At 37.9% G+C, this 65,193-nt stretch overlaps 2 protein-coding genes and 1 long non-coding RNA gene across 11 annotated transcripts; all 3 read left to right on the top strand.

Annotated features, from left to right (window-relative positions):
- Nucleotides 1-3,688: 3,688 nt before the first annotated feature.
- On the top strand, nucleotides 3,689-27,793 carry LOC105094919 (glycine N-phenylacetyltransferase). 4 transcript variants are annotated; one of them, XM_010987022.3, is made up of 7 exons: nucleotides 3,691-4,125; nucleotides 7,782-7,869; nucleotides 12,439-12,534; nucleotides 23,299-23,406; nucleotides 24,861-24,987; nucleotides 25,835-26,006; nucleotides 26,943-27,793. In XM_010987022.3, exons 3-7 carry the CDS (start codon nucleotides 12,457-12,459, stop codon nucleotides 27,343-27,345), a joined length of 888 nt encoding a protein of 295 aa, XP_010985324.1. In that variant the 5' UTR covers nucleotides 3,691-4,125; nucleotides 7,782-7,869; nucleotides 12,439-12,456; the 3' UTR covers nucleotides 27,346-27,793. The 4 variants fall into 4 exon arrangements, with proteins under 4 accessions (XP_010985326.1, XP_010985327.1, XP_010985324.1 ...); XM_010987023.3 differs by having other exon boundaries at nucleotides 3,691-3,996; XM_010987024.3 differs by lacking the exon at nucleotides 7,782-7,869 and having other exon boundaries at nucleotides 3,689-4,125.
- A 211-nt stretch (nucleotides 27,794-28,004) lies between these two features.
- On the top strand, nucleotides 28,005-30,801 carry LOC135322647 (uncharacterized). Its single transcript, XR_010383337.1, has 2 exons — nucleotides 28,005-29,424; nucleotides 30,176-30,801. It is a non-coding gene; the product is annotated as an uncharacterized LOC135322647 (long non-coding RNA).
- Nucleotides 30,802-32,579: 1,778 nt separating this feature from the next.
- LOC105094920 (glycine N-acyltransferase) lies at nucleotides 32,580-46,482 on the top strand. Of its 6 annotated transcripts, XM_064492306.1 has the most exons (8): nucleotides 32,580-32,740; nucleotides 34,865-35,145; nucleotides 37,114-37,291; nucleotides 38,145-38,243; nucleotides 41,246-41,353; nucleotides 43,278-43,404; nucleotides 44,749-44,920; nucleotides 45,354-46,482. In XM_064492306.1, the coding sequence occupies exons 3-8, from the start codon at nucleotides 37,235-37,237 to the stop codon at nucleotides 45,754-45,756; spliced, it is 966 nt and encodes a 321-aa protein (XP_064348376.1). In that variant the 5' UTR covers nucleotides 32,580-32,740; nucleotides 34,865-35,145; nucleotides 37,114-37,234; the 3' UTR covers nucleotides 45,757-46,482. The 6 variants fall into 6 exon arrangements, with proteins under 6 accessions (XP_064348376.1, XP_010985331.1, XP_064348377.1 ...); XM_010987029.3 differs by lacking the exon at nucleotides 37,114-37,291 and having other exon boundaries at nucleotides 32,583-32,740; XM_064492307.1 differs by lacking the exons at nucleotides 32,580-32,740; nucleotides 34,865-35,145 and adding an exon at nucleotides 35,284-35,565.
- The last annotated feature ends 18,711 nt before the right edge of the window (nucleotides 46,483-65,193 follow it).

Genomic DNA, 65,193 nt, shown 5'->3' on the forward strand with positions numbered 1-65,193 from the left:
CATACTCATCCACCGTTCATACCTCGCCTAGATCTGTTTCCCCTGATGTATGTTCTCTTAGGATCCTGTATTTCTCCTTCATATAACTCATCCCAATTGCAATTAAATATTTGTACAATTATTTGTAAAATGCATGCCCCCACCTCCTCAACATTGGATAGTAAATTCCATGAAGTCAAAGAACATTTTGAAACTTTAGTCTCTAGCTAGGGACTTATCAGTCAATACCTGCTTAATGTAAGAATAATGAATGAATATAAATAATGAATAAATAAATAATAAATAAATGAATGGAGTAGTTGTGAAGATGAAGTACAAAAGGATATATCCTAACATGCACAGTATCTGATGTACAATAGAAGTTTATGAAATAACATTAGATCCCTCAGTATCTCAAACTTTTGAGAAAAATCATTAATATTTTACATTCAATATTTTATATTACTGTTATGACATACATATTTACCATATCATTAAAATCTTATGATAAACATAAATTAAGTGATTCCATGATGTAGTCACATGCTATATTAGTTTGGGTGTTTTTGGCTTCAAGCAAGAAAAAAACGCCCCAGTTCAAATGGCCCTAGTAATAAGGAAATTTGTTATCTCACCAAACTGAGAGTCCAAATGTAGATCAGGCTTGAGGTTTGGTGCCTCTCAACAGCCCAATGATGTCATCAAGGAACTAGGTTTTTTCTCTTTCTTTGATCACTATTGGTTTCATCCTAAAGTTGGTTCTCTTTACAGTGGCAGCCAAATTAACACACAAGAAAGTCATGGAGAAAAATTCCAACCAGACTTACACTCCCCAGGGGAATGTCATGCTATGATGGCTTAAACCAGTGGTTCTCTAATAATTATGAATATAGTTCTTAACTTACCACATTTTATCTTGAATTGATGTTGCACCAATTCACATATAGTGTAAGAACTGAACAAGAATATGATTTGATTTGCTCCCCATCTTGTTCTATTGTTAAATAATTTACTTCTACATATGCTATGACATTGTAGTATATAGTTATTATGTTTGAATTTAAAAAGTCAATTGTTTTTCATAGGCTGAACACTCTGACATATATTGCAGCAATGTTTTTTCTTTTTTGGATCTGTTGTCTAGAGTAATGGAAAGAAAAGCAAAAGTAAACAAAGGGGACTTAATTAAACTTAAAAGGTTTTGCACAGAAAAGGAAACCATAAAAAAGTAAAGTGAAAAGACAAGATACAGAATGAAAGAAAACATTTGCAAGTGACACGACCGACAAGGAACTAATTTCCAAAATATACAAACAGCTCACACAGCTTAATATCAAAAAGCCAATCAAACAAACCTATCAAAAATGGGCAGAAGACCTAAATAGACATTTCTCCTTAGAAGATATACAGATGACCAACAGGGACATGAAAAGATGCTCAACATCGCTAATTATTAGAAAAATGCAAATCAAACCTCAATGAAGTATCACCTCACACCAGTCAGAATGGCCATCACCAAAAAATCTGCAAGTAATAAACAATGGAAAGGGTTTGGAGAAAAAGGAACACTCCTACACTGTTGATGGGAATGTAAATTGGTGCAGCCACAATGGAGAACAGTTTGTAGGTTCTTTTAAGAACTAAAAATAGAATTACCATATGATCCAGCAATCCCACTCCTGGGCATATATTCAGAGAAGACAAAAACTCTAATTCAAAAAAAATACATGCATTCCAAAATTCATAGCAGCACTATTTACAATTGCTAACTATTCATTGACAGGTGAATGGATAAAGAAGATGTGGTATAGATACATACATACATACACATGTATATGTATATATAAATAAAATAGACTATTAGTCATAAAAAAGAATGAAATAATGCCATTTGTAGCAACATGAGTGGACATAGAGATTATCATACTATGTGAAGTCAGTCAAAGAAAGGCAAATGTATGATATCACTTGTATGTGGAATCTAAAAAAAGATACAAATAAACTTATTTACAAAACAGAAATAGACTCACAGACACAGAAAACAAACTTATGGTTACCAAAAGGGCAAGGTGTTGTGGAGGGACAAATTAGGAGTTTGAGATGAACAGACACACGTTACTATATATAAAGTAGATAAACAACAAGTACCTACTGTATGGCACAGGGGACTATATTCAATATCTTGTAATAACCTATAATGGAAAAGAATATAAAAAAGAATATATATATATATATATATATGTGTATGTATGTATAACTGAATCACTTTGCTGTACATCTGAAACTTATACATTATAAATAAAGAAGAATAAAAAAAGATTTTGAAAAGGAAAAAACTATCTTTAAAACTAGCCCCCCAAAATGTATATAGTATATATAAAGGCATAGAGAAAGATCTAGAAAGATATACCATAAGGTTTAACAGTGTAGCCTCTGAGTTATGTGAATATAGTGTTTATTTTTGTTTCCTGCATTTCTGACTTTCTAGAATGTGCTTATTCTGCTTTGGTAATAATGAAAGTTTTTAAAAAATTTTTATTTTGAAATATAGATTCACAGGAAGCTACAAAATAGTGCATAGAATTTCAAGCCCTTCACCCAGCTTCCCCTAAGAGTGGCATTCTATGTAACTGCTGTGCAACATGAAAACCAGGAAATTGACTTTAGTATAATACTATTGACTAGACTACAGGCTTCATTCTGTTGCCACCATTTTTTTACACATTTATTTGTGTGTGCATACACATGCACATATAATTCTATGCAATTTTATCCCATGTATGGATTCATATATTCATGTAACCATCACCACCACAATCAAGATACAGAACACAGAGGAACTCCCTAATGCTATCCATGTATGTTTGGACTCCTCTACCAAATCCCCCTACCCAGACACACTAATCTGTTCTCTACTTCTATAATTTGGTCATTTCAAGAATGTTATATAAATGATCAAACATATGCAATCTTTTGAAATTGGTTGTTGTCAGTAAACCTAATGCCTTTCAGATCAATCTAGATTGTTACATGTTATCAACAGTTCATTCTGCATAATGAACATTTTATTTTTAATCAGAAAAAAATAGTCAGTTGTTTTTAAGGAATTTAAGAAAAGGAAGAAGAATAGGTTTCAAACTATTTAATATTTTCAATGGTCTCCCTGCCTAACGGCAATTCCAAAACTATCATTGAATTTAATTTCCTTTTGGTCTACAGATTTTTTTTCTTGTAGGGCATATCTACCTTGTTTATATGAAAATGTTTATATTTTGAAAAGATATTTTGTTTGATACGGAATTTTAGGTTAAGAGATATTTTTCTTCCAGCATTTAAAAAACGTCATTCTATTATCTTCAAGACCTTATTATATGTCTTCTGAAAGTCAGTCATTATTTGTATTTTTATTCCCTTACGTGCAATACATCTTTTTTCTCTGGCTGCTTTTAAGGTTAGTTCTTTATATGGACTTCTCAGTCATTTAAGTACAATCTGTCTGGATGTGGTTTTCTCTCTGTTAATTCTGTTTGAGGGTCACTGAGCTTATTATAAAAGGGAGGCATTCCAAACACTTTCATCTTTCCAAATAAGTAATCTCTTTCCTTATGGTTAAGAAAAGAGCTCTGAAATCTGAACAATAGCTATCTCTTGCTTCTGCTGCAGGTATTTGTGAAAGGGAAGGGAAGAAAATCCACATTTCTTATAGAGATCCGTCTACCTCCCAGTTCTCAGCTCAGAGTTGCTGAGTAGTGGCAGGACCTTTGGGATCAGAAAACAGCTCAGCACTTTGAGCTGAAAAAAAAAGAAAGAAAAGAAAAGCGCCTCAGAGGCACGCTGCCATTGCCTGGATACTACAGAGCTACATCCCTGAACATGGGACGCAGAGGGAGAGACTGCACCTCACGTTCTGCTGCCGGAAGTGCAGCCTGGTGAACCGGTTCTAGTAAGAATCTCAGTTTAGCAGTTTTTGGAGCAAACAGATCAAAGCACACTTCTCAAGACCACTAAACCCAGCAGGTATATTTCATCTTCTGGACTAATCTGCTGCCTCTTGGTGTTTTTTTTTTTGTTGTTGTTGTTTGTTTGTTTGTTTGTTTTCCTTGCTGGGGATCTCTGCAGAGACTGACTGAGAAGACAGCTTTGCAGGTGAGAATAAAGGAGAATCATTCCTCAGAGACTCCTCATCTCCTGTTTCCTCCCTGATGTGGGCTGAATCAAAATGCCACTGCTGGATGTGGATAAGAATTTCTGAGCCCATCTGTGTTGAGAATTAATGCCAAGTGAAAAGGAGGCTCTTTTCTTCAAGAAACCTGTATCAGGCAGCTACTGTGTGTGTATAGGGCAGTATCCTCATGCTGTGAGAAGTTCTTGACTGGATAAAGGCAGGCTTTTGTTCTGACTTGATAAATAAATGTGGAGAGATTAGGGAGTTTACCATTGGTACATGAGTGACAGGAAATTTAACAGCTTCTGGGAAGGAATATGCTGGTTTGAGTGACATTTATATAACACGGTTTGTAGACATACCATGCAAACATTATCTTATTTAATCCTCTAGTAACGTTCTAAGTTAGTCAGATTTTTTTTTCCCTTACATAAATGATGACCAGGGAAATTAAGTACCCTGCTTAAAGTTTCAAAGAGACAAGGTAGATTCTAGGAAAAGGACTACAATACAGATGAGATTAATTATTAATTTAAAACAATAAAGAAGAAATGTAATTTTTAAATCTCAGCTGTAACACTCCTATATGTTTGGTGTTTCCTTCTAAATTTTTATCTTTATATATGCGATTTATGTACATATGCACAAAAAAGTCTTTATATATCTAGTTAAAATTTTTGTCCTGTCACTTTCTTTTTTACGTTCATCTTAAGACTCTCCCATATAGCAACCCGCATATCATAACTTTCATTTTAATGGGTTTTTGAGTAGTAGAATAATGATAGATTATTATTTATGTAAATTATCTTTATAGAGAGACACTAAGATTGTGTCCAATACTTCCTTGTAATTTAATATTGTATTAATTTACAAAATTTTTCAGAGAGCATTTTTATTCATTTGAAATTCTTTTCTTTGGGTAAATTCCAACATTGGAACAGCTCGATCAAAGTTTTTGAAGTGCACTTTGTAGGACTTTGCTCTCGATCAATGCTGGCAGCCCACCAAAATGAGTCTCTTTGGTTTTAGCTAACTCCATTTATTGAACATCATATCTGTGTTTTCAGTGTGTGTATATGCGTGTGTGTGTACACATGTGCAGAAAGTTCTCCCAAATGTACTTGTCAGTACTTTAATATTATATCCCCCAGTAATCTGGCATCAGATTCAATTTTTCTTCTTATTTTCATGCAATCTTTTTGTGAAATATTCCTAGCGACTGTCAGATTCATCTTTAGAAATGTCATACTTCTACAGTCTTGACATCTTCCAAGATATGGTGCAGTTACCTACATTCTAGTCTGAAGCTTTTTTTCAGTGAAGCATCTGATACAAATTCCCATGCTCAGAACATAATAGGCCTTCAATAGGTACCTGCTGAATGAATGAATGAGTCTTTGTCCTTAGTAAGTAGAGTGACTAAATAGATGATTATGTTAATACAAGTATTTCATACATTCAATCATAAAACAGACATTTACTGAGTCCTTACTGTGTGTCCAAAGTTATAATAAACATTGAGAATAAAAGAATAATCTGAGGCTCTGCCCAGAGGACTGACTATCCAGAAGGGAAAGTAATTACTGTAACAAGTTTTGTGGTTCAAATATGTGCATAATCCTAGGGGAGTGCAAAGAAGAGAGTGATTTTGTTCTGCTTGGATTGAGGGACTAAAGGAAGTCAATAGGGGGAAAACTGAAATTTGAATAAGACTTTGACACGGGAGCAAAAGCTTGATTTTGAAGGCCTTCTGAAAGTAGGGCATAAATAAAATGAAGAAAGGCCAGAGTTGTTAAGTAAGATATTGAGTTAAAGAAATATTCTGTGGTCTTGTGTAGAAGAGAAAGACAACAGAGGAGACTAGTCAAGATATGCTACTATTCAAAAAATTAGCTCAGAATGAATCAAAGACTTAAACATAAGACCTGAAATCATAAAACTCCTGGACGAAGACATGGAGAAAAAAATCTTGACCTTGGTCTTTGCAATGTTTTGGATATGACAACAAAAGCATAAGCAACGAAAGCAAAAAATGAACAAATGGGACTATATCAAACTAAAAAGCTTCTACACAGCAAAATAAACAATTAACAAAATGAACCACCTATGGAATGGGAAAAATATTTGCAAACCGTATATCCGATAAAGGGTTAATATCCAAAATATATAAAAAACTCATATGACTCAAGAGCAAAAGATATATATACTGTATATGTATATAACATATTATAACATATTATAATATAACATATTATTATATATTAATTATTATATGATATATGATATTAGTTATTATATATTATAATATTATACTGATTATTTATATATAATACATTATATATTACATTATATTAATAATGATTTATTAATTATATTGATAATATATTATGTATTTATATATATATACACATACATCATCCTGTTTAAAAATGAGCAAAGGACCTGAAAGGAGATTTTTCCAGGGAAGATACAAATGGTCAATACATACATTAAAAGATCCTCAAAAACCACAATAACAGCCCATACCTGTTTTAACGGCTGTCATAAAGAAGATAAGCGATAAGTGTTGGCACAGATGTGGAGAACAGGGAACCGTAATGCACTGTTGGAGGGATTATGAATTGGTTCAGTCACTGTGGAAACCAAAGTATGGCAATTTCTTAAAAATTAAAAATAAAACTACCATATGATCCAGCAACCCCACTTTTGGGTATATATCTAAAGTAAATGAAATCACTATCTTGAAGAGATATCTGCACCCCCATGTTCATTGTAGGATTATTCATGATTGCCAAGATACGGAAACAACGTAAATGTCCACGGATGGATGAATGGATAAAGAAGTTGTATATCTATACAATGGAACAGTATTCAGTCATGAGAAAAAGAAGATTCTGCTATTTCTGACAACATGGATGGACCTTGAGAGCATTATGCTAAGTGAACTAAGTCAGACAGAGTAAGACAAATACTATAGGATCTCACTTACATTTGGAATCTAAAAAAACCCCAAACTGATAGAAACAGAGTAGAATGGTGGTTGCCAGTGGCCAGGGGTTGGAGGAGATGCAAAGATAGTGGTCAAAGGGTACAAACTTCCAGTTACAAGATAAACAAACTCTAGGGATCTAATGTGTAGTGTGGTGACTATAATTAGCAACATCGCATTATATACTTTCATGCTGCCAAGAGAGTAGATCTTAAATGTTCTCACAACAAAAGCAAAAGAAATAACTGTATGGTGTGATGGTGGTGATAACTAACCTTATTGTGGTAATCATTTTGCAATGTATATGTGTATCAAAACATCACATGTGTGTCTTAAATTTACACATTATATGTCAACTATATCTCAATAAAGCTAGTGGGGAAAAAGGAGAGAGATAACCACTGCCTTAGCAGCTCTGGTCAAGACTTTCCTCCCCTCAAATCATGAAAGAAACTCTTGGTTAAATGAAGGAATTGTTGTTGTCACAAATAACTGACAAAAATCAAGGGAAAAGGGAATACATATAAAAAAAAAAAACCACTAATTTGTCCAAGATTTTCCAACATGATAAAGTAATGAGATTTTGGTAACTGGAGCATGACTACCAGTAGGAACAAACTAATGCTAGCACCATTTCTCCGAGTACAGATTCTACCTGATCACCCCAAAGGACCAGTGTTCCCAAAGCTGAAGAGGTGAAGGTTCTGAGCAGTGACCAGAGACTTGGGAAGCCAAAGTAAGTAGAGAAGGAGCCAGCTGAAGTCAGTTTCCTGGTATTGATGAGCTGAATTCATGGACACCAAAAATAGACCAGGGATGACCTTTCAGAGAATAGTCAGGAAAGTAGGTAGAAATGAGTTTAGACACCAGTGACTTTTTCCTGGTATCTATAGGGTTTTGCAAATCCCAAGATTAACCCCATTTGAGTTTAATAAGAAGTTTTTCCATAGTTTCTGTCAGAAGGAGTTAGCCAGTCATGCCCAGAAGTACAGCAGCTGGCATCTAACAATCTCCTCTCTTCAATGGTCAGTTCTAGTGCAATCTCCTTTAAGAACCCTAGAAGATTCCACTTAGAAGAATTATACCCCTTTTGTGAAATCTCATAGGCCTTATGCGAGACCCTTGATTTGCCACAGTCTTTTGTCTACCATTTTTAATCAGCATGGTATGATCCAATCCTTCTGATAACCCCAATTTAATATGAGTCAAAATGCAGAAACACTGCTTTATATTGTGTAATAATATATACTATATACATTAGACTCTTAGGTTTAGGGATAAGATAAGGCTCTGGAAGAGGTGAGAATTGGGGATAGGTTGAGGGAATGTGTTTACAATATCATGTAGTAATAAAAATGAAAAGAATACTGATTTATAGTTGAGACCATGTCAAGATGTCCCACATTAAAATGGCTGCTTCAAAGTGTCATGATACCTGTAGTATTGTAACTGCATATATATGGGATAAGTTAGCTCTTTCCATGGGGCATGTTCTAGTTGTGTACGAGTTTTACTTTCTTTATTAGATTATAGACAACAGGAAATCTAACTATGATAGTTTACGCTCAGAGTTGCTCAGAGAGTTGCTCAGAATTAAGGGTATCTATCAGTCAGGGTCCAAACTAAGAAGCAGAAGTAGATTTGTTGCAGAGATTCAACTTTATGCAGTTGTGGCAATTTCTGTAAGGCTGTTTCTTCCCACTTAGTACTAAAGATTGAAGTACACAGGGAAGGTAGCTGGGAAAGGAGAATGAGAGGGAGAAGAAACAAGCTGAAATCCACAGCGCCAGCTGAGGCTCAAGGGGCCAGAAAAACTTTGTCAGTCCTACTGCTCTGACCTTGGTAGAATGGGTGTCCCACAGAAGCCAGTTTCCTTCGTGCAGGAGATAAACAGCCCCATCTGGCCCGGATGACAGATGAGCTGAAGGTAGATTCAGGAGAGAGTGAAGCATCTGTCCACCCAGCCACAGCTTTGTGTTGTGAAGTTTAGCTGCAAAATGGCCGCTCCTTCCTTTCTGCCATCCAAATCCTCCTCGGAACCCTCCTGTGGCCCACCCTCACTAGAAAAGTGCAGGGAAGGGAATTCCAGGAAATGTAGTTCAGCCTAGCTGAGGTGACACCATATTTGTTGAGAACATAGCAAGTTGTTCCTAAGTATTTACTGAGTGACTGAATAATCGAAGGAATGTATGGATGAATAGATCAATACTTAGGTTTCCAGGCTAGTCACAATAGTCTACTTATAGTGAAGCTATGCCAAAGTAGCATTAAATTAAAAACAAGACCAGACTTAGGTAAGGAGAGACTTTATTTGTTAGGATTATTTCAAGAGGGTTAGTAAGGGATTGCTTTAACAGGGAGAGGGTATCATATCAACAGGGAGAATGGTCAGATCATAAGATCTACCAGCATCTGAAAGGTCTGGCAGAAGAGGGCTATTCTTTCACAGAGAGGAGTCAGCAAGATTTGTGGAGGATCCTTCTGTGGGCCAGTGTTGGCTCAGGCTGAGGGTGGGTCAAAGTACAGAGTCCTGTGTGGAGGAGAGAAGCTTGATTAATGTTTGATAACCTTTATTAAGACATCAGAACAAAGTGTTCTGATGGTCCAGTATGGATAAACAACCAAAGCTAACCATTTATGAGGAAAGAGTAAACAGGGCTAGAAAGAACCCAATGTGAGGAAGTGGGACAAAAGGGTCAGGTCAATACAGCTGAGAATGTTTTACCCCAAGTGCAGCTTATTCTGGTAGGGGCTGTAAAGAAGGGGCCAAGGGGAAGGAAAGAAACAACCAAAGTTTGGTTAACAATCATTTTGTTCTAATTTATCAGTGGAGACTAACAGTTCAGCTAATCACTTGTGAAGCAGAGACTGGGATTTCAAAAATAATCTTTTTACAATGTGTAAAGGTTACTTTCCACTTACGGTTATTACAAAATATTGGCTATATTCCCCATGTTATGCAATACATCTTTGAGCCCATCTTAAACCCAATAATTTGCCCCTTCCACTCCCCGATCTCTATATTGCCCCTCCCCCTTCCTATTGGTAACTGCTAGTTTGTTCTCTGTATCTGTGACTCTGCTTCCTTTCTTGTTATATCCAGTAGTTTGTTGTATTTTTTAGATTGCACACATAAGTGATATCATACAGTACTTATCTTTCTCTGTCTGACTTATTTCTCTTAGCATAATGCCCTCCAAGTCCATCCATGTTACTGCAAATGGCAAAATTCTATTCTTTTTTATGGCTGAGCAGTATTCCATTATTGTGATATACATATATATATATCTCATATATATAGTGATATATATATCACAACTTCTTTATCCATTCATTTGTTGATGGACACTTAGGTTGCTTCTATATCTTGGCAATTGTAAATAATGCTGCCGTGGACATAGAGGTGCACATATCTTTTCAAATTAATGTTTTGTTTTGTTTTTGGGTTTATATCCAGGAGTGAAACTGCTGGGTCATATGATAACTCTATTTTCAGTCTTTTGAGAAGCCTCCATACTATTTTCCATAGTGGCTGCACCAGTTTACACTCCCACCAACAATGTAAGAGGGTTCCCTTTTCTCCACATCCTCATCAACATCTGTTATCTGTGTTCTTTTTGATGATGGCCATTCTGACAAGTGTGAGGTGATATCTCATTGTGGTTTTGATTTGCATTTCTCTAGTGGTTAGCGATGTTGAGCATCTTTTCAAGAATCTGTTGTCCATCTGCATTTCCCCTTTGGAAAAATGTCTATTCAGTTCTTCTGCCCATTTTTAAATCAGCTTTATTTGCAACCACCAACAACTAGAAACAACTCAAATGTATTTCAACAGGTGACTGGATAAAAATCCTGGTAGATCCATACAATGGAATACTACTCAGCACTAAAAAGAAGTGAACTGTTGATATATGAAACAATTTGAACTAATATCAAAGGCATTTTGCAAGTGAAAGAAGATAGTCTCAAAGTAACATACTAAATAATTCCTTTTATTTGACATTCTGTCAAAGGAAAAGCCACAGGCCAGCATTCAGAGTAGTGATTGCTAGGGGGCTGGAAGTAAGAGAAGGAGATAGATTGCCAAGGGACATAAGTAAACTGTTAGGGGCAAACTGTCAATATCATTTTTATGATGTTGGCAACATAAATATATACATTTTTCAAAGCTCATCCAAGTATCCACTTAAAATTGGTGAATTTTATTGTATGTAAATTATACCTCAATTAAACTGAACAACAATAATAAAAATAGTCTGGGGAGCTTTTTTAAAATACAGATTACTAGATCTCCTACTCCTGTAAGATCTTTTAAATAAAAAATAGCAAAAGGAGGATTAAATAACCTTAAAATTTTTCATATTTTTCTAACACATAGTCAAGTTTGGAAAATATTGCACTACATCATGTATTTGTCCCCTATATGAGGACTCATAGGAAAAGAATTTTCTTTCTATTTTTTTTTGGGGGGGGTAGGGGGTAGCTCTAGAAGCAAGAAAAGATATGCTTTAAGTTATAATTATAGAAATACTTTCAATGGCTGATACATATTGAGTACTACTCTCCTAGGTACTCTGCTAAAGATTTAAAATTTATTACCTCATTTACTATGTCCCAGATTACATGGACAACCCCATTTAATCCTCACAGCAAATTGTTGTGCAAAAGACAAGTCATTCAATGGACTTTTTTGGTTCAAAGTGTGGGTTAACTGTTGCTTCTGCTAATGACAATAATCAAAAGAGCAACAATAATCATAATCATTAATTGAGTGCTTACTATGCCCACACAGTGTTCCAAGTACCTTGTACATGTACAAGTACATTTACTGGTTTAACTGTCACAGCTGCTCAATGGGAAAGTCATTGCCAATTATAGAGGCAGAAACCAAGGCACAGAGGAGCTAAGTAATTTGCCCAATGTCACACTGCTTCTAAGTGGCAGTTAGGCTTGTCATGAATGGAAACAACCTCAGAGGATGCTCATGCATGCTTAGATAATATATGTGTTAATCCTAGTGCATCCTTAATTAGTGGAATTCTGGGTGATATAAAAAAATTAAAATACAAATTTGGGAAATAAAGATTAAAATAAAATTTAAATTTAAATAATTTCAGAAACAAGCACCTGTGCTTTCTGCCAGTGATATTCTTCCTTGGAGTTTAGTAAGAGTTTAGTAAATGTAGCACTAATAAAATGGCAGAGATAAAGGCCAGGTCATTGGCTAGAACTACTTATTGTGTCTGTTTCATGTCTTTGTTTTCCAGCACTTCTCATTCCTTGATTTTTTTTATCTTCCCTTTAGATTAAGGTACCTGCCAAGATGTTCCACTTACAGGGTCCACAAGTGCTGCAGATGTTAGAGAAATCCTTGAGGAAGAGCCTCCCTGAGTCCTTAAAGGTGAGAGTGAAACATTCTTTTGGAGAAAAGGACTAGCAACAGCCTATGAAAAAGGTGGGAAAGAGGACAAACATTCACTGAGTACCTGTTCTCTGCCAGGCATGCACTCATCTTGCATCTCATTTATTTTACATCACCTCTATGCAACGCAAATATGTCTGTGGAACCAAACAAGAATCAGACACTCAGTTATATGACTTGACCAAGATCACACCAATAATGAGTGGCAATGCTATGATTTGAATTCATTATGATCTTTGCTATGTGATGACCCAAAAACATTCCCCCATGCCCTTCTAAACCTTATGTTATATAACACTGAAAATTTTTCCAGAACTGGCAAAGTTAATGTTTAGCTTATTCTTCCTAAACTATCAAGTGCCTGATAAAGTGTTAACCATTATGATTCTTCTTTGTAATTAATAATTGGTCAGCATCTGCTTTTTCAAACCCCAAAGGATTATGTTTAACTTAGAGTGAGATAGAAATCATGTTTAAGAAATGGATCAATGGTCTTGAACCATAGAGAAGTGTTTTCTCTTACAATAATATGTGTTGCAAAGGGACTAGAATGTTACTAGGGATAAAGAGTGCCATTGCGCTGTGATAAAGGTATCAATTCACCCAGAAGACACAAGAAAGGCTGAAATGTATATACCTAAAAACAGAGGCTCAAAACACATGAAAAACTGACAGAATTGAAATAAGGAATAGGTAAACACATCGGTATAAAGACTTCAACACTTTTCTCTCAGTAACTTGTAAAGTAGGCAGAAAACCTATAAACATATATGAACTTACATATAAAATACTATGAACCAACTTGAACTCATTGACGTTTATAGAATACTTCCCACAACAACAGAATGCATATTATTTTCAAGTACATGTGAAACATTTACTGAAACAGGCCATATTTTAAAGAATTTTAGAAGAATTGAACTTATGCCAAGTATGTCCTTGAACAGTACAGAATTAAACTCAAAATTAAAAAAAAAAACAAAACCTGGAAGGTATCTGGAAAATACCCAAATTTCTAGAAATTTTACAATACACTTCTAAATAAATCATGCTTAAAAGTCACCAAAAATTAGAAAATATTTTAGTTGAATTAAAACTAAAATGCAACATATGAAAAATTCTGGGATGCAACTAAAGCAATGGTAACTGGAAGTATATAGTATTAAGTGCTTATACTAAAAAAAAAAATAATAGTCTTAAAGAAATGCTTTAAGTTTCCACTTAAGAAACTAGAAAAAAAGGGTAAGTTAACCTTAAAGCAAACACAGTTAGAAAAAATGTGAATGATAAGAGCAGAAATCAATAAATTTGAGAGGAGAAAAACAAGAAAATTAATAAATCTATAATCTGGTTCTTCGAAAAAAAAATAATGTCGATAAACTTCTAACCAAACTGACAAAGAAATAAAGAGAGAAGACACAAATTACCAACATCAGGAATTAAACAGGGAACATTACTACAAGCACAGTAGACATTATAAGGATAGTGAGTATAGACTATTATCAACACTGTACCCATAAATTTCACAATTTATATTCTGTGAAAAGCACAGATTACCAAAGATCATTGAAGAAGAGATATACAACCTAAACTGTTCTGTATCTATTGGAGAAATTGACTTTGTAATTTAAAACCTTCCAACAGAGAAAATTCCATGCCCAGATGATGTCAGTGGCAACTTCTACTACACATGTAAGGAAGAAATAATATGACTTCTATGTAAACTCCTGAAGAATAGAGCAGAGGAGAAAACATTTTCCAACTCATTTTATGAGTCAAGAATTACCCTGATACCAAAACCAGAAGTGGATATTGTAAGAAAAGAAACTACACAACAGTATCCCTCGTAAACAGAGATTACCCTCAACATAGTACTATCAAGTCAAATCCATCAATATATCAAAAAGATAATACATCATAACCAAGGACAATTTATCTTGAAAGTGCAAGGCAGGTTCAACATTCAAAACTCAATTAATGTGATTGACCATATCAACAGACTAAAGAAGAAAAGTCATATGATCTTCTCTCAATAGATGCAGAAAAAAATATTTGACAAAATGTAGTATTTCTGATAAAAAAAAAAATAAAACTCCCAGCAAACTAGAAATAGAAGGGAATTTCTTCAACCTGATAAAAACATACTAGAAAATCTACACCTAACATCATATTTAATAGTAGAAGACTGAATGTTCTTCCTAAAATCAGTAACAAGGCAAGTATATTAATTCTCACCACTCCTATTCAACATGGTACAAGAACCAGATTCAAGGGCAAAAGCAGCAATTTCATAGGAGCCTGAGCCAGACCTACCTGTTGTTCTTGGAGGGTCTTCTGGGGAGACAGAGGGTAGCTGTGGCTCACACTGGGGACACAGACATGTTAGCAGACAGATCAGGGAGTATTCATCTGCATGAACTCTCCTTCTTGGAGGCAGACATCTTTCTTGGGTCATTAGCACAAGGACCTGGCCCACACAATATTCTGTACAATCCAGTTCTGTCTGGGACTCTCAAGGCCAAAAAACTAATTGGGTGGGGACACATTCCCACCCATCATCAGACAATTTGCCTAAAGACTTCCTGAGCCCACAGCCACCTCTAGACATTCACCTAGACATAGCCCTGCCCACCAGTGGGCAAATACCACCACCTCCCACCAGAAAGCCTGCATAAGCCTCTAGACCAGCTTCCCCCACAAGGAGACAAATACCAGAAACAGCAAAACTATGATCCTGCTGCCTGTGAAATGAGTCCACAAACATATGCTAGACTCAACCCTGGGACCAGCTAGCCCCTGGCCCTTGGGTGATGAGAGGGGAGTGCACTGATAGAGTGTGTAAGATGGTTCCTACAGCAGGCCACTTCTCCAAAGTAGAGAAATGTGACTAACCTATCACATACATAAAAATACAAATTTGAAATTTAGACAAAATAAAGCAATAAAGGAATATGTTTCAGAAAAAGGACCAAGATAAAATCCCAGAAGAAGAACTAAGTGATATGGAGACAGGCAATCTACCTGAGAAAGAGTTCAGAGTAATGGTTGTAAAGATGATCAGAGAACTAGGGAGGAGAATGGATGCACAGGGTGTGAAATCAGAAGTTTTTCATAAAGATTTAGAAAATATAAAGGACAACCAGAGTTAAAGAATACAATAACTAAAATGAGTAATATACTAGAAGAAATCAATAGTAGACTAAATGAGGGAGAAACACAGATTAGTGAGCTAGAAGACAGAGTAGTGTAAATCACTACCACAGAACAGGAAAAAGAAAAAAAAAGAATGAGAAGAAATGAGGACAGTTTAAGAGACCTCTGGAATAACATCAAGCACACTAATATTTCACATTATAGGAGTCCCAAAAGAAGAGAGAGAAAAAGGGCCTGAGAAAATATTTGAAGAGATAATAGCTGAAAACTTCCCTAACTTGGGAGAGTAAACAGTCACCCAAGTCCAGGAAGCACAGAGTCCCATACATGATTAACCCTAAGAGGAGCACACCTAGACATATCATGATTTTATCATAAATGATAAAAATTAAAGATAAAGAGAGAAATTTAAAAGCAACAAGGGAAAAGCAACAAATAACATAAAACTCCTGTAAGAACTCCCATTAGACTATCGCCTGATTTTTTCAGCAGAAATTTTGCAGGCCAGAAGGGAGTGGCATAATATATTTAAAGTGATGAAAAGGAAAAACCTACAACCAAGAATACTTTACCTAGCAAGGGTGAAGTTCAATTCTTGTTCAAATTTGATGGAGAAATAAAAAATTTTACAGATGAGCTAAAGCTAAAAGAATTCAGCACCACCAAACCAGCTTTATAACAAATGCTAAAGGAAATTTCTAGGCAGAAGAGAAAAGGCCACAACTAGAAATAAGAAAACTATGAAGTGGAACAGCTCACTGGTAAAAGCAAACATACAGTAAAGGTAGGAAACCATCCACACACAAACTAGGAGGAAAATTAAAAGTCAAAAGGAGTAAAATCATCTGTATCCACAATAAACAGGTAAGGGATATGCAAAATGATTAAATGTAAAATATGATACTAAAAACAGTAATCATGAGGGGGAGAAAGTACAAATGCAGGGTATTTAAAATGTATTTGAAACTAAACAAACAAACAAATAAACAAATAAATGTGTTTGAAATTAACAAATCAGCAACCTAAACTAATCATTTATATATATATATATATATATATATATATATATATATACATATATACATATATATATATATATAGACTGCTATACCAAAACCTCAAGATAACTGCAAATGAAAAACCTATAATAGATAAAGACACAAAAAAGAAAAGGGAATCCAAACATAATGCTAAAGATAGTCATCAAATTACAAGAGAGGAGAACAGAAGAAGAAAAGGGGAAAATGATCTACATAAACAAATCCAAGACAATTAACAAAATGGCAATAAAAACATACATATTGATAACTGCCTTAAATGTAAACAGACTAAATGCTCCAACCAAAAGACACAAACTGGCTGAATGGATACAAAAATAAGACCCCTACATTTGCTGCCTACAATAGACTCACATCAGATCTAGAGACACATACAGACTGAAAGTGAGGGATGGAAAAAGATATTCTGCACAATTGGAAATCAAAAGAAAGCTGGAGTAGCAATACTTTTGCAAGACAAAATAGACTTTAAAATGAAGACTGTTACAAGAGACAAAGTAGGACCCTAAATAATAATCAAGGGATCAATCCAAGAAAAAAATTTAACAACTGTAAATATAGATGTACCCAACATAGGAGCACCTCAATATAGAAGACAAATGTTAACAGACATAAAGGGAGAAACTGACAATAACATGGTATTAGTGGGGGACTTTAACACTCCATTCACATCCATGGACAGATCATCCAGACAGAAAATCAATAAGGGAACAGAGGCCTTAAATGACACATTAGACCAGATGGACTTAATTTATATCTATAGAGCATTCCATCTGAAAGCATCAGAAAACATTCTTTTCAAGTGCACATGGAACATCCTCTAGGGTAGATCATATGCTGAACCACAAAGCAAGACTCGGTAAATTTAAGAAAATTGATATCACATCAAGCATTTTTTCTGACTACAACACTATGAGATTAGAAATCAGCTACAAAGAAAAACTGCAAAAAGCACAAACACATGGAGGCAAAAAATATGTTACTGAACAACCAATGGATCACTGAAAAAATTAAAGAGGAAATCAAAAAATACCTGGAGACAAATCAAAATGAAGACATGATGATCCCAAACCTATGGGACACAGCAAAAGCAGTCCTAAGAGGCAAATTTTAGCTTACTTCAGGAAACAGGGAAAATCTTAAATAAATAATCTAACCTCACACCTAAAGCAACTAGAGAAAGAAGAACAAACAAAATCCAAAGTTAATAGAAGAAATCATAAAGATCAGAACAGAAATAAATGAAATAGAGACTAAAAAACAACAGAGAAGATCAATGAAACTAAAAGCTGGTTCTTTGAAAAGAGAAACATAATTGATAAACCTTTAGCAGACCCATCAAGGGAAAAAAAGGGAGAGGGCCCAAATCAATAAAATCAGAAATGAAAAAGAAGTTACAACCGACCCCCCAGAAATATAAGGTATCATAAGAGGCTACTATGGGCAACTGTACACCAATAAAATGGACAATCAAGAAGAAACGGATAAATTCTTAGAAAGGCACAGTCTCCCAAAACTGAACCAAGAAGAAATAGAAAATATGAACACACCAATTATCAACACTAAAATTGAATCAGCACTTAAAAAACTCCCAACAAATGAAAGTGCAGGACCAGATGGCTTCACAGATGAATTGTACCAAACATTTAGAGAAGAGTTAATGCCTATCCTTTTGAAATTATTCCTAAAACATTGCAGAGGAAGGAACACTTCCAAATTCATTCTATGATACCACTATTATCTTGATACCAAAACCACAAGAAAAGAAAATTATAGTTCAATATCACTTACGAACATAGATGCAAAAATCCTCAACTAAATACTAGCAAACCAACTCCAACAATACATTACAATTCATTAATGGAATAGAAATTGGTGTACTCACTATGGAGAACAGTATAGGGGTTCCCTAAAAATCTAAAAATAGAGCCACCAAATAATCCAGGAATCTAACTTCTGGGCATATATTCAGGTAAAACTATAACTCAAAAAGATATGTGTATCCTAGTGTTCATAGTAGCACTGTTTATAATAGCCAAGACATGGAAGCAACCTAAATGTCAATCAACAGATAAATGAATAAAGAAGTAATGGAATACTACTCAGCCATAAAAAAGAATGAAATAATGCCATTTGCAGCAACATGGATGGACCTAGAGATGATCATATTAAATTAAGCATGTCAGACATAGAAAGACAAATATCATATGGTATCACCTATATGTGGACTCTAAAAAACATTGATACCAACGAACTTATTTACAAGCCAGAAATAGTCTTACAGACCTAAAAAACAAACTATGGTTACTAAAGGGGAAGGGGCGAGGGGGAGGGATAAATTAGGAGTTTGTTATTAATATATACACACTATTATACATAAAATTAACAACAAGGACTACTGTCTATCAGAGAGAAATATGTTCAATATCTTATAATAACCTATAATGGGAAAAAGTGAAAAATAATATATATGTGTGTGTGTGTATGTATGTATAATTGAATCACTTTACTGTACACCTGAAACTAACACAACATTGTAAATCAACTATACGTCTATTTTTTTAAGTTTCTTTTTTTTTTAAGAGGTGGAGTTGCATTTCTTTACACTAATGATGAATCAACAGAAAAAGAAAGTAAAGAAACAATCCCCTTTAAAATAGCACCCAAAGTAATAAAATATCTGGGAATAAATCTAACCAAGGAAGTGAAAGAATTATACACAGAAAACTATAAACCATTGATGAACGAAATTAAAGAAGACTTCAAAAAACGGAAAGATATCCCATGCTCTTGGATTGGAAGAATCAATATTGTTAAAATGGTCACACTGCCCAAGGCAATCTACAGATTTAATGCAATCCCTATCCAATTACCCAGGACATATTTCACAGAACTAGAACAAATCATAATAAAATTTATATGGAACCATCAAAGACCTAGAATTGCCAAAGCATTACTGAAGAGAAAGAAAGAGGCTGGAGGAATAACTCTCCCAGACTTCAGACAATACTAGAGAGCTACAGTCATCAAGACAGCATGGTATTGGTACAAAAACAGACATATAGACCAATGGAACAGAATAGAGAGCCCAGAAATGAACCCACAAACTTTTGGTCAACTAACCTTCAACAAAGAAGGCAAGAATATACAATGGAAAAAAGACAGTCTCTTCAGCAAATGGTGTTGGGAAAACTGGAGAGCAGCATGTAAAGCAATGAAGCTAGAACACTCCCTTACACCATATACAAAAATCAACTCAAAATGGATCAAAGACTTAATCATAAGACAAGATACAATAAAACTCCTAGAGGAAAACATAGACAAAACATTATCTGACATACATTTAAAAAATTTTCTCCTAGTAGAAATAAAAGCAAGAATAAACAAATGGAACCTAATGAAACTTACAAGCTTCTGCACAGCAAAGGAAACCATAAGTAAAACAAGAAGACAACCTATGGAATGAGAGAAAATTTTTGCAAATGAAACCGACAAAGCCTTGATCTCCAGAATATATAAGCAGCTCATACAACTCAATAAGAAAAAAAATAAACAACCCAATCCAAAAATGGGCAGAAGACCTAAACAAGCAATTCTCCAAGGAAGACATACAAATGATCAAAAAGCACATGAAAAAATGCTCAATATCACTAATTATCAGAGAAATGCAAATCAAAACTACAATGAGGTATCACCTCACACCAGTCAGAATGGCCGTCATTCAAAAATCCACAAGTGACAAATGCTGGAGAGGCTGTGGAGAAAGGGGAACACTCCTACACTGCTGATGGGAATGCAGTTTGGTGCAGCCACTATGGAAAACAGTGTGGAGATTCCTCAAAAGACTAGGAATAGACTTACCATATGACCCAGGAATCCCACTCCTGGGCTTGTATCCAGAAGGAACCCTACTTCAGGATGACACCTGCACCCCAATGTTCATAGCAGCACTATTTACAATAGCCAAAACATGGAAACAGCCTAAATGTCCATCAACAGGTGACTGGATAAAGAAGAGGTGGTATATTTATACAATGGAATACTACTCAGCCATAAAAACCAACAACATAATGCCATTTGCAGCAACATGGATGCTCCTGGAGAATGTCATTCTAAGTGAAGTAAGCCAGAAAGAGAAAGAAAAATACCATATGAGATCGCTCATATGTGGAATCTAAAAAACAAAAACAAAAACAAACAAACAAACAAAAACAAAGCGTAAATAAAGGACAGAAATAAACTCACAGAGAATACAGACTTGTGGTTACCAGGGGGGTGGAGGGTGGGAAGGGATAGACTGGGATTTCAAAATTGTAGAATAGACTACACTGTATAGCACAGGGAAATATACACAAAATGTTATGATAACTCACAGAGAAAAAAATGTGACAATGAGTGTGTATATGTCCATGAATAACTGAAAAATTGTGCTGAACACTGGAATTTGACACAACATTGTAAAATGATTATAAATCAATAAAAAATGTTAAAAAAAAAGAGGTGGAAGTACTAAATCAGTTAGATGCTTTGTGGACTGAGTTATTTTTATCTTGAGTGGCTGCTTTGAATTTTTCCCAGTTAAATTGTTTTCTCCCATGTTCTATAAGATGCTCTATAGGGCAGATCTCTGGCGTATGAATTGTTCTCTACTTCTTGTGTTAAGTGGATCCCAACCTATTTGAGAAAACTCTTGGCACTACCCTTGCAAGGCAAAGTAACCCTCAATATGAGAGCCTCAATTTTGATGAGTAAATGATTCTTTTCCTCTCTACTCATTTGACTCTTTGATGACTTAGTTTTTCCCCTTAAGCAGAAATCTGGAATATTTGTAGGAAGAGTTCTTGTTACAAAGGTGTGATCTAAAACTCCTTGTCATTCAATACTCACTAACATCTCAGGTAAGAGAAAAAACTGTGTATCGTGGCCTAAAAGACTGCCCATCTATCTCTCCAAATAGTGGATACTAAATAGGTTTATCTCACATGCTAACTCCAATTCATTCCATTTGTAGTGACTGCCTGGATCACTATGTCCTGGCTTAGTGATGCTGCTGTGTACACAGAAATGTGTAAATGGATGTCACTGTTTCCAAACTCCAATGTTTGAAAAAAAGTAACCTTTTAACCTACTATATAGCTCAGGGGACTATATTCAATATCTTGTAATAACCTACAATGGAAAAGAATCTGAAAAAGTATATATATATATATATGTTATTTATATCTGAATCACTTTGCTCTATACCTGAAACTAACACAACATTGCAAATCAACTAAACTTCAGTTAAAAAGTAATCTTTTTATTTTCCCTGAAACTGCATTTAATTTCTATTTTGGGCCCCTGTTGATGGCAGAAATTTAATAATTTTATAAAAACTCAGTAAAGTCAAAGTTTGCCTCCTCCTCTTTTTCCTTAGTCTGACAAAAACATTTCATGCAAAGGTAGAGAGACACAGGGTTAGTGTGGCCCATTGTCAATGAAATGTTCACCAGTCCATTGGTCCCCAGTCTTTGGTATCATTCCATAGCATCTGCTGAGACATCATGTTTCCAGCTGCCCTTAGGTCCTGAGGTCCACCCCCGTATGCACTGCTGTTTTTCCTCTCCCCACAACCACAATGCCCATTCTAGTTTGGAGAATTTCTCTTTCTCAGCCTCTTCAGTGTTTTGAGGGCATCGATGTTTGAACAGGTGTTTGTTGTAAAGGTTAAACAGGTTGCGCAATATGTGATGTCCTTGGACTTTATGCTCTGTCTCTACTCATTAACTAGGCAGGAGTTCATTTTACCTTTCTGGAAGGTACTTTGGAGACGTGTAAGAAAAAAAATCTTTAAACAGTAGTTGATGTTTGACCTAGAAATTCTCCTAGAATTTATAATAACGGGCATATTTTCAGAGATGTATGAAAAAAAGTTCATTGAAGAATAAGCTATTAAACTTAAAAATTAGAAAACACTGAAATGACCAGCAATAAGAGATAGTAAAATTGAATTAGAGTCCTTCCCTTTAATGGATATTACACAGTCATTAAAAATGATTACATAATGCTGACAAATTTTGCTGTACACCAGAAATTGACACTACATTGTAAACTGACTATAACTCAATAAAAAATAAAAGATTATGTAGATTTGTGTTTATTAACGTAGAAATATGCTCATTGCTTTGTGTAAATGTAGGGAGAATAGACATTAAACTAATGTGTATTAGTTAACTTCATTGTTTAAAAAGTGTATGTGTGTATGTAAATAAATGAAATAGAATGGAAAGATATAACACTAAATTCTACAAATGTGATAGTGGATGATTTTTAATTCATTCAATGTATCCATGTTTTAAAATATATTCATATAATATTCTCATGGTTTGATCCAAAAATCTATTTCCATTTGGAGTAATAAAATAGGATCTGAAGACTGAAACATATGCCCCATCAGACACTTATCCTGATTTCACAGAAATAAACTTTGTCCTGATCAAACACAAGGCACTTCTTAATAAGCCAACCCTCTCACTTTGTTGGAATATTCCAGGTTTATGGGACCGTCTTCCACATGAACCAGGGAAACCCGTTCAACCTAAAGGCCCTGGTGGACAAGTGGCCTGATTTTAATACAGTGGTTATCCGCCCTCAGGAGCAGGTAAGGTACCAGATGAATGAATGTGTAGAGTGAATGTGCATCTGTGTTGATATTTGCTACTTGCCTACCATGCACCTGGCAATGTGGTAGACCCTAGGGATGATAAAATGAATCTCAGTGATGGTGGACAAGCCCTTGTCTTCAAGAACTTCACAGCCTCAAGGGAAATCAGACGAGCAAATCAATTACAACATGGTTTGAAGATGTACAAAAACATACAAGATACAGAAGTAGCATTGGCCAAGAGATGATTAAAACTACAGATGTCAGAGGATGCAGGGATGGATCCAAGAGCCTTCATATCAGATATTTCACCAACACTGAATTTTGAAGATTAATAGCTTTTTGACAGGTTAACAAGAACAGAATGTGCATTCCAAGCAGAGAAAATGACACCTAAAATATGTAAAGGTAAATATGAATAATGTTAGTGAAATATAAAGAAAAATTACAATGCTTATATTTGGATATGTATATTCAGTACCAGATTTTTTAAAAACACTCAAACTAAGTGGCTAATACATTTCAAATATAAATGTGTTATAAGCATATTGAAAAATATGAAGTAAAAGTTCTTGCATGCAAAAATAGGTAACTGTATAGTATCATTTTGACATAAATTATTTACATGTAAAATTTAAAAGCATAGTAGTTTTAAAAAAATACCAAATTAAACAGAATACAAAAATAAAGATAATTAAGTTAATTATTAAAATCTAAAAATGGAATAACATTTGCTCTTTTATGTGATCTTTAAAGTACATTTGTCAGTGTTATCAACACCAAGTTCATTGATATGAGTGCATTCCTGTGCAACACTTTCCAGCTATTCTACCCTTGTTGGGTCACTGCTCTCTGACTCCTGATTTCATCTTCAAATAATCTCATCTTTTATTTGCTCATTTTGAGGAGATCTTTTTGAGCAAATTTTGTGTTTCAATTTTGTTGGGAATGTAAATTTTATTTTAACAATAGTGCGTCATGTGTCTCCATTCTGTATAGCTTTATCACATATGAATGAGAATTCTAATACAAGATTACTTGTGTTAATTTCAATATTGTGTTCATAATCCTTTTGTTCTGAGACTCTTTGAAACAGAGTAGTATTTACTCTTGCAATGGAAGCTTGTCTTTGACAAAAATTCGTTCCTTCGCCTGAGGATTATAGAATTATTGAAGAATGCTTTCTAAACTGGTGCATGTTTGGTAGATTGGGAATTGTAATGCAACATACAAATACCTAGTTCAGCAAGTTTTTCTTACTCACCAGTGGAATAATTCATTAAGTCCCTGACTTAGTCTCGTGATGTAAGTGATTCAGAAATGACGATAGTACATCAAGAAAAATATCAATGTTTAAGGCTGTAAAACGGCATATTGTGTAATAACAAGCACAAACATTCCAATCACTGGGTATAATTAATTTGATTTATTCACATTACCCAACCCAAAAGGAGATGACAGATGACTTTGACCACTACACCAACACTTACCAAGTCTATACTAAGGATCTCAAGAACTGTCAAGAATCCCTTAGCGCATCAGATGTCATCAACTGGAAACAACATTTGCAGATCCAAAGTACGTATGGGATCTGGGATCTGTGTTGGCTGTTGGGGCTGCTCATGTCTACATCTGTAGGGTCACTTTTTATCCTCAGTACATTCCCCTTCAACCTTTATTTCCTTTTACCAAACCCCAGACACTCAGCTTGATGTTCATTTCTTGCATCAGCTGCCACCACCTCTTCGGTGGAGTTGAATTCAAACATTGCAAACCATGGGGTTCTTACATGAAACTGTGAGTAATGTATGTTCTTGTTAGCTGAGGATTCATGCTATAATTTGCAGACATATTCAGGATCCCTTAAGGGGATTTGGTGTGAGAGCAGAGCTCCCCTTCTGGTCTTCCATTCCTAGAATTAGAATGACAGTTCCTTGTACCACAGAGCACCTCCCTGGTCACAAGAACAGCTGTCGCTTGAGTCAGATTCCTTAGGGTGGCATCTGTGCTCTGCCTGGTACTTGTTTTGTGATCTTGAGCAAGTAATGTGACTTATCTAGTATTCAGTTCCCTCACATATAAAAAATGAAAATAATAAAAATACCTAAAACAGGATCAATGTAAGGATTAAATGTGATATTAGACAAATACCCGGGCACGTGATATGTGTGCATGCCAGGTTGGCTACTATTTTTTAAAATACTTCTTCTCCTTTAATTTCACAGTGATATTGTCAGGATTTCCAGTTATATCTGCACTGCAAAGGAGAAAACATGCTCAGGGAGTGACGTGGCCATTGTCACATGGTCATTGGCAGCACCAGAAGCAGCACTGCCTGCCTTTAACTCCTGTATACACTTCTGTTGGGAAGCTTCTTGTAGCATACAAATGGGCAATTACTTCTCTCCTAACTTTACCTCTATAGGTTCACAGTCCAGCCTGGATGAGTTGATACGGAATCTTGCAATCACTAAATTCGTGAAGGTCAAGCAAACACAGTGCATTCTCTATATGATGCCTGTATCGGTAAGGAAATTGCTTCCTTCCTTACCGGAGACAAAGAACTTACCTCTTAGATCCAGCAGCCCCAAGGCCATGTGAGTTTGAAAAAAGATGCTCTGCACTACCCACATCTTTCACCAATGAAGTAGCCTCCCAAATTGTCTCCCTACATTCACCCTTGCCTCTCTACTATCCACTTCTACGGTGATGCCTTTGGTATGCAATGTGGATTATGCCGATTCACCTGCTGAAAAGCCAACCAGATATTATCCCCATTTTCCTGACAGAACACAAGCTCAGATGATGAAATGACTTGTTGGTCACATGGGTGGTTGAGGGCATAACGAACTTGAGTCTAGACCTCCCAGTTTCACATCATGGGCTCTTTCCAGGACACCTTCTGTAGAACCTTCATGGCCTGTAGTAGCCTTCAGACTTCAGTGTTTAACTCGGGGGCTGCCTGCACTCCCCACTATTGCCCCTGTCTGGACTTTAGCTTCCCACTGTGGCCAAGAAGCCTCTGACACCAACATTCTAAGATTCCATGATTCTAAGTTCTGGCTTTACGTACAGCTTGCTAGCATGTGCTTTTGGGCACTCTATTTTCTGTTGACCTATTTTTCTTATCTGTAAAATGGGGATAATATCAACCCTCCATATTAACTGGAGAGTCACTGCATTGCTGAAAAGAACAATACTTAATTTTTATGTATGTCTTATTGTTTGTGGGTACAAGTCCTATGTACTTATGATGCAATCACTCTTATAATATTCATATCCATTTTTGAGGAAGGGACGATCAATAGCCTCACTCTATAAAGAAGAAATGGAGGCAGAGAGACATTATGTTGCCTGCTCCAGATCACACAGCTAGCTAGATTGTGAATCCAGTTAGACTGGCTGCAGAAGCTATACTTTTGTCTGTGTTCTCATTTGCATTGGTAATTGTCTGAAGACAATTTGGGGGCAAACAAATGTAATACTCCACAATGTGTGATTTATGGGCTGTTCTTTTCCCTTCTGCTCAATAGTAATCAAGAGATGTTTAAACTCTCATCCTTGGATCCTACCCACGCCGCCTTAGTGAATAAATTCTGGTCTTTCGGTGGCAATGAGAGGAGCCAGAGATTCATCAAGCGCTGTATCCAGACCTTCCCCAGCGTCTGCCTTCTGGGACCTGAGGGGACCCCTGTGACCTGGTCCCTGCTGGACCAGACAGGAGAGATTCGGATGGGGGCCACCTTGCCTGAGTACCGGGGCCAGGGTCTGATCTCCCATATGCTGTTTGTCCATACCCAGGCTCTGGACAAACTTGGCTTCCCTGTGTATAACCATACAGACAAAGCCAATAAAATCGTACAGAAAATTAGTCACAATCTACATAATACCCCCATGCCCTGTGACTGGAACCAGTGGAATTGTGTGCCTCTGTGAAGTAGCCCTGAACCCAAGACAGTTTTGTGTGGGTTGGTCACATGGCAAGAGATGCAGAGGGACAGAAAGAAAGAATAAATTGTAATCAGTAGTAAATCAGTGTGTGTTGTTTGGGCTCTGGGGAAGCACTGTGAATGTCAACAAAACCACTGGAATCCCTCTTCACAAACCCCTCATGAACTTCCCTGTGGGTCCAGCAGACCGGGCATGGCCAGACCTACTATTTCCTGCGTATTCCAACCCTGGAAGCCACCATTCTACTCTGTTTCTATGAGTTCAACCTTTTTTTTTTTTTTTTTTTTTTTTTTAAGATTCCGCACTTGAGGGATATCACACAGTATTTCTGTTTCTCTGTCTGGTTTATTTTACTGGCTCACAATTTTCCTTTAATGCACATGACTGTTAAGGAAAGTATCCATAATCAATAAAGAATAAATGCAACCCACTATTCTAGTAGTGCCATTACTCTTCTTTCCAGCACCATCATATTTATCTCTACTTAGAGTGTGTTCATGGGACGCAGAGAGAATTTAATAGCTTATCATATCACATTAGTAGGCAATTTAACCTCTTGATACCCAGAACTGATACACGTACAAAAATAAAATTATTTAACAATAAATGTTAAAATCTATATGGCAAAGATAGTTTAAATTTAAGGCATGAGTATCATTATTTTAGATATCTCATATAAGTAGTAGTATTATGCACTATTTGTCCTTCTGCGGCTAGCTTATTTTGCTTTGCATAATGTCCTCAAGTTTCATCCATGTTGTCATATATTGCAGGATTTCCTTCTTTCTTAAGGCTGAATAATATCCTATCGTATGTATATACCACATTTTCTTTTTTTTAATTGAGTTATAGTCAGTTTACAATGTTGTGTCCATTTCTGGTGTACATGCACAGTTTTTCATTCATACATGAATATACATATACTTGTTTTCATATTCTTTTTCACCATGAACTACTACAAGATCTTAACTATATTTCCCTGTGCTATACAGTATAAACTTGTTTATCTATTCTATATATACCTGTCAGTATCTACAAATCTCAAACTCCCAGTCCGTCCCTACCCACCTCCCACAAGTTTGTATTCTATGTCTCGAGTCTGTTTCTGTTTTATATTTAAGTTCATTAGTCTTCTGGGTTTTTTTCCAGATTCCACATATGAGTGACAGCATATGGTATTTTCCTTTCTCTTTCTGGCTAACTTCACTTAGAATGACATTCTCCAGGGACATCCATGTTGCTGCAAATGGCATTATGTTGTCATTTTTACGGCTGAATGGTATTCCATTGTATAAATATACGACAGCTTCTTTATCCAGTCATCTGTCTATGGACATTTAGGTTCTTTCCACGTCTTGGCTATTGTAAATAGTGCCGCTATGAACATTGGGGTGCAGGTGTCTTTTTGAATTAGGGTTCCTTCTGGATATATGCCCAGGAGTGAGATAATACCACATTTTCTTTATCCATTGATCTGTCCATGGACATTTAGTTGCTTCCACATCTTGGCTATTGTAAATAGTTCTGCAGTGAATATGTGAGTGCAGATAGCTATCGAGATCCTAATGTCAAATCCTTTGTCTACATACACAGAAGTGGAATTGCTGGATCATGTGGTAGATCCAGTTTTAATTTTTTGAGAAACTGTTATACTGTTTTTCATAGCGTCTGCACCATTTTCCATTCCTACCAACAGTGCACAAGTGGTTGAATTTGTCTACATCCTTGCCAACACTTTTTAGTTTTTGTTTTTGGGAAAAGCTGGGATTTGAGGGGTTTTGCCTTGCTCGCTCTGCATTAAGCTATGGGGAGGGCTATTTCCAGTGAGTGTGCACTAGTTCAGACCATCACCTTTGTTCTCAGTGGTTCCCAACGTGGGGCTCTTCCCTCTGTGTACTCAGACTCAGGCAAGACATAAAATAAGTCCCTCAGGCTGCTCCTGAAAATGAGACCCTTTAATGTATGGTCCAGTCCTCTCTTTTTCTCCCCAGGGACAAGCTACGAGTTGAGGTTTTCCTCTCAATCGTGAGGTGCTGTGCTGGGAGAAGGGAATATAGCAAGAAGGTGACACATATTTTCCTCCTGGCTTCAATACTGGTAGTATGATGCTCACATGGTGTGCAGGAGCCTCTCAGCTGGTGTCTGGACTTATCACAAGGGGAACTGAGCTGCGTATTATTTTTGAGTTGATGGGTCCAGGGTATGGAGAATGTAGGGTTTCCTCTTATGCCATTTTACTGATTCTGACTGCTTTTATGATTTTCCTTTTATCTTTGGTTTTCAGAAATTAAATTAGCTTATTTCTAGATTTGCTTTACTATTTGTTTATCATACTTAGGCTTTGTTGAGATCCTTGGATCTGTAGATTAATATTTTAAATCAAATTTGCAATTTTGAGGCCATTAAAAATATCTTGTTCCTATCTTTCTTGTTCTTCTCTAGGGACTCCAACTATACATATGTTAGATAATGTGATATAATCTCATGCATTACTAGAAATCTATTCTTATTTTATTCAGAATTTTAGAATATTAGAACTAGAATTAGCTATATTATCAGACATTCATGAATTCCACTGGCCTCAGAGTAGACTGGACCAAGTACCCCAGGGAAAGAATTATTTCCGATAAATATTTGTATGCACATTTGCACATGCATAATGCATTGTATTAGATGATTCTTCATTTATTTAATATAACATTTATATATGCTTTCCATGTACCAGGGACTTATCTAAGCAATTACTGTCTACACAATTGTAACTGTGCAGATCTAAATTAAGAAAAGATATGATCTAATTTCTGCTTCTACCTAGGATTTAGAAAGCTGGAGAAAGCGTTGCGCCCACACTAATGAGAAAAAGCTGGAACAACTACAGAATCATGCATCCTCTGGAACTCATGAGGGATCTGTGGGCAAGGGAACTCCACTAGCCTGAATTCCAGTTAAGGACGGGCCCTCCTTAGATAAGAAAGGATACACGGACTGTCTCACCTGTGACAGAAAGAACTGAATTTTCCTCAAAACTCAACAAAATCTATCGAGTACTATTATTTACTCCTCTTTCTAGATACAGAGGCATGGAAAGATGAAATAACTTGTCCAAGGTCACACAACTGGTAAGAGGTGCAGTCGGGATCTGAACCCTGTTCGTTCAGCCCCGCCATCCTTGGTCTGACACCCTCTGCTATGCTGCCCCTGTTGGTACCTGCAGCCCTAACCCAGCACCCAAAGAAATACTTTAATGAAGACTGATGCCAGTGGTCCTGAACCTTGCCCCCTGTATCTGATCCCGAAGTGCATGAGATTTATGCCCGTTATCTCATAACACAGCAAGGATAATAATCACAGAGTCAAGGAAGTGTCACTGGCAAAGCCCATGAGTAATACCTGGGGAATAGAAATAGAATCTGTGTAATAAAGTCTAACCTTTTTCTTTTCCTTTGTGCTTCCTCTTGTTTCACTTGCTCACAGGGGGGCCACATGCAGAGGCCTTGCACCTGGTGCTTCCATTAGGGTTCCTTGTGCAAAATGAAATGGCTGAGCTGAGGTGCCAGCTCCTGAGCCTTGTGCAGAAGCACCAGGCAGGACACTGTGATTCAAGATGGCAGCCAAGGGCCGTGTGCAGAGACCCTGCGCTGGGCACTGTGGTCGGAGCCCAGAGCAGTGAGCCTGTGCTCAACCTAAGAGAGCTGTGCCCCCTCCCACCACCGAGAACCCCATAAAGTAGCCCCACCTGTTGTCTGTCGGGAGAGCACATGTTGTAGAGTGTGAGCTCATGCCTCTGCATTCTTTGATCAAAAAATAAAGCCTTCCTTTGCTTCTAAACCAAACTCAGTCTTGTTTTACTGGTGCAAGCAATGCCAGGCAGTGGAACCCTTGTTGGGGAGCTACTGGAGAGGGTTGGTAACAGAAGAGCAGAGAAAATGCTTGGTTATGTGGCATGACAACACCCATTCCAGCTAGGGAAACAATCCAGAAAGATTAAGAGACTAGTTTAAGGTAAAGGGTGGTAGACACCCTTGAACTTTCTGACTGAGTGAGTGTAAGGACTGAAGGAGACAGAGGACCAGGAATCTGGTTTTGGGTGGGGCCCAGGAGGACCCCTCTCTTGTGTTGTAGACAGTCTTTGTGAGATATGGACGCTACTGGGACCAAGGGGTCAACTCCGCTGATAGTGACAGAACAGTTTCAATGGCCTTTAGCCTTGGAGAAAGAGTAATGAGTGATTATAATGACTTCAACTCCAGGAGACAAGATTGAGGATTAATATTCCAGGAGGGACAAGACTCCTAGTGGGAGATAAATATGTATAAACTTGTGCTGGGCTGCTCCGTGGACTGAAGAATCACACACGCTTTTTCAGCTTTCTCTCTAGACACCAGTCAGCCCTGTCCCTGCTCCTCTGATCAGAGTGACTCCTTCCATCCACAAAGAAACTATCCACTCACCTGGTTGATGGGGACACGAGTGGTGAGGACAAGGACCCAGGTAGTGTCAAACATCCCACCCCGGTTGTTTCACACAGTGGAGTTGGGACTCAGACTATCGTTTCTATGAACCCTCTTTTCTTTTCTGAGGATGGTATAGAGTAAGTGTTAATGTGGGGTATTGGACATTTGAGAGTGAAAGTATCTATGTTTGAATTCTATCTAATTCAGCCACATTGAGCCTCGGTTTCCTTCTCTATAAATGTGAGACTAAAAAGTGCCCATGCTGAGTCACTGTGGGGATGTTTAACTGTAGCCTCAGAATGGACAGGGAGAGGACACAGCTTATCCTGAAAAAAAAAAAAAAAGCAGGATCCTAACAGCTTGAGTCACTCCACGCAAATAATTTTCCGTTCTGCGTATGTGTAAGAAGAGAGATCAGATTCTGTAAATCAGACTTGAACCATATCTCTCCCATTACCTTAGTCTTATTGCAGATACTTGAGAATGGGAAGGGGAAGGAAGAAGGTATTGCCTATAAAGAGTGACACTTCTTCCAGTATCTGGCCTGTTAGTTTCATACTGCTTGGTTTTCAGAGTAATGGCAGGGCCTGGGAGGCAAAGAGCAGCCTGGTGTTTTGAAAAGAGAAGCTCAGATGGCACCTTGGCAGCCTCCCAGCCTGGCAGAGCCAGTCCCGTCAACATGAGATCCTGGGAGGAAGGGCTGGATTGTAGAGAGCTGATACCCCCACTTTTTTTTTTTTTTTATGCCTAGTGCAAAGGTCCACATGACAATCCTCAGCTTGGCCAAATCTGAAGAAAACATTCCTAAATGCAATGTACTCTACCAGACGCTGTTGAACCGACTGCATTAGAGGGAAATTTCATGATATAGACGTTGCTCTTCTTCATTCGTTCCTGCAGAGCTTGGTGTGAAGACAGCTTTCCAGGTGAGAATTCACGCTAAAAGAAAAGAAAAAAGAGCTCATCATTGCCTCATGACATCCTCTCCACTTACGGGAGACAAATCAAAATGCTCATATTATGTTCTGCTCAGGAGATGCTGACAAATATAACTCAGGAAAAGGAATAACTTCAACTGAAAAAAAAAAAAAAAAGCCATGTATTTGTCACCTAGCCTGTAAGAGGCAACTTGTTAGGTACTATGAAAAATTCTTGCAGGTTTCTAATCTGAACTAATAAATGAATGAGGAAAGATTTGGACACTTTCTGGAAGTGGGTGGGTGAATGGAGCACTTAATATGTGAAGACACTGCAAACATTACCATATGTAGTACTTCTGGTTATATTTTCAGGTAGGCGGTGTTTTGCCTGAACAAGAAGATTGTTGTACTTAACATCAACAAGGAAAAGAGCAGATGATTAATGACAAGAATACAGGCCAGATTCTTTGTTTATTTAAATCATATAATAAACAAATTTACTTTAAAGATTTCACCTGTACTGCTCTTACCACAATCCAGGTTTTTATTTGCCTGTGTTCTTTTTAAAATTTATGCTTATATATGTGGTATATGAACTGTTTTATGTCCTACGCTATCTCATTTTATTTTCACACTTTCCCATGTGTCCCATGTGTCCCATGTATAGGAATTACATTTACGTCGTGATGGAGTTGCATCAGATTTTTTTATTTCTTTCCCTATTGCTGGGCATTGAGATTTTGTTCAGTCCTTGCTTACATTTGTGTGGCTTTATCAATTTTGAATTGCTTTCTTTGGGCTAATTTCTCCCTCTGGGAATGACTAAGTCAAAGGTCCTGAATTTCACTCCTGCATGTTGCCCAATTGTGCCAGCTCAACTGGGTGTATCCAGTTTCCTGGAGAAGCTCACTCTCAGTTGCTTTCAGTCTGTCTTATTTATGAGGCACCATTCTTGTTTATTGGCTTGTGTGTGCATCCTTGAAGGGTGGTTCCAAATCTATATTTTTCAGGAAATACAGTAATATTACACCCCGCAGACTTGACATCCGTCTCTACATTGCATCTCATACTCATGTATCTTGCTTGAGAGTCGCCTCTAGATAAAAGATAAGATTGGCCTTCAGGAATGCTATACTTTTTACAGTTTTAAGACCCTCCAAGACAAGACAAGGGTGCCTCTACCTTGGTCTGGACTTTTATTCAAGACATACCCTAGTACAAAGTAGCAGAAAACATTTCCCACATCCAGCATATATTTATTTATGCACTCAGTGCATATACATTGATTGGATTCATCAATCAATCAATCAATCTGTGTCCCTGACCGTGACTAGACAGAGAGGTGAACACAAGCATTTTTGTTCATTACCTCATTCACAACACATTTATTGAAGGCATACTATGTGCCAGATACTGTGATAAATACAGTGGATACGGCAATAAATAAGATGCGTTTTCTGCCCCAGAGGAGTTCACCGTCTTGAAAAGTAGACTCTAGCCGAATGTAACAAGTTCTGTAATGCAGATGTGTGTAAGCACTTATGAGAGCAGAGAAAAGGGAGTAAGAAACAAGAGAGGGAGTCACTAGGGATGACAGGCCCTTAAGCTAGACTTTGAAGAATGAATGGAAGGTGAATTCAGAATAGTAGAATCAGGGATTTCCAAACAGGAAACAAAATGCAGAAAGGACAGAGGTGCTAAAGAAGACACTGCATTGAAGAAATGTCCGGTGGTCTTAGGTGATGAGGAGTAACCACAGAAGAGTCTAGGAAGATAGACCAGAGCCAGATGGTAAAGAAGATCCCATCTACACTCCCTAAGTGAATCTTAAGGAGGTCAGCAGCTATGGTCAATGTAAACCAGAGCCTTCAGGGTCTGGCTAAGTCTCTCCTCTTCTCATATCATGAAGGAGATGCAAAGAGAAATTATGCATCTGTTATTCTATTCAAATGATTAGCAAGGATCTAGGAAGGAGACAGGGGACACACACATGGGAAAATCTGGAACATTCCCCAGTCACACATTACCTAACACGTTAAAGCTGCAGAAGCCAAAAATATAGTGAAATACTTGTAACCTAGATATGTATTTTTCCCTAGAAACAAACTAATATTTGTTCCATTTCTGCAGATCCAAACCTTTCGCAACCGTCCTGAAGAACCAGTAGTCCTGAGGAGTTAAGCTGGAAAGAAGAGGCTCTGGGAAGTCAAAGTAAACAGAGAACTAGCCAGTTGGTGCTGATGCCCCAGAGCTTAACAATTCATTTTGCCAATAACTTCTAGTCAAAGACCACGTGGAACACTCTAGTGTCCAACAAAATCAGGCTTATTGTCTGTTGCAACGAGACAGACAGCACACTGTGGGGAATTGAGGCAAATCTCGGTGAGAATACATCAGTAGGGACTGAACAGGTAGGTGATGTGGGGAAGGGTCCCAGGAAGCATGGGTTTGCTCTCGCTTGGGTACTGCCAGGCAGTGTTGCAATTCTGTTAAACTGTAATCCATGAGGCAGAAGGCAAAAAGCAGAGGTAAAGAAGTAGCAGGTACTTGTTGACTGGGGAGAGGAGTATTTGGCCATATCGGCAGAAGAGACTGGCCTCTTGCTTTTATCCGTGTTCTTGAACATCATTGTGAAATGGGCTTGTTTTTGTCTCACTTCATTACGGCCACAGAATGACCTTGCCTCATGTTGCTGTTTTCTGAAAGTGTTATGTTTTAGGGCTGCTTTTTTTTTTTTTTTCTTTCTTTCTCAAATTCATAAAACACTCCCAAAATGGAATGGGGAGCTATTTTAGATAAACCACCCAGGGAGCAGAAAGTAGCAGAAGCAAGTAAGTATAGAAGACCATGACTTTCTTCAAACATCTACACTCAGAACTTTACAACCACTTGAGTCCATCAGGGAGTCTTCTTGACTGTTTAAAAATTTAAAAATCAGCACCATTGGTTGAAAAGGCTGTCCTATCTCCATGTAATTGTTGAAACCTCTTTGTAGAAAATCAGTTGACCACAAATGTCCATATATTTCTAAGCTCTCTTCTCTATTTCATTTACCTATTTGTCTGTCCTTACGCCAAGACTATCCTGCCATGATTACTCAATCTTGCTAGCAAGCTTTGAAATCACATACATTTTAGAATCAGCTTGTGATGTTCTACAAGTGAAACTTGGGTGTTTTATGACTAGTCTGAACCTATAGATCAACTTGGGGGAAAAAATTGTGACATATTAGCAATAATGAGTCTTCTAATTCTTTTTTTCCTTTCCATGCATCATTATGGAGAGTTTGAATTGCTATGTCTTCCGCTTTCCTTTTCTTTTGCAGTGTCTTTTCTATAGTTAATCATATCCCGGGTAGTTTTCATTTAAGATACTGTATTTTTTTTCATTTCTATAAACTCCGTATTCATCTTTATATCTTCCATTTTTCTCCCTATCACGACCATGTGTTCCTTTACCTTCTTAAAAATGAGGAGCAAGATTGCAACTATTCAGCATTCTTGTCTGCAGATTCCAACATCTCTGCATTTACCTACTTTAATTTTTTTTTAGGTAAAGAGAACCCTTGTTTGCAGGGATTATTACATTAGAGGGGATAGCACTATTGCGATCATAAATATATTTTTCAGTATGGCTTTGCAAGTGTCTCCCCTGGGTCTAATTTTACTGATGTGTGTTTTTGTATTTTCCTGTTTCTTTATATGCTTAGCATTTTATTGAATGGTAGACAATTCAAATTAGACTTTGTTGTACTTATTTTTAGTATTGTCTTTTGTGCTGGTGCACAATTAAATTATTGGGATCAGTTGGATCATTTCAAGACTTGCTTTTAACCAGTGTTAGGGTGAATCTAGAAGAGACGAGGCTGAATTTAACCCCCTGCTAAGCCTGAGGATCTTACCCAATGCGCTTATGTTATGAGATCCTTCCATTACAGTCGATGAGAACACAAATTCTTCCTAGCCTTGTGTGAGCTGTAGAGGATTTCCCACCTATGCCTTTCCAGTGATTCTTTCCCTAGGCTAAAATCTAAGGTAGTTTCCCCTTACACAGATCAGCACTGAGCCAAAGCATCTAGGAGATTGCTCTTCCCCAAGAATTCTCCAGCTTGGCTTTCTCTCTCTCTCTCTTTTCTCTCTGTCTCTGATTCTCCACTCTGGCCTCCCCAGACTCTAGTCTCTGCAGGCACAAGTCAGTGAGACCCTGTGCTCTGATCAGTTTCATTTCTCAGAACTGCAGCCTTCAAATAAGTTGATTCAATGCCAAGGCTCACATTTTCTGTTTCTCTTTTCTTAGGGATCATATTACTATGTTGCCTGATGTCCAGCCTATGAAAACTGTTGTTTTATTTACTTTGTTTAATTTCGTCATTGTTTCAGGTGGGAAGGTTAATAATCCAGATGCTGTGACTCTATCTTTGGCCAGAAAGGAAAGTACCTTGCTGTTCTAAAATCACAAAGTTACCTACCCAGTTCTCCCTTGGAGTGTGGCATCTCGTGCATGGCCTGTTTTAATACGTATCTTCTCAGAAAACCTCTTCAGTGTTGTCTTGAAAAAGTAACTTTCTGCTCCTCCCAAGATCAAAGTTCCAAACCAAGACACTGTGACGCAACCTTTTTTCTTCGTTTTTCATGTAGATAGGATTTTACGGGATATTTTAGTAATCCCAATTTGATGCAGTGAGTCAAATATGTAAAAATACTATGTTTATGCTGCCTGGTAATTGTGCAGCAGGTATCACAGATCCAAGAGTGAGGCTTAGAGATGGCATAAGACTCAAAACTAGGGGGAGGCTCAGTGCTAAGGTGAGAGTACCAGCTTGAAATATGACTTGGCAATTAAACAAACAAACAATAAGGTTAATTGTTAATATTTTAAATCATGTCAAAGTGCCCTATATTAGAAAGTCTGCATCAAAATATCAGGCAATATAATGCACTTTAAATCAAGTGGGAAGAAGGAGGAATGGGAAGGAAGAGGAAGGAGAGGAAGAGGAATGGGAGTAGTAATAAAATAGGTGTTTATATATGACAGATACTTTTCCAGGCACTTATTTACTCTTTTGATGTATTAGCTCATTTAATCGTCACAAGAATTCTAAGAGTTAGATAGTGCTATTATGCCATCTACTTTGAGAAAACCAAGGCACAGAGAGGCTAGGTAACTTTCCCAAGGTTACACAGCTTACTACTGGTAGAGTCAGAAGAATCAGTGATAGAAATTCAGAAACAGGTCCTGCAGTTTCTAACAGTCTCATTCTTCTTTGGAATTGGTGAGGACTTTAGTGAAGGGGACACCAATAACGAGACATTGAAGAGGTCTCCAGCAATTGGCACAGAACTTGCTATTCTTGTTTTTGAATTTCCTCCAGCTCTTCTCATTCCTGGCTGTTTGTTGATTGTTTCTCTAGGCTACTGAATTGTCTTCCACGATGTTCCCATTGCAAGGTGCCCAGATGCTGCAGATGCTGGAGAGATCCTTGAGGAACAGCCTTCCTACATCCTTAAAGGTGACAATGGAAAATTCTGAGGAGAGCAAGGAATAGAAACCTCATGTGAATGAAGAGGAAGAGAGACTAATATTTGCTGAGCACCTATTCTGTGCCAGGCACTATTGCTTGTTTTCTTTCATTGAATTTGCATAACCTCTCTACAAGATATTTGCTGCTATGTCCGTGTCACTGATGAGAAGATGGAGGTTCAGTTAAGTGATTCTCCACAAGTAGTGACTTGCAATGCTACGGTATAAACATAAGAATGCCTGAGACCTCACACTGCCTTTTGCTCCAAGCTGATTCAAACAGTATTCCCTTGCTCCTTTCCGGGAGACATTCTATAATAGCACTTTCCTCCTACAAAGTTAGCTGAGACACTACATGTTAATTTTTAATTTGTTCTCCCTAAAGGAACACTTGCCAGGTGGGAGGTTAACCATCATGAACCTTCTTTGAAATTAATAAGTCAATTTCTATTTGACTTAAATTTTCCAATTGCTCTGAACTTGTTGCATGTCAGGCCATTTTGTGGCTGATTCCCAGTATCTCTGTTAACCTAGTACAGTTGATTGGAAATCTCAGGGTTAAATAAAACATACACATAAATGCCTACATCCAGAACCATTCAAGAGAAACTCTAATGATAGGCTGAGGTCCTCACTTGAGTTTTTCTTTAGCAACCAAAGGGATGGGATCTATTCCAGTGGAATTTAAGCACAGCCGTGTGTGTCTGTGTCTCTTTGTGTGTGTCTGTGTATTTGGAGGACAATTGTTTTCCTCAAAAAATTTTTTTGTGTAGAAATAGAAACTAAATATCCACTGTTTTATAAGAAAGATACTCCTATCAGATACATACATTTTAGATAAGATAAATGCATTCACCTCCTCACCTCCCTAATGGATTTGTTACTCCCTTTTTTCAGTATAAAAGAGAAAACATTAGCATTGTAGATCGTATGGCTTCATTTTCATTTATTAGAAATACACAATGAAACAACTCACCTTAATTCTTTATTTACTGCCCCCCAAAAAAGAGACTTCAAATTAACTGATCTGAAACTAAAGTCACCCACCTTCTTTGGTACATCCCACTAACATTCATCCCTCTTACCTAATATTTAACTGCTTTTGCTTAATAATCCTTAAGATCCAGGCAATCTCTCAGAGAGACAGTCAATTTTTCTTGGAGATTACACAAGTTACACACTTTATAACACTTGCCTAAGATATTTTTATGGTGAGTAGCTATTTTGAAAGTTCTTCCTGCTAAAAGTCTTTCTTCCACGCTCTAGAGTGTAGAATTTTGTGATTCAGATTTCTCTTTACTCCTCATTTTGAGTGGGCCTCAATCATTTTGAGAAAACTCTTGGTGGTTCCCAAGTGTCCTTACTTGGAGCATCTCTGTCATAAGATAAAGGGGCCCTCTTGACTCCTCAACTTTCATGAAGAGATAGCATTGGTAGTATATTAAAAACATACATTTTACCCTAGTTGAAATCTGGAATAAATGTCTGCAGCTTCTTTTAATGGAGGTATAACCCAGAACTCAATGCTTGCCTGAGTCTCAGTTGAGAAAATATCCATCCATTCTGCTAAGTGTTAGGTGTTAAATGCATTTTATTGCATGTGTCAACTCCACTTGAGTCAATTTAGAGTAGCTGCCTGGCTCATTATGTTCTGAGTTCAGCAGAAGAAAAGACAAGTTTTAACTAATTAGGTCAGAGGAATAAGAAAAAATAGCAGTTCCACATATTGTCAAATCTTGCAATGGATAGTAATTAGTGCAACACAATTTTACAGACCCCCAAACACAAATGTGTAAAAAGAAAATGTCTACATTTTGCCAAACAATACTGAATTTCTGTATTAATCCTCCATTCATGGCTGAAAACAGGAGACATTTGGATAAGCTCAGTCAACTTAAATCTTTTTTCTCTTCTCTTTCTCTATGATTTAACATCAAGAGTTCATGTGGGGTGGAGGGTGGTTGGAGGGAAGGAAGTTGGTACAGTGTTTGGTCACGATCTACCCATGGTAGAAACCATATATATACACTTGACCTCTGGTCACTGGCATGTGTGTGTGTGTGTGTGTGTGTGTGTGTATTTGACCTTTGATCTCTGGCATGTTTCTATGCTGGTATCTGCAGAGGCTTCATGTTCACAATTGTCATGAGGCTCATGCTGATCTCCATCCAGCCCCCAAACTACTAGGACACTTTGTCCATAGAGATCTCATTCATTGTCTCCCCACTCTTCTCTCTTTCTCAACATCCTGTGCAACATGGTGGGGTTGCAGGTCCAAGACTGGATTGAGGCTATGGGACTCCACAGCTGATTCTCTTGAGCGCTAGGCTGTAGCCTCTGCTTATTGGTGGGAGCTCATTTAAACTTTCCAGAGGGTAATGTGGACATATATGTTAAAGAGTTTTAAACATGTCCTTAACCTTTGAACCAGAAATTACCCTTCTGGATAATCTAAGAAAATATCAGGTGCTCATGCAATGATTTCTGTGCAAGCATACTCTATGAGGAATTCTTTGTTAAAGTGAAAAGTTGGAAACAACTGAAATGACCATCGAGAGGCAAATGAATAAATGAACTGTGATCCATCCATATAATGGAATCCAATGCAGCCATTAGAACATAATTGAAAAGTTTTGTGTTTTATGAACATAGAAATATACCCACAGTGTATTCAGTGGGGAAAAACACCTTGTAAAATTGTGTGTCTCTATGTATATGAATAGAAGAGTGTCTGGGAAAAGATAATATTAAACCCTACAATAAAGAGTGGTGTTCCTAAGATCATTAGCTTTATTTGTACAAATATTTTACTATATGCATCTATAATTTGTCTTAAATGGGAAGAAAAAGCTTGAATGAGATGCCTTATTTGGCCCTTTCCCACTGTAATGTTTTTTGATTTCATAGAAATAAACCTTATCTTGATCAAACAATGCCCATTGTCATCCCTTCCTAATAAGCCGATCTTCTCACCTTCTTGGGACACTGCAGGTTTATGGGACTGTCTTCCACATGAACCAGGGAAACCCGTTCAACCTAAAGGCCCTGGTGGACAAGTGGCCTGATTTTAATACGGTGGTTATCCGCCCTCAGGAACAGGTAAGTTACCAGATGAATGAATGTGTAGAGTGAATGTGCATCTATGTTAATATTTGCTATGTGCCTACCAGGCATCTGGCAATGTGGTAGACCCTAGGGACACAGAAATGAATTGTAGTGATGGTGAACAAGTCCCTGTCCTAAAGAACCTCACAGCCTGGTGGAGAATATAGATGAGTAAATAAATTACAACTTAGTGTAAAGTATACAAGAACAGAAGATGTTGCACATACAGAGACAGCACAGATGAAAGCTGAGTAAACTATGGAGATTGGAGATGGAGGGTACAGGAATAGGTTAGAGATATTTCTTAGTTGATGTTTCACTGGAACTGGATTTTGTAGATAAATGTATCTTTGTTAGGCTGACAAGGAAAGGAGGACATTCTAACCAGAGAAAGTAGGAAAGGCAAAGATAGGAAGGTATAAAATAGGTTGGTGAGTTAGGGTGATTATAAAAAGCAAATTTATAATACTAGAACTTCAGTATGCATTTTGGGGAAACACTTAAAAATTAGTGAAACTAAATAGTTAATATCTTTAAAAGACAAAAAATCCTAAACTTATTTTAAAATATCCAGTAAAATTATAAATTGTGATATATTTAGACAATGGAATAATACTCAGCCATAAAAACGGACAACATAACGCCATTTGCCGCAACATGGATGCTCCTGGAGAATGTCATTCTAAGTGAATTAAGCCAAAAAGAGAAAGAAAAATACCATATGAGATCGCTCATACATGGAACCTAAAAACAAACAAACAAACAAAGCATAAATACAAAACAGAAATAGACTCACAGACATAGAATACAAACTTGTGGTTGCCAAGGGGGCAGGGGGTGGGAAAAGATAGACTGGGATTTCAAAATTGTAGAATAGATAAACAAGATTATACTGTATAGCACAGGGAGATATATACAAGATCTTATGGTAGCTCACAGAGAAAAAATGTGACAATGAATATATATATGTTCATGTAGAACTGAAAAATTGTGCTCTACACTGGAATTTGACACAACATTGTAAAATGATTATAAATCAATAAAAAATGTTAAAAAATAAATTATAAAAATACAAATATACCTATCATACAAATAAAGTTATTTAAAAACCACTAAATCAAACAATATAAAAATAAAGAAATGTATATTAATAATAAAAGCTGAACTGAAATAAAATTGTTTGATCTTTTATCATAAATGTTATCCTAAGGAACAAAATATGTTAGTGGTATCATTGCTGACTTGTGAGTATATTTTTGTGCAACATATTCTAATTGTTTAAAAAAGGTTTCTAATTCTGTACTCATTGTGGTAATATTTTCCTGTACCCTCTTCTTTCAAAAAATCTAATCTCTTATTTAATAATTTGAGGTGATCTTTCTAAATAAGTGGTTTCTTTGTTTTTCTGTAACTACAATTTGTTCAACTATTGTATTATTTTAAGAAAGCATTTCTAGTTGGTTTTCATCCTCTTTGGCTTCATTAAGTATAGATGGAGATTTCAATCCAGAGTTATCCATAACCAAATTTAATACAGCCCTCTTCATAGTTTGTGTATTCTACAAGTATTTCAAATGCAGTAAAATTTATTCTTATAGTAGAAGCTTTTCCTTGTCAATTGCTTTTCTCTTCTTCCTGTTGAGGAGAATGAACGTATTGAAGAGTGCTTTCTAAATAGTTGTGTCTTTATTCGAGTTGAAATGGGTATTTTTGTGTAATTTTCTATCATAATTTGAATACATGAATCTCTCATCTTGATCTCGTGATTTGAAGGACTCAGCAAAAACTGTAATGCGTTAATACAAATACCAATATTTTGGTACTTAAAAATATCACAGTGTAGTGGAATTTAGAAGCAAGTATTATAATCATGAAATATAAGAAATGTGTTTTATTCCCCTTTTCTCAATGGTAACAGGAGATGAAAGATGACCTTGATCACTACACCAATACTTACCATATCTACTCCAAGGACCTCAAGAACTGTCAGGAATTCCTTGGCTTACCAGAAGTGATCAACTGGAAACAGCATTTGCAGATCCAAAGTCAGTAAAAGGCATGGGATACATGCTGACTCACATCTCCATCCTGAACAATTTCTCCTATGACACATACCTCCTTTCTCCAAGCTCCAGAGCCTGCTGTCAGTTTTTTTACTCAGCTGCAACTATATTTGTAACGGGGGAAAAACACTCTCAAAGCTTCACAGGCTGGGCTTCATATAAAGAACCATAGCATAATTCCCTCAAAGCCAAGGATTTATAGCATATTTTGCAGACATGTCCAGGATCCCTTAGGGTGATTGGGTGTCAGAGCCGAGCTTCCTCTAGGGACTTTTCCCCTAGGGACATTCCAGGAATGACAACTTGTGCCACAGAACACCTCCCAGGTCACAAAGAACACCTGTGTGCCTAAGCTTTTGCCCTCCAGAGACAGACCACCTAAGATGGTGTTTGCCTGTCACTTGCTATGTGATCCTAGCCAATTACCTTATCTTCTCTGAGATCATGATTTTCCTACATAAAAATAGGGATAATAATGGTACCTAAAACATGAGTGTTGACAAAATTAAGTGAAATCTTGTATAGGAATTGCCTAGTATGATACCTGGATGCTTCAGTTAACTTTCACTACGTAGCAAACCTCATAATTCTGTGAATCAACAATCTGCTGGTCTCCTCTGGGTTTACCTATGCAGATGCAGTTAGCTGATGGGTAGACTATGGGCTGCTTGCTTTAGCATGGCCTCACTTATATGTCTGAATGTTTGTTCTGGCTGTCAGTGCTGGCTTATTGGCCACAGTGATACCATGATAGGAGCACATGTCCTCAGCAGGCTAGCCTAGGCCAGTTCATATGGTTCAGTTGATCCCAAGGTAACCAGGAGTTATGGCAATCCCCAATGGGCAAACACTTTTGAACCTCTCCCTGCATCAAATTGTCCCTCCCATTGGTGAAAGCAAATCATATGGCCAAAGTTAGATGTGGTGCAGGAGGGGAACATTCCAGGGAATGGATACAAGGAGATGTGGGCAAATTGTGAGCCATTACTGCAATGGTCTATCACATCGAGAACCCAATAAGTGCTGTAAAAAATATGATTTTTATAACTCATCTTCTTTTATCATCAAAACTACATGATTATGTGTATTTCTAATCTTCATTTTGCCACCAATGGTATGACCATGGCTGAATGAACTTCTAGGCACATTTTCACTTATGTAAAACATAAAAAATTGCACAACTCCTGACCATATGACCCCAGTCACACAGCAGCAGCACCAAGCTCATGACCAAAATTCTCAAAATCCTCACATACTTCCTGTTCCGCTGGAGAGTTTCTTCCTAGAATAGACTTAAATCATTGCATTTCTTCTTATAACATCCAGGTTCACAGAACAGCCTGAATGAAGTAATACAAAATCTTGCAGCCACAAAATCCTTCAAAGTCAAGGTAACACAAAACCTTCTCTATATGACAAGTGAGACAACAAAGGAACTGGCTCCTTCCCTGCTGGATGTGAAGAACTTGTCACTGAGCGATGGCAAGCCCAAGGCCATGTGAGTTTGATAAAAGCTACCCTGCAGGGCTCAGACCCCTCACTACCCAAAAAACCTCCCAGCTTCTCTCCCTGCTGTCACTCTGGCTCCACGCAATCAATCTTCTTCAAAGCAGCCAGAATAATCTTTTTTTTTTTTTTAATGTAATTCAAAACATCTTTCTCCCTTGTTTAAAACACTCCACCATTTCCTTTCTCATCTGGAAGATACCAGGCCTGGGTCAGTTTCCCTTGACCTGTCTTGTCCTTCCAGTTTGCCCATTCCAATGACATCGGCCTTCTCTCTGTTCCTCTGTCATTGCAAGCTCACCCATACTCCAGGACTTTGCATGTGCTATTTCCTCTGCCTACTCTGTCTCTCAAGATAATAGAAGTAAGAATAAATATAAACCTCAAAACTCATGGACTTTGCTTTTCTCCTGGAATCTCCACAGTGACCAAAAGACATTGAAACTCTCATCCATGGATCCTATCTATGCTGCCTTGGTGAATAAATTCTGGTCTTTTGGTGGCAATGAGAGGAGCCAGAGATTCATTGAGCGCTGTATCCGGACCTTACCCAACTTCTGCCTGCTGGGGCCCGAGGGGACCCCTGTATCTTGGTCCCTGATGGACCATACAGGAGAGCTGCGGATGGCAGGCACCACGCCTGAGTACCGGGCCCAGGGCCTCATTACCTACCTCATCTATACCCACACCCAGGCTCTGCTCAAATTCGGCTTCCCTGTGTATTCTCACGTAGACAGGAAGAACAAAATTATGCAGAAGATGAGTCACAGTCTGAATCACATCCTCATGCCCTGTGACTGGAACCAGTGGAACTGTGTGCCTCTGTGAAGCCACCTTGAACCCAAGACAGTGTGGGATGGGCATGAGGGCATGGCTGAAGGAGCAGATGGGTGGACAGAGGGAAAGAATAAATTGTAATCGTAATCATCAGTAAAGGAGTGGCTGCTGTTTGGGCTCTGGGGAAGCCGTGTGACTGGTCAACAGGACCACTGCTACCCCTGCACTCAGACTGCCAGTGGGCTTCCCCCAGTATCTCAGTATAAGCAGCAGCAGCTCTCCTGCAGTGATTTCACATAGTTGAGTCCCCCACGCTTCTAGGATCTCTGCCCTGCTTCTTCACCAGCTACATGTGGCCCCAGGTGCCTCCTCCTAGAACACTTAGTGCACAGGGTGATGGGGCCTTGATGGTTTTTCCGGGGGAGGGGGTATTATTTTCTGGACATTATGACTTATTTCTCTCTTTCTCTGGCCTTTCCCTTAGTGAAGAGCAGGTGGACTCCACTTGTTAGCTCTATAGAGATTATCCTTTCCTCTGATTGCTGCTTTATAAGCATATTAAATATATTATATACAAAAATATATGAGATATTGTGCTAAACAAAATACACATGATATAGCAGGAAGAGTTATTAAGAAAAAGACTAACCTATGTTAGCCTGTCCTCTCTCTGCCTCCACTCCAGGGAAAATGACTCAACATTGTGTCTAAGAGCTGAGCTTCCTAAACTTACCCAAAACCCTCAAACAATAAAGAGATTTGTATTTGATTGCACAAGTTGAACCTAAGTGGTTCTGGATGGAAAGAGGATGGAGTGAGTGTCGTGGGACAAAGCAGGCCAGTGCCAAAGGTGGTAAAAAAAATTTACCAGAGACAAAGCAAAGTGAAAGAAAAAGTTTATTAGGGGTAGGCTGCCATGGACAGCAGCGGGTCACACAGACAAGAGGTGCCTGTGTGTGCACCAAGGGTGAAAGCTTAGGGTCTTTTGTGGGAAGGGGTTGATGAGCAGAGGGGGCTGCAGGATCAGCTCTTGCACAAGTTTCTGATTGGCTGTAGGTAAGGTAAAAAAGTTAGGGTCTGTGAAGAGGCAATGGGATTTATGACTCTGATAAGAAGGAAACATAGGTTGAAACAAACCAGCCTGAGCTACCGTGAGATTAGACATTACCTAGGGTGATTAGTTCTGTTAGGGCAAACACATGCCAGAAAAGAATACACGTTACCTTCTGAGGGATTGCAAGCAGGCATCTGGGAACCCAGGAGTGGGGGTTGCTGGACTTTGAAAGATGCCAGCTGGCCCCCACAGCGAGTTCATGGAAAGAGGAAAGTGGGGGTACCCAGACAGACACAGGAAGGTGAGTATTCATTGAGAAGAAATGGAAGTTGAAGGGGAGGGTGGTACATCATGGATACCTAAGTTCTGCTTGACCTTGGCACATTACTTTAGGATGCCAGAATTCTATGCAGTTCAGGCCACTGTCTCATGGGAGAGTCTGGTTGATGGTGTGGAGGGATAACCTTCCTGGTTGGGACAGGTTAGGTGGGAGAGTTTCTTGCCCCAACCTTTCGAGAGAAACAGCATTAAATACCAGTACTCGGCAGTGAACAGAGCACTGGAATGAAGGTGATCACCTGGATTAAGAACCTGCTCCCTCTGGTCCACCTAAACCTGCAATTAAGCTGCAGAATTGAGGATGAAGGCACACACAGACACACAGAGGACTAAGGTTTAATTTCTTGGCCAGTCAAGAGAGTGGAGGCTTAGTGTGGAGCAGATTTCTTGACTTTGACAGAAAGGACATTTTAGACTGGACAATTCTTGCTATAAGGCTGTCCTGTGCATTTGTAGGATGTTTAGCAGGACCCCTGGCCTCTACCCACCAGATGTCAATAGCATCCTTCATGCCAATTATGCCAAAAAATGCCTCCAGATATTAGTAAATGTTCCCTAGAGGCTAAGTCACCTCTGGCTGGAATTTAGATAAGTAGTTCTCAAAGCTGATCATGCATCAGGATCACTTAGTTAAATAGAATGGAAAAGAATCTGAAAAGAAAAAAATATATATGTACGTATGCGTATAACTGAATCACTTTTCTGCACACCTGAAATTAACATGAAACTAACATTGTAAATCAACTATACTTCAATAAATTAAAAAAAATCACCTAGTTAAAACAGATTGCAGGGCCGCACCCCCAGATTTTCTGGTTTAGTAGATCTTGGGTAGAGTTCCAGAATTTACATTTTTAACAAGTCTCCAGGTGATCCTGCTGCTGGAAGTCCAGGGACCACACCTTGAGAACCACTGGTGTAGGACATATTTTATCCCCTGGAACTATAGATGAGAATCTGTAGCCCATGCCACTTTCATTTCTGCATGAGTACAAGCTGAGACTCTTCTCCAAGAATTCCCTGGAGTCAGCAAAGGAAAATAGGTTTTGTGGCACTGAAACAGGGAGAAGGACCTCAGGCTTGGGTAAAAGAAAACATCGGCACAAGAGCCAAGATCTCATGACATTCCTGAAACCAAAAGCTGGCCCCGTGGAACACATGAGGTGAAGGGGCGTGGACTTTGTCTGCAGAAGTCAGCGGACACAGCTACGTGGACGGACCTGGAGAGAATTGTGCTTAGTGAAGTAAGCCAGACAGAGAAAGACAAATACTGTTTGATATCACTTGTATGTAGAATATAAAAACAATACAAATGAATCTATACAGAAAACAGAAATGGGCTCACAGACAGAGAAGATAAACTTACGGTTCCCAAAGGGGAGAAAGAAGAAGGGAGGGACAAATTAGGAGTATGGGGTTAACAGATACAAACGACTATACGTAAAATAGATAAGCAACAAGGCTTTACTGTATAACACAGGGAATTATATTCAGTATTGTGTAATAACCTAAAATGAAATGCAATCTGCCAGAAAAACTGAATCTCTATGCTGTATATCTGAAACTAATGCAATATTGTGAATCAACTATGCTTCAGTGAAAAGAAAAAACTGCTGATGGCATCATCTTTATATTATCAACAGCATCCAGTGGAATATGTCTGCAATAACCAGCCAGTAAGTGTTCTGTTGAATAAACTGAGAGATCCAAATAAAAACAGAAGTGAAATAAATAAAAAAAAAAAAACAAAAAATGAAACCCAATTTGAAAGGGGCACCTATTACATAGGCATTTGAAGGAGAATGAAGTGCTAAGCGTTTGCTATGCATGCAGTTTGTTGAAAAAGCTGTTCCTTTGTCTATCCTCTGACACATGGTAGTATTTTATGATCTGACTCTCTCATAAAATTCCTCCTCTGTGGAAACATGATCTCTACATTTATGCCAATTTCTGATCCATTAAGCTCTTAATATGCTTCCTGGGATGGTCTTGTTTACCCCTCCTGCAGGGGACCTGTGAGGGTGGTACACCAGGGGAGCGGTGGAGAGGAGGACGGTCTGGCCACCGACATTATCCCAGCACAAATCCGGAGGTTACTGATTCCACACACCCGTGCGGTCTTCAAGGACTCTCTGAGGACTTCATTTCGTCTTCTGTGGACGATGCAGGGTAATGACTTCTGCTCTGGGACATAACTGAGACCGGATGGTGAAAAACAGTGGATTACATCCATGCTTTAAATTCAGCTGGTGAATTCAACTGTTTTATGTATAAATCATTTAAAGTCTGCAATTTAAAAAAATTCTTTAAGAAGACTTTAAATCATGTTTGTTCCCATTTATATTATAAATAAAATGAATTAAACACTTTAAGCTATACCTAGGTCAGCTGGAAAAAAACGCACAACTTCAAAACTTAATTATGTTTTATTTGAGGCATAATTGAGGGTTATAGCCTGGAAATAGCCTCTTTGATAGAGTGTAAGGGAGAAGCCAGTATGTACAGGAGTTTTTGCTGGGAGGGAAAAAACATAGTTGAACATCGAAAGGTAACTGCTAATTACAAAGACATCTCAAGTTAATGATTTTAGGGCATTTCTGCATATGGGAAGATGCAAGGGTTTGGGATTATTGAAAGTATTCCTTTGATGTGCATATTAACTCTCTAGGGCCAGTGTTCTGAGTACCCCCCGGGGTGCACTATGGCTGGGGCTGGGGGGCTTGGATGTAGTGGATGACGCTTTTAAATGGCAAGCAACATTCTTTGTTTTCTGAAATGGCAGGTGACAGTCTGTGTCCACACCTTTATTTAATTTTTTTTTCAGTTTTACTTTTATTTAATTTTTTAAACATTTTTATTGATTTATAATCATTTTACAATGTTGTGCCAAACTCCAGTGTAGAGCACAATTGTTCAGTTACACATGAACATATATCTATTCATTGTCACATTTTTTTCTCTGTGAGCTACCACAAGATCTTGTATATATTTCCCTGTGCTATACAGTATAACCTTGTTTCTCTATTCTACATTTTGAAATCCCAGTCTATCCCTTCCCACCCCCAGCCCCCTTGGCAAACATAAGTTTGTATTCTATGCCTATGAGTCTGCTTTGTTTTGTAAGTAAGTATAAGTATAAGGGTACAGAACCATACTTTACCCATCTTCAGCTGTCCTTTTCAATGAACTTCTTAAGACTCTTCTGGGGTACCCACTTTAATCTAGTACCTGTATCAATACATAAAGATCCCCTTCCGAAATATCAGTAAATGGTTTTCCTACTTATACCTTAACTCCTTTCACATCTAAAGGTGGGTTTATAAACTTTTCAGCTGGTGTAAATCTATTTAGTCCTTGATTTAAAAAATTAAGTGTAAAAAGTGCATGATGTAATATATTATGGCTTTCTTGTATTCTGTAATTATTCGCCCCTTTTAATTTATGTAAATAAGATATTCGTGTTTGATGACGTCGTTTAACAATAGCTTGACTAGTGGAATTATAAGGAATACCAGTAGTATGGTCAATTTCCCAATCTTGACAAAATTGTGAAATAATCTTTGCAGAAAACTCAGGACCATTGTCAGTTTTAATTTTGTGGGGTTTACCTAAAACACTAAAAGCAGATAACCAATGTCTAATGATGTTGTGGGCATTACATTTAGTATGCAACGTGGCATATATAAAATTAGAAAAAATGTCCACAGAAATTATGATATATATCAAATGGCCGAAGGAGGGAAACAAGGTGGTGTCTGTTTGCCAAATTTGAATACTCTGAATGCCTCTTGGATTAATGTCCTCTAAATTATAATTTGGTTTAGCAATTGTAAATTGATTACATTGTGAGTATGCCTGTATGTTTTGTTTTGCTTGTCTTTTAGTTATATCATAAATAGCTCTTGGGGAGACGGAGAAGATGGCGGAGTAAAAGGACGCTCGCAGGTCACCCTCTCCCACAAATACACCAAGACCCACATCTACAGACCCACTCAGGCAACCAGAGCACCTGCGGAACTGCAACAGAGCATCGCCCTCTTCAAAAGATAAAGACGCCAAAAATCTGGTAGGAGAAAAGGAAAAAAGAAAGAACAAAAGGCAAAGCAGCGCGGGACGGTTCCCGCGGGGAGGGAGCGGCAAAGGAGGACTGGCGCTCGCTCGCTGGGTCTCCCCTCTCCAACTGAGAGGCCAGCGGGATAGAGGGGGAGCCTCCGAGGCTCGGATCTGTACAGAGCAGCCCTTGAATAACAGAACTAAGTTAAACGGGCACAGAGCGTCCCCCCGACACCCAGCCTGAGATGTGGGCCGGCAGCGGCGGGCAGGGCCAGGCTGCCCAAGCAGGGCGGAGGACGGAAGCGGCTGCACGGAGGCAGCCCCGGGGGAACGCAAGGGGCTGCGCGCCGTGGCTGTGGGTGCACAGGGCAGAACAACCTGGGCCCTCCATAAAACAGCAAGGTTAATGTGCTCTCGGGGGAAGGGTGCACACCCCCATCTCTGAAAACCCGTGGAAAGTTTTCGGGGGAAGAGAGGTGGGGCCCAGGCACAGCCGCCATATCCTCCGCGCTGAGCACTCAGGCGGGGGCGGGGGCGAAACCTGCATCCGCACGGAAGGGCTTAGCAGCCTCAAAGGCCAGACTGAGACTGGCCTGCAGCCCGGGGCAGATAGGATCCTTCCTTCCTGGTCCCTCAGAGAACTTGCTCCACAAAGACAAACAAGGAGCTGGGTATTGGCTTGGAGCAGGGACAGGGCTGTCCCTCGGTCTTCCCCGAGCCCACCCGCGGAGCGCCGACCAGGGCGGGGCGCCGACCAGGGCGGAGAGCGCAGCCGCACAGAGAGCGGAGCTACCTGCAGCGCAGGTAGAGGGAGAGCGGCCCCCCCGCCTTTTGGGCAGGAACACAGCCCCTGACCGAGGTGCTGGGAGGGGGCACCACCCGCCCTCCTACCTGGCCAGTCTGCAACATCTCACCACGGCATCCTGAGGGGCAGCGACCCGCCCGCCCACAGCAGAGAGCTGCACCTGACCCAGTGTTAGGAGGAGGCACGATCTGCTTGCCGACAGGTGCTGGGAGCAGCACAGAAGAGGGCGCCAACGGAGGGCCTCTGAAAACAGCAAGCTGAGCTTCCAAAACAGGAGGAAGACAGAAAGACTTCACATTAAAAACACACAGACTCCAGGAGAACACCAACAACCCCCCCCCCTTTTTTTTTAAATCTGTTTTTACCTGTTATATTTTCTATTACTCTCTTAATTTTTACTTATTAATTCATTTCTATTTCTCTTGGGTTTTGATGTCCTGCTATTGATTAGACACAGGATTCAAATACATCTATTCATCTCCCCCCCCCCTTTTTTTGTAAAGGTTTTAAAAGGACGTCTCAACCCGATTAATACTCTGCTTCAACTCACTCTTCTATTATTCATTATACACTGTTTTCAAACCCTCTTTCTCCCTTCTTTTAAAATTCTTTCTCTCTCTCTCTTATTTTTTTTTTCTTTTTTTCCTAAGTTCTATTCCTAAATAGGCATTAGGTAGATAAAATCCTTAAGGGCCAAAATAAACAACTGATACTCCATAAACCACAGTGCCAAAGAGGTATGAGCAAGATGAAGAAGCAGAAAAACCTTTCCCAATTAAAAGAACAAGAGAAATCCCCTGAAAGAAAGATCAACGAAATAGACATCGATAGCCTACTAGATCAAGATTTCAAAAAAGGAGTGATCGAATTGCTGAAGGAATTAAAAGAGATAGTGTTTAGAGATATAAAATATGTCAAAAATGAAATTGAAGCTATAAAGAAGAGCCAAGTAGAATGGGTAAACTCATTGACAGAGATGAGGCATGATCTAATAGCTGTGCAAAGCCGACTAGATAATGCAGAGGAACGAATTAGTGATCTAGAAGACAGGGCTATAGAAAGCACCCATTCAGAAGAACTACAAGAGAAGCAAATAAAAAATAATGAAAATAGCATAAGGGACCTATGGGATAATATAAAGCATCCCAATCTTCGCATAATAGGGGTCCCAGAAGGAGAAGACAGATCAAAGGGGATTGAAAAGGTTTTTGAAGAAATCATGACTGAAAACTTCCCAAACTTAAAGAAGGAATCAGATATCCAAGTACAGGAAGCTCAGAGGGTCCCAAACAGGAAGAACCCAAACAGACCCACACCAAGACATATCATAATCAAGATGGCCAGAGTCAAGGATAAAGAAATGATTCTAAAGGCAGCAAGAGAAAAGCAAAGAGTAAGTTACAAGGGAACCCCCATAAGGCTCTCAGCTGATTTCTCTACACAAACACTACAGGCCAGAAGGGAGTGGCAAGATATATTCAAAGCCCTGAGTGAAAAAAAGGTGCAGCCTAGGATCCTTTATCCAGCAAGGCTATCCTTGAGGATAGAAGGAGAAACAAAGAGTTTCACAGACAAAAAAAAGCTGCAGGAGTTTAGCAACACTAAACCCATGCTAAAAGAAATACTGAAAGGGCTATTCTAAATAGAAAAGCAGCAGGATGCTACAGAAATGAGAAACACACAACTGGAAAGGTGATAACTCATGAATTACAAATAAAGTAAACATGAAATTATAAAAGAAGACATACAAATCACTGAGAGTGGGAGAGGGAGGCAGGGAAATATAGAATATTTTTTTCTTTCTTTTTTAAATTTTTTTAACAGTAGGATGGGTTTGAGATCATGTTACTATCAGTTTAATAAAAACAGTTATAGTAATGGGTTGATAGATTTACAAAAAAGGGTAACCACAAGCCAAAAATTTACAAAGGAGTCACAAAAATTAAATAAAATCCATGATAATACAAAGGAAAATTACCAAACCACAAAAGGAAGAAGAAAGGAACAAAGAGGATATACCAATTCAACTGCAAAGATAAGTTCAAAATGGCAATAAACACACATCTATCATTAATTACTGTAAATGTTAATGGACTAAATGCTCCAGTCAAAAGACACAGAGTAGCAGACTGGATAATAAAGCAAGAACCTTCAATATGCTGCATACAAGAGACCCACTTTAGGGAGAAGGACACATATAGATTGAGAGTGAAAGGATGGAAAAGGATATTCCATGCAAATGGAAAAGCCAAAAAAGCAGGTGTTGCAGTACTGATTTCAGACAAAATAGACTTTAAAACAAAGGCCATAAAGAAAGATAAAGAAGGACATTTTATAATGATTAAAGGAGTGATACAAGATGAGGATATTACACTCGTTAATATATATGCACCCAATATAGGAGCACCTAAGTACATACAAGAATTACTAACAGAGATAAAGGGGGATATTGATGGGAATACAATCATAGTTGGAGATTTTAACACTGCATTAACATCACTAGACAGATCTTCCAGACAGAAAATAAACAAGGCAACAGAGAAATTAAATACTACAATAGAAAAACTAGATTTGGTGGATATTTTCAGAACATTACACCCCCCAAAAATAGGATATACATTCTTTTCAAGTGCACATGGAACATTTTCCAGGATCGATCATGTACTTGGGCACAAAAGAAACCTCAGCAACTTTAAGAAGATAGAAATTATCTCAAGCATCTTTACTGACCACAATGCCATGAAACTGGAAATCAACAACAGAGAAACAAAGGAGAAAACAAGGAAAGCATGGAGATTAAACAATATGTTATTGAAAAAACAATGGATCAATGAGGAAATCAAAGCTGAAATTAAAAAATACCTTGAGACAAATGATAATGAAAGCACAACCACTCAAAACCTATGGGACACAGCAAAGGCAGTGCTAAGAGGGAAGTTTATAGCGATACAGGCCTTCCTCAAAAAAGAAGAACAATCTCAAAGAAACAATTTAACCCACCACCTGAATGAATTAGAAAAAGAAGAACAAAAAGCCCCAAAAAGCAGCAGAAGGAAGGAAATAATAAAGACCAGAGAGGAATTAAATACAATAGAGATTAACAAGACCATAGAAAAAATCAACCAAACCAAAAGCTGGTTTTTTGAAAAAGTAAATAAAATCGACAAACCTCTGGCCAAACTCACAAAGAAGAAAAAAGAGAGAGCACAAATTAGCAAAATAAGAAAGGAAAATGGAGAAATTACAACAAACAAAATAGAAATACAGAATATCATACGAGAATATTATGAAAAACTATATGGAACCAAACTGGATAACCTAGAGGAGATGGACAAGTTTCTGGAAACATACTGTCCACCAAAACTGAATCAAGAAGAATCTGAACACTTGAACAATCCGATCACTAGAAAGGAAATAGAAATAGCAATTAAAAGCCTCCCTACAAATAAAAGTCCAGGACTGGACGGCTTCACCGGGGAATTCTACCAAACATACAAAGAACTCATACCAGTCCTTCTCAAACTCTTCCAGATGATTGAAAAGAAGGGAATACTCCCAAACTCATTCTATGAAGCCACCATCACTCTGATACCAAAACCAGGAAAAGACACTACAAAAAAAGAGAATTATAGGCCAATATCACTGATGAACATAGACACCAAAATCCTCACCAAAATTTTAGCAAATAGAATCCAACAACACATAAAAAAGATTATACATCATGACCAAGTGGGGTTCATCCCAGGGACACAAGGCTGGTTCAACATACGCAAATCAATCAGTGTAATACATCACATCAACAAGAGAAAGGACAAAAACCACATGATCCTCTCAATCGATGCAGAAAAAGCATTTGATAAAATTCAACACCCATTTATGATAAAAACTCTCGCCAAAGTGGGTATAGAGGGAACATATCTCAACATAATAAAAGCTATATATGACAAACCTACAGCCAGCATAGTACTCGACGGTGAAAAACTGAAAAGCTTCCCACTAAAATCTGGGACAAGACAAGGATGCCCACTATCACCACTCCTATTCAACATAGTCCTGGAAGTCCTAGCCACAGCAGTCAGGCAAGAGAAAGAAATAAAAGGGATCCAAATTGGAAAAGAAGAGGTAAAAGTGTCATTATATGCTGATGACATGTTACTATATATAGAAAACCCTAAAAGGTCCACACAAAAGCTACTAGAGCTGATTGAAGAATTCAGCAAGGTAGCAGGTTACAAAATTAACGTTCAAAAATCAGTTGCATTTCTTTACACTAACGATAAATCAACAGAAGAAGAAAGTAAAGAAACAATCCCCTTTAAAATAGCACCCAGAGTAATAAAATATCTGGGAATAAATCTAACCAAGGAGGTGAAAGAATTATACACAGAAAACTATAAACCATTGATGAAGGAAATTAAAGAAGACTTTAAAAAATGGAAAGCTATTCCATGCTCTTGGATTGGAAGAATCAATATTGTCAAAATGGTCACACTGCCCAAGGCAATCTACAGATTTAATGCAATCCCTATCCAATTACCCAGGACATATTTCACAGAACTAGAAAAAATCATAATAAAATTCATATGGAACCATCAAAGACCTAGAATTGCCAAAGCATTACTGAAGAGAAAGAAAGAGGCTGGAGGAATAACTCTCCCAGACTTCAGACAATACTAGAGAGCTACAGTCATCAAGACAGCATGGTATTGGTACAAAAACAGACATATAGACCAATGGAACAGAATAGAGAGCCCAGAAATGAACCCACAAACTTTTGGTCAACTCATCTTCGACAAAGGAGGCAAGAATATACATTGGAATAAAGACAGTCTCTTCAGCAAATGGTGTTGGGAAAACTGGACAGCAGCATGTAAAACAATGAAGCTAGAACACTCCCTTACACCATATACAAAAATCAACTCAAAATGGATTAAAGACTTAATCATAAGACAAGATACAATAAACCTCCTAGAGGAAAACATAGGCAAAACATTATCTGACATACATTTAAAAAATTTTCTCCTAGTAGAAATAAAAGCAAGAATAAACAAATGGGACCTAATGAAACTTACAAGCTTCTGCACAGCAAAGGAAACCAGAAATTAAACAAGAAGAAAACCTACGGAATGGGAGAAAATTTTTGCAAGTGAAACCGACAAAGGCTTGATCTCCAGAATATATAAGCAGCTCATACGACTCAATAAGGAAAAAATAAACAACCCAATCCAAAAATGGGCAGAAGACCTAAACAAGCAATTCTCCAAGGAAGACATACAAATGATCAAAAAGCACATGAAAAAATGCTCAATATCACTAATTATCAGAGAAATGCAAATCAAAACTACAATGAGGTATCACCTCACACCAGTCAGAATGGCCGTCATTCAAAAATCCACAAGTGACAAATGCTGGAGAGGCTGTGGAGAAAGGGGAACCCTCCTACACTGCTGGTGGGAATGCAGTTTGGTGCAGCCACTATGGAAAACAGTGTGGAGATTCCTCAAAAGACTAGGAATAGACTTACCATATGACCCAGGAATCCCACTCCTGGGCTTGTATCCAGAAGGAACCCTACTTCAGGATGACACCTGCACCCCAATGTTCATAGCAGCACTATTTACAATAGCCAAAACATGGAAACAGCCTAAATGTCCATCAACAGGTGACTGGATAAAGAAGAGGTGGTATATTTATACAATGGAATACTACTCAGCCATAAAAACCAACAACATAATGCCATTTGCAGCAACATGGATGCTCCTGGAGAATGTCATTCTAAGTGAAGTAAGCCAGAAAGAGAAAGAAAAATACCATATGAGATCGCTCATATGTGGAATCTAAACAAACAAACAAAAACAAACAAACAAACAAACAAAAACAAAGCATAAATACACGACAGAAGTAGACTCATAGAGAATACAGACTTGTGGTTACCAGGGGGGTGGAGGGTGGGAAGGGATAGACTGGGATTTCAAAATTGTAGAATAGACTACACTGTATAGCACAGGGAAATATACACAAAATGTTATGATAACTCACAGAGAAAAAAATGTGACAATGAGTGTGTATATGTCCATGAATAACTGAAAAATTGTGCTGATCACTGGAATTTGACACAACATTGTAAAATGATTATAAATCAATAAAAAATGTTTAAAAAAAAATAAATAAATAGCTCTTAAGGCCTGGACATTGCAGTTTTGTAAGGCATGAAATTGTTTAGCCTTTATAAATTTTTTGATAGCTCTAGTGGTTAATGTAAGTAATGAGGCAGGTTTCTTGTTTCCTTTTAACAATTGAAATAAATGAGGTAATTGGACTGTAGGTATTCCTAAAAAAAGTCTGATCCAGTTAATATGTTTTAGCAACTGTTGCAATTGAACTATCATCATATAAGGCTTGATATTTAATTTTATATTGTGTGGCCTAATAGTTTATGTGTTAATAGTTACTTTATCTTGAGCAACAAAAGGCCCTTTGTTTGTAAAATTGTAACAGTTTTGTCTGCTCCTGTGTGTAATAACCCTGTAAATTGCTTTCCTTGTATTGAAACTGTTAAAACAGGTCTGTTATCGGTTAATGAATGTGTCCAAAAAGCTTGCTGTCCTGTGTGTCTGAAGCCCTTATCTCCTCTATTATTTTTGGCAAACTTTTGAGCAGATAAATAAGGTTTTAAAATAATTTGAGCAATTTGAGATTGCTTCAGAATAATGTAATAAGAAGAGGCATGAACCATAATTTTAATTTTTCCAGTATAATCATTATCAATAACACCAGGTAAAACTGTTAACCCTTTTAAGCCCATAGATGATCTCCCTATTAGCAATCCAAAATACCCAGAAGGTAAAAATCCCCAAACTCCAGTAGAGATTAAGTAGGTTTTATAACTGTCATTTATTAACTCAATAGTCATTAGATCTAAACTTGTGCTCCCAGGGGAAGCTGTGATGAGGTCAGAAATGGTGACATGGGAATTTGGCTGACATTGATTTTCTTCATTTGTTTTTGAGGGGCACCTGGGAGGGTGCCCTGCTTTGAAATAGCCTTTAACAATTGCTGCAGAATATGGAAATAAATCTTTTGCCGTACTGCCAGCTGCTGTCCCATGGTTACATTGCGGCGTGCCTGATAGGCTGAAAATCCCCGATATAAATTTGTTCCCTTACTTACATGTAGTCGCCGCACTGATATCATGCTGCTGCTTAGTAAGCTGTTGCCCCATGAATATTATTGGCATGTCTGTTAGGCTGAAAAATCCCCGAAAATTTCCCTAGTTCCACTTATGTGTTGCCGAGTCTGATATCACGTCGGGGTCACCATCTGTTGGTGGCGCAGTATCATGTACACACAAACACCGCGCAGAGAGAAGCAAAGCAGTTCTCTGTTTATTGATTCTTAGAAAAGGGTTTGTATAGGACATGCACGATGCCTCGCATATCATCTAAGTTATAACAATGTTAATAATCTTAGGCTATTAAGGTCCCCAAGCTCCTGCGGTAAGCACAGGATGCTACACGATCAAGGACAGATTGTTTGAAAGTTCATCACAAAACTTCATTAAGTAGGCCATCTCTCATCCAGCTGGCTGCACCTGTCTTAGGTTGTCCTCCTCTGAGGAACTTAGCCGTCACTGTCTATCCAGCTGTCCATACTGGATACATTAAGTAGGCCATTTCTTATCCAGCCTGGATACGTGACATTCCTCACAGCTTGTTTATCAGTTTAGCCCATGGCTTATTCTCTAGAGCCTTCAGACAGGGGCCTACACAGATGTCATTTTGAAGTAGGCTTCCTTCTGGATATATGCCCAGGAGTGGGATTCCTGGGTCATATGGTAAGTCTATTCCTAGTCTTTTGAGGAATCTCCATACTGTTTTCCACAGTGGCAGCCACTGTGTCTGCATCTTTAAATCTAATTTCTCTTTTAAGGGCTTCAACTTCTGGCAACAAATGAACTGTTCTTTTTTTTTTTTTTTTTTTTTTTTTTTTTTTTTTTTTTTTAATGCTAAGTAATTCTTATAGTTCCAATAAACTGACCTTTAAAAATTATACATATGTTAAATTGAAACTTTTATTGGCTCTTCTAATATTGAAGCAGAAGCTTAAGAAGATTTCAACTTTAAAAAAATTACAAATCTAAATCAATTATTCAATTATACCTTTGAATTTGTATTTAAAGTTTATTACTCTAACAAGCAAATTCTTTCACATATTGTAAGTATGTGAAAAAACTAAACTGGCATAATTTCCTCCTTGATTCAAAAATACTTGCTCAATGAGTCTGATTCACCCAAAACTCTCAGCCAGGGGAGTTTTAAATTCCAGAGGACATTTGGAAATATCTGGAGACATTTCAGTTGTTACAGTTTGGGGAGGTGGTGCTCCTGGCATCCGGTGGGTAGAAGGATGCAGCTAAACATCCTACAGTGCACAGGACAGCCCCTCACAACAAAGAATTATCTGCCTCCAAATCTCCATACCAAGGTATGGTACCTGGTGCCAAGATTGATCAGGGCTGTAAACATTTGTATATTCAATTCTGTTTCTTCCAGATACTGAAAGATGCTTACCTACTTGAAAAAGGTGTGTACCACTTTTGGCAAGTGAAGTTATTTCCTACCAGAAAAAGGATTTAGGCTGACTATATTTTCCTTCAGGAAACTGATAGAACCTATTGAAAGCTATTATTTATTAATTTTTTTTGGTGTATATATATATATTGAAGTATAGTCAGTTTACAATGTTGTGTCAATTTCTGGTGTACAACATAATGCTTCAGTCATACATGAACATACATCTATTCTTTTTCATATTCTTTTTCACCATAAGTCACTACAAGATATTGAATATAGTTCCCTGTGCTAGACAGTATAAAATTCTTGTTTATCTATTTTATATATAGAAGATGATATCTGCAAATCTCAAACTCCCAATTTATCCCTTCCCACCCCATTCTCCCGCAGCAACCACAAGTTTGTTTTCTGTTTGTGAGTCTGTTTCTGTTTTGTAAGTTCGTTTGTCTTTTTTTTTTTTTTTTTTAGTATTCCACATGTAAGTCATATCATATGGTATTTTTCTTTCTCTTTCTGACTTTCTTCATTTAGAATGACAAACTCTAGGTCCATCCATGTTGCTGCAAATGGTATTATTATTTTTATCACTGAGTAGTATTCCATTGTATAAATGTACCACAACTTCTTTATGCAGTCATCTGTCTATGGACATTCAGGTTGTTTCCATGTCTTGGCTATTAAATAGTGCTGCTATGAACATTGGGGTGCATGTGTCTTTTTGAATTAAGGTTCCCTTTGGATATATGTCCAGGAGTGGAATTGCTGGATCATATAGTAAGTCTGTCTTTAGTCTTTTGAGGACTCTCCACATTGTTTTCTGTAACGGCTGCACCAAACTGCATTCCCACCAGGAGGGTAGGAGAATTCCTCTTCTTCACAGCCTCTCCAGCATTTATCATTTGTGGACTTTTGAATTATGGACATTCTGACTGGTGTGAGGTGATACCTCATTATAGTTTTGATTTGCATTTCTCTGATAATTAGCAATACTGAGCATTTTTTCATGTGCCTATTGGCCATTTGCTATTTTTAATGTTATGTCAATAACTTCATAACTTCAAAGGGGGAGGAACCATTTAACCCACTTCCCTGAGTTAGAGTTACATTCGTGTCTTCATTTTCCTATCTAGCGTAGAAGTCTATAGCTTCCATCCTGGTTGATCTACTAATTAACCTTTAGAGTTTTCAGATGCAAAACTGAAATCTAGAGATCTCTGGGCTTGACGGGGTCTAAGACTTTGATAAGTAAGAGACACTTCTATTCTTTTATATCCTGGAGACACTGTAACTCCTAAGGATATTTTAAGTGGCATCCAATTGAAATTTGGGGACTTTATATGGCTTTGGGGCTTTCAAATACAATCTATGAGTTCAAGAAAACGCCTCCTTAGCAGGGTGATCAAAATTAACACCACCAATAATGGGGCACATCATGTGTTTCTGAAAGTGATGCGCTGAAGGAAAAACACCATCTTTAATGTAAAATTACTACGCAATATGGATAACCTGAATCTAGTCACTAGGAAAGCATGTAAACCAATCCTTCAGAAAAGAATAAAGCAAACCAAAATGGAGAGACAGTCTACAGTACAATGGATGTGTACAAGTAAAAATTCTAAATGTCATGAAAGAATAAGAAATGTTGAAGAGTTGTTCCAGATAAAACCAATCTAAACAATATGACAGCGAAAAGCAATTTGAGGTTCTAGATTAAATGCTGGATTAGGGGAAAAAAAGTACTTTAAAGAATATTATTGTTATAACTGGCAAAATTTGTATATGGCCTGTATATTAGTTACCAGCAGTAGAGGAAAGTTAAATTTTCTGAATTTGATCATTGTATTGTGATGTAAGAGAATGTTTTTTGTACTTCCATGACGTTTGCTAAAATAATTGGGGCAAATGATTGTAACATCTGCAACTTATAAAAGAATTTAAATGTATGTATAAAACAAATGTGGAAAATTCTAATTGGTGGATATAGGTAAAAAGCATGTATGTGTTTAATGTAGTATTGTTGCAGTTTTGTGTAGGCTTGTAATTTTTACAAAATAAAGGCTAAATAGAAAAAAAATTGCTTTCTGTGGCAGACATCATTAATTTTCACATTTTTCAAAAATCCAGTACATAAATCAATAATACCACATTGCCTATCTGGACTTTATGTTCATTTTCTCTGAGTATCTTTCTATATGTCATTTATGGACTCATGTCTCTTCATAGATTCAATGTATTTCAAATGCATTTGTAACTCTCCATTACTACAACTTTGACCAGTAGAGCCCCTCTATTCTGTTGGCCCTTGAATTCTTAGGATATGACCTCATTAATGCTAGAATGCTTTCTTGCTTTCTGACACATAAAATGGCTCAAATGTACTTTATGGCTCTCTGCAGGAAACACAGAATCAATAATTTCTTCAAGAGGTCTTGGTTACTGTTGTAACTGTTGTGGGATTCGGCAGGCTGGTGCGTGAGTAAAAGAATTTATCAAAGACAAAGGATGAACATAAGGAAGGAATTTATTAGGTACATGCTACGGGCAGCAGCAGGCCACACAGACAAGCAGTGTCTATGTGCTCACAGGGGTCAGTTACTGAGGTCTTTTATAAGGGAGGGCAACCTTGAACGTTTTGTGCTTATGTGACATTGGGCACAAAGTGGGTTGTGAAAGGGCAGGGCTAGGGATTTGGAGACAGAGGTCATGATTTTTGGTAGGGCTCATGATTTTTGGTAGGAGGTTGTGACCAGTCCTAGTGATCAAGCTTCCAGGCATTGTATAGCTGGTTATTATCTAGGGTAATTAGTTCAGCTAAGACAGGTATATATTAGAAAAGGAAAGTTTTGTTATCTTTAAAAGGCAGCAGTCAGGAGCCTGAGGGGCCTTAGAACAGAGGAATCATGTAGGAGTAGGAACCTGTCAGATGAATGTGGACCCCCACAGTTACTTTTACTGAAAAAAAAAATTTAGTCTTAGAAGTCAGGATATCTGCCTTAAGATTCTCATATGTGGAATGAGAAGAATAGACTACCTACTACATTGAATTGCTACAACGATTAAAAGAGAGAATTCATATAAAGTACAATGTATAGGGTCTGGCCCACAATAAATATTCAACAAATGTTATCTATCATTGTTATTATTACCAAAATAGAAAAAAAATATGAAATGGATTCTCTGATTATTCCAATTCTTCTCCCAGAATTGGCAGAGAATTCATTGTTCTGTGCTTAATTTAGTTGCTTTAGAAAAGGCTCAGGCCATTCATCCGAGACATTCATTTTTGTAATTTCCCTCCAACAATTTTATTTGTTTTAATTGCTAGGTTTCTGGATTAGAGGAAATAATAATGCTATATGTCGGTGGCGCGATATCATGTACACACGAACACCATGCGGAGAGAGGCAAAGCAGTTCTCTGTCTATTGATTCTTGTATAAGGGCTTATATATAACATGCATGAGGCTTCACATACCATCTAAGTTATAACAATGTTAATAATCTTAAGTTATTTAGGTTCCCAGGCTCCTGCTGTAAGCACAGGATGTTACATGATCAAGGACAGATTGTTTGAAAGTTCGTCACAAAACTTCATTAAGTAGGCTGTCTCTTATCCAGCCAGCTCTGCCTGTCTTAGGTTGTCCTCCTCTGAGGACCTTACCTGTCACTGGCTATCCAGCCGTCCATACTAAATACATTAAATAGGCCATCTCTTATCCAGCTGGCTACGTGACATTTCTCACAGCTTGTTTATCAGTTCAGCCCATGGCTTATTCTCTAGGGCCTTCAGGCGGGGGCCTACACTATATCAAGGGCTTTTGTGAGAAAAGATAACACAATGCACGTGAAAGTGCTTTATAACCGCTACATGTTGTAAAATTACAAATATTGTTTTAATACGCCTAAATCTAGGACCCTGGGTAATGTAAAAACACGGGGGTGGGGGTCAGGAGTGTGTCTGAATTACAAGTGTGGTTCAGCCACTGGTGGGTGATATTGGGGATATCGCATCGACACTGTAGATTTTGGTTTCCCATTGTCAGAATGCAGATTAAAAACACACACTGAAAATGGACACAAAAAGGATTGCTCAAAATTGCAGGTGGAGCTTGGGTATTGATACAGGAAACAATGTGGGGTGAGAGGATGACCACATCTCAGTTCTCCACTGAGTCTCTGGGGCGTGCCCCGCCAAGTGTGGGTCCTTGACTTTGCACAGGAAGGAATTCAGGAGTGAGCCACAGTTGAGTAAAGGTAATTTTATTCAGAGAGACACATACTCCACTGACAGAGTGCAGGCTGTTTCAGAAGGTAAGAGAAAGGCCATGTAGTGTGGGGTTTAGGTACTCAGTTTAAAGTAAAAGTGGATACACACTCCACAGACAGAGTGTGGGACGTCTCAGAAGGCCAGGGAGCGAGATGCCAGAAGGCTTGGGGGCGGGTGTTTAGTTTAAAGTACAAGTAGTCACACACTCCATAGGCAGATTGCGGTCCCTCTCACTCAGAAGGGAGAGTGGCCGTGAGGTGTGGGGGTTGTTAGTTTCTATGGGCTCAGTGGCTTCACACGTTAACAAGTGGGAGGAATTGGGCCACTGCCCACTATTTGACCTTTTACAGTCAACCTCGAAGCTGTCATGGCACCTGTGGGAGTGCCACTCACCATGC

This window comes from Camelus dromedarius, chromosome 12, assembly GCF_036321535.1.
Source record: "Camelus dromedarius isolate mCamDro1 chromosome 12, mCamDro1.pat, whole genome shotgun sequence".
Classification (NCBI taxonomy): Eukaryota; Metazoa; Chordata; class Mammalia; order Artiodactyla; family Camelidae; genus Camelus; species Camelus dromedarius.

What these genes read in the sequence shown, in the direction of transcription:
- LOC105094920 (XM_064492305.1), top strand. Translation starts at nt 37,438, where the DNA reads ATGTTTATGCTGCCTGGTAATTGTGCAGCAGGTATCACAGATCCAAGA. An exon ending in GGGGGAGGCTCAGTGCTAAG is followed by an intron (nt 37,540 to 38,144) that starts GTGAGAGTACCA and finishes TTGTTTCTCTAG; the next exon opens with GCTACTGAATTGTCTTCCAC. An exon ending in GATGGCAAGCCCAAGGCCAT is followed by an intron (nt 44,921 to 45,353) that starts GTGAGTTTGATA and finishes GAATCTCCACAG; the next exon opens with TGACCAAAAGACATTGAAAC.
- LOC105094919 (XM_010987024.3), top strand. Translation starts at nt 12,457, where the DNA reads ATGTTCCACTTACAGGGTCCACAAGTGCTGCAGATGTTAGAGAAATCC. An exon ending in TTATCCGCCCTCAGGAGCAG is followed by an intron (nt 23,407 to 24,860) that starts GTAAGGTACCAG and finishes CCAACCCAAAAG; the next exon opens with GAGATGACAGATGACTTTGA. An exon ending in ACAACATTTGCAGATCCAAA is followed by an intron (nt 24,988 to 25,834) that starts GTACGTATGGGA and finishes TTACCTCTATAG; the next exon opens with GTTCACAGTCCAGCCTGGAT.